The sequence below is a fragment of the Podarcis gaigeae genome (genome assembly GCF_964106915.1).
Source record: "Podarcis gaigeae genome assembly, chromosome: 4".
Lineage (NCBI taxonomy): Eukaryota > Metazoa > Chordata > Lepidosauria > Squamata > Lacertidae > Podarcis > Podarcis gaigeae.
The window spans coordinates 107,282,526-107,352,154 of record NC_139677.1 but is presented as its reverse complement, the minus strand read 5'-3'; the positions used below and the strand labels follow the sequence as shown (position 1 = coordinate 107,352,154).

Sequence of the window (69,629 nt, the reverse complement as noted above, 5' to 3'; positions counted from 1 at the left end):
TTCGTGGGGTGGTGAATGCTTCCCTCTGTGAGGGAGCCTTCCCAGACCCACTGAAAGAGGCGGTCAAAAAAATAAAATTATTTGGACCTGGCCAATATGGCCAACTATCGCCCAGTCTCAAATCTTCCATTCTTGGGTAGGGTGATTTAACAGGTGGTTGCTGAACAACTACAAGCACGTCTGGAGGATCCGGACCATTTGGATCCCTTCCAATCAGGATGCAGGTCTCTCCCCCCCCCTCCCGCAAAATCGGATTTAAACGGTTCCATAAATATGTCAATCAATCTATTGGTGGGTGTGGGGGGGGGGAGAGGGGGTGTGGCCCCCCAGGAGAAGCTGCTCTGGTCCAGCACAAGCCCAGCCAGGAGGGAAAGTGGAGGGGGGGAGGGAGTTGCACAGGCTCCCCACTCCGCCCCAGTTGCTCCCCTCTTTGGCCAAGCCCTCCACTCCCCCCCCCCCTTCTGCGCTGCAGCGATGGATTAGAGAGACCCTTGGCGAGCCGGGATCTGTTCAGGGGCGCAGCGTGTGGGTCAGGATGTGCAAAGGGAGGAAGGGAAGAGCTGGGGGGGACTGGCCTTCCAAGGGTTAAAGGGAACCGAGCTGCCTTCCTAGACACGACAGGAAGCGGGGGGGGGGCAAGTCCTCCAGAGCCAACCGCCCCCCCTCCCCAGTCCTTCCCTGCTTGGGTATCTCTCCTGCAAGGGCTGCCTCGCTCTCCCCTCCCGGGATCTGGTGAGTCTCCCCTCTCTCTGGGATCTGGTGGGGGTCCCCGGGCTGCAGCAGGGGAGGATGGATCATGGGGGGGGGGGGAATCCCAGGAGCAGGGTGTCCTGCCAGGGATAGGTTTGCAACTAGTGTACTGTATGTTCTGCATTTGTAGAAATGTGCTGCTTGCTCCTTTGAGGAGGTGTCTGTGGGTCAGGGGAAAAGGGGCCGGCAAATAAACCCCCTTCAGATTTAGGAATCAGCCACGTCTGTTGGCACAGGCTGCAGCCAGACAGAAAGGTTTGGACAATAGATAAATGCTAGAAATGGAAAACAACAACTTATGCAATAAATCAAGAAATCCTTTTGGAAGATGGAGGTGCCGAATTGAACTGTGGAACTCCCTCCCACAGGAGCCAGGAAGGGCCACCAACTTGAAAGAGGATGGGGCCAGTTCATGGAGGAGGAGGAGAGGGCGGTGGGGGCTCCTGAATCCCCCAGGAGGAGAGCTTGGCTCTTGTGCTCCGGTCCTGCAGGGGAGGAAGGCAGGAGAGGCACCAGGCTGCCCTGTGCTCAGAGGAGGCTGGACGCAAGAGGGACCCTCTGGCCTGACCCTGGCTGGCACACTTGCGCCCATTCGGACATGCAAGCCCCCAGAGGATCTTTGGAGACTGAACACAAAGCCCTGCTGAGAATCAAGGAAGGTCTTGTCAGGAGTTTCATTCTCTCCTGCGCTGCAGAGTGAGTGTGATTACTAGATCACATGCTCTGTTTGTTGACATTCCATTCTTTGGAAGCCTGGGAAGGGAAGGAACTGTGCACCACTTCTGTCTTCTTTGTTCTGGTTTTTTTTTGTTCTCTCTCGGAGGAGAAGAGACACGCCATAATGGCTCTGTTCTTTATTTCGGACCTGTAAATAAATCACTAAACCCAGATGCTACGTATCCTCAGTCTCAGCTTCTGCTGAGCTCTGCTGCTTGCTTGAACGTCCGGAGGAGTGAATGTGTGCTCTGCATTCCAGACCGGTGTCTCCCACCCAGAAGCACCAACCAAGGTCTCACCATCCAGGGCAGGAGAGGACCTGCAGCCCCCCCCCCCCCGCCCAGTGCTGAGAGTGGTTGGGAGACCCTCTCTCTCCATCCCGTCCCCCCAACTGAGCTCCCATTCCTAGGGATCCCTGGGGGGGGGGGTGTCTCCTATCAACTCTCAGCATCCTTAGCCAAGTACAGTTCCAGCCTTTTTGGAGGAAGCCAGGACTCTTGGAAGTGGCCTGATCCTGCTGTGAAGATGCAGCGCCGGTTGGGGCCTGGGTGTGTTTGTTGTCTTTTTATTCTCTTTCTGGAATAACTTTCTACTGGGGTTTTGTATATCACAAAAAACAATACAACGTATTTGCAGCAAGATCTGCAACATATGTTTCACTACTAGTGGTCTGTGTATAGCTTCTTAGTTTGTGAGTTAGTTTAAGCCAAAACAGAAAAAGGGGAAATTAAAAAAAAAAAATTGTCCAGTAGCATCTTAGAGACCAACTAAATTTGTTCTTGTTATACAGTAAGCTTTCATGTGCATGCATACTTCTTCAGCTACAGATCTGTGTGTATCTGAAGAAGTGTGCATGCACACAAAAGCTTGTACCAAGAACAAACTTAGTTGGTCTCTAAGGTGCTACTGGACAATTTTTTTATTTTTTTATATATGTCGACTGCGTCAGACCAACACGGCTACCTGCCTGAATCTGGAAAAAGGGTAAACAGGACATTCAGCATCCCAGAGTCAAACACATAGTCAAGAGCCTTGTGGATGTGCTTGGGGTATATAGGAGTAATAGTCATTTCTCCTCTTAAGTGGCGAATGAAACAGGATAACATGCTCGTCTGTTGAGGAACCTGGGAGAATGCAAACAGAATGCAATGATTTTTGTTTGAATTCAAATTTAGATCAACCAGATTGTGCCAAATGATAATGGGGAGTGTGTGTGTGTGTGTGTGTCTCTTCTTGGGCCTTTATTCTCCCCCCACATGAGCCTTAAGAGAACATGTTGGATCCAGGAGTACCCCAAGAACACTAAGGAAAAGGGACCCCACCCCAGTAACCCCCCTCTCCCGTCTCCAGTTGCCTGCAGATTTGTCATGGTAATTTCCTGGGCAGAGTCAGGGCTGTGGTACAGTCCGACTTACGCTGGTTACTAGCAAATCCCATACAAACTTGCACAGGGAACCATTTTTCTTCTCCTTATGGTGTATCAACATTATAACAGAACAACATATTTGCTTTGTAGGATTTGCTAGTACCTCTCATTAGCACAGGCAGAACTTGGCAGAAGACTAAAGGGTTCCTTCCGATCTCTTAGAGGCTTCCTGAGAGCACAGATGGATGAGCAAGACTCAGCTGGCCCTGGAGCAGGAAGAGGCCATGCCATCCAAACTGGAAGCAGTGGGGGGTTCTGGGAAAACTCTGTGCAGAAGATCCTGGGTGAGGAGGACACCCTCCGCTCAGAGGTGCAGAGCCAGCAGTTGAGGCAGTTCTGCTGCCAGGAGGCCAAAGGACCCCGAGAGGTTTGCAGCCGACTCTACCACCTTTGCCACCAGTGGCTGAAGCCAGAAAGGCACACGAAAGCTGAGATGCTGGACCTGGTGATCTTGGAGCAGTTCCTGGCTGTCCTGCCTCCGGAGATGGAGAGCTGGGTGAGGGAATGCGGAGCGGAGACCAGTTCCCAGGCGGTGGCCCTGGCCGAAGGCTTCCTCCTGAGTCAGGCAGAGGAGAGAAAGCAGGTGAGAGAGACTTTCCTCTGGATACTCCCAAGGGGCTCCAAACAGGACAGAGAACATCCCATAATGGTCTGCTGATGGCCCATCCATGGAATGATACCTAACACCCTTTAAGTCTTTGTCATTCTCTTTCTAACATTTCTCACCATTCATTCTCTGTTTTGAATCCTTGTTTCTTTTTCAGGGAAAGGATCATTTTGCAGAAATGGACCTGGATTCCTGTGAGGCAGAGAGGCCTCCGTTGGACACCAGAGAGAGGCCACTGGGTAAGGAGGAAGGCAGTTTTTCTCCATTTGGTCTCATTCTGTTGGTTTCCCAACTAATCTGTGGGTTCTTTTCATCTTGCTTTCTTTTTTGGGGGGGGGCACAGTTGGGAGGAAGGGTCCAGAGGAAGGAAGAAGTACTTTTGCACAACTAACATATGAAATGGGCACAAACATCCAACTGCACTCAGCAGGAAAGGCTTTCTGAAAGGCCCATCTGTAGTTAGAGATGCCCTGGTTCACCTGTGAGAGAAGCAGGCACTCCTGGCATCCTGATTACCTTTTTTCTCTTTCAGGAGACAGAAAGATACTGGCTAGATCTCTTCATTTATCCTTTCATGATGGCAGAATGGAAGCAGTGGCTGTGGATACAGATCAGGTCTGGGGAAACTGCCTTGCGGGGACAGAGGCCAAGAGGTGAAACAATGTCATATCTCAATGAGTGGTGGTGAACAACACTGTTGTCTCAGAGGAGGACATTTCCCTTTTTCTTTCAGGGTCCAGTGTGCTTTGAAGATGTTGTTGTTCGTTTCACGGATGAGGAGTGGGCGTTGCTGGATCCTGTCCAGAGAGCTCTGCATAAGGACGTCATGGAGGAGAATCGTGGGATCGTGGCCTCTCTTGGTAAGGCTCCTCGTGGGATCATAATATCTGTTTTTAAATTCAAAACAGCTCTCTGTGACGAACCTCATACATTTTCTTAGAATTCAACAGCGCCCCTTAAATCACCTACGATTACAATATTCCCACAATAAACCTTGAACTGTGAATTATTCTTTTCACCGTGAATGTTCTTCCTCTAGTTGCAGCTACTTAAGCAATTCTCAGACTGGTCTGAATTGCCCAGACAATTTTAAATGTAAACCTCTGAGTTAGGGAAGTTGTAGTAGCTCCTGTCAGGTTTTCTGTTTTTGTTTTTGCTCCTGTCAGTCTTTGATTGACCAAAGAGAAGATGCCATGATGTAGCCAAAGAAAATCCATTCAAGAAAAGAGCCAGGCTTATTGAATCACAGGTTCATCTAAGGATATCAGTTGAGACTTCCAGTGTGCCCAGTTCTTAGGAACTGATTTGGATCACCCCAAAGGGTTGGGGGAAAGTGAGAAGGTGACCCCCCAAAAGCTCAAGAGGGTTTCTTGAGTCCCGAAAGTGTCCAGCAATGGTGGGAAGTAATGTTTATCAATTGACAGCATTTGCAGATGCCCTTGTAATTATTGTGGAAGACCCTAGGGATGGTATTGGCAACCTAAGACCCATAGGCCACAAGCGGCCCACAGGGGTTGTTTAACCGTTCCACGAGCCACCCTGGAACTGAGCCACCCACTTGGCAAGTCCCCACATGCTGTGGTAAAGTGGTGCAGGGACGTGCTTCCGTGGAACCGGAAATCGCATTTGCACCTGCGGAGGGATCTCCGTTGGATTGAACCGCCCAGGCAAGGTAAACCTTGCTGACCCCTGCCCTAGGGTTAGTACACCGAGGGTCTTAAATAAGATTTATGAGTTTGCGCAAATCGCAGGTTTCAAATTGAACAAGGGTAAAATGAATATGTTGGTGAAAAATATGTTGGAACAACATAAAAATGAATTAAACCAATTATGGAACTGACAATAAATAAAAAGGTCAAATATTTAGGGGTTTCATTAACAAAATCTATAAATCTCTTTAAGGATAGCTATACAACTACCTAGAGAGAAATAAAGACAAACTTAGAGTCTTGGGGAATGATATCTGTGATAAAAATGAATGTAGTGCCTAGAATTTTATTTTTATTCCAAACAATTTCAGTGGTTAGCGGAACAGGAGATTTCAAAGAATGGCAGAAAGATATTTCAAGATTTATCTGGCAAGAGGAGAAGCCAAGAATGAAATGTAAGATGTTAATAGATTCCAAAGACAGAGGTGGCTTCTCCCTACCAGGTTTAAAGTTGTATTATGAGGCGTCCAGTCTTTGCTGGCTACAGGAATGTAATATTTTTTAAAAACCAACCCCAGATCTTTTAGCTATGGAAGGACATGATGATAGATTTGGTTGGCATGCATATCTATTGTATGAGAAAGTGAAGGTACACAGAGGATTCCTGAAACATGTGGTAAGAAAGTCACTAAATGAGGTATGGGAGATATATAAAACTTTTTTAGAAGAGAAAACGCCGTGGTGGATCTCCCTGCTAGAAGTGATATCATGAAGAAACTAAATATGAGAAAGAATTGGGTAACATATAGGGAGTTATTAATGGAAGTGGAACAGCAACTACAATTTAAAAAGTTTGAAGATATAAGACACCTTCTAACAGATTGGTTACAGTATCACCAGTTAAATGAGGTTTTTAAAATAGATAAGAGAAAGGGTTTTGCAATTGAAATATTGAGGTTTGAGAAGGAATTGTTGGAAAACAACGTAAAACTACTTTCACAAATTTTCCAAAAATAATAATAATTTAATGCCATTTTGCTGAATAAAAAAATCCTCTTAATACTACCTTACTGGTGTCCCAAACTATTTTGATGTCCATTCCTTTATTTAGGTTGAGTTCAAAAAATTATTTTAGCGTCAGTTTGGCCTTTTGCAGTATCTTATCGATTAATAGATTCTCATTTAGTCTCCATCTCATTGGTCGTTTTCCCTCTTTCTTTAACCAAACTGAGACTGCATTATGATCCAAAATAGTTTTAGGTTTTATTTCAGCTTTGCTAACTCTCAATGTTAATTCCTTAGTTATCCAAATGGCATTTATCCTTCCAACTGAGTTATTGGGTCTGAAATATGGGTATATTCTCTTTTAGTTGGGTGTTTTGTTCTCCATGCATTGTAAATGTTTATAGTTTCTGTCATTCAAAAGAAGAGAAGTAGTTTTGATTGTTTGTTTTTGGTTTTTCTCTTTGTTCTATCCAATTCTGGGAAGGCACTCCATTTAAATCACCTAGGAGAATTATCTTTTCTCCCACATATTCTGCTGTTGTTTCCTCAAGTAATTGGTGAAATTCACTTTTTTAAAATTTGGGGCATAGATACCAATAATTATGAATTTTTCTCCTTGGGCCAAAATCTTGATAATGACTATCCTTCCTTCTGGATCTTTATATAACAGCATGAGCTGTGGTTTAGCATAAATCACTATGCCCCCTTTCTTGTTTTTTATCTGAGGAAACAAATTCTAGACCTAGTTTCTTATTAGAGAGAACTCTCCTGTGCTTCTGTATGACATGAGGTTCTTGCAAACATATCAAATCTAGTTTTTGCTTATTTAAAGCATGCTCCATGTTAATTCTTTTTGCCTTGTCATTTAGTCCATTCACGTTCCATATTAGAATTTTTAAATCCATTGGGAGCTTGAAGGCTGTTCATCCAGAGGCAAGCAGCAGCCATCCGGAAGTCCCATAACTCCATGTAAATTAGAAAAAAAGTATGGAACAGGTTTTAACATTTGCTAGAAATGTAAAGAGAAAGAAGGCAACTTTTATCATATGTAGTGGAATTGTAAAATAATGAAAGAGTTCTGGGAAATTATATATAATGAACTAAAAAACAGTTTAAAATGACATTTGTTTAAAAACCCAGAATCTTTATTATTAGGAATTATAGGTGCAGAAAAACCGAAGGTGCAGAAAAAACATTTTATGCATGCAATGAAAGCCATGTGAATGATTGTGGCCCAGAGATGGTAATATGATAAGGTCCCTACAAGAGAGGAATGACAAACTAAATGGGTGGACTATGCTGAGATACAAGAATGACTGGGAAAATCTGAAACCACAAAGACCAAGATTTCATTTAAGAATGGGGGAAATTCACATTGTATTTGGAACAACACTATAAACAATTGAAATCTTTACAAGGACTTAAATAACACTGGTAATGTAACAAGGACTTGAGATACTATGAAAAATGAAATAATACAAAAAGATAAAATATGCAGAAGAAAAGGATAAATATGTAACCCAGGGAGGGGTGGTGGGAAGTCCAAGAGTTCAAGAGAATCCTGTATTTCTTATTATTTCTATTTGATTGTCTATGTAAACATTTAATTGAAAATCCAATTTAAAAAATTATTATATAAAGGATGTTAGTTGATCCCTGCTAATATATGCATCCAACCCTGTAGTAAAAACCATTCATCTAACCCATGAGTTATTCTTCTATTACCAATGTTAACAAGTATTCTTCATGAATTGTGGGCTCTTTTTCTCCAATACGCACTAATCAATTTCTCTCTTCATTGCAGATGAACTGGAAATCAAGACCAAGGGTGACCAGGACATAATCCCCACAATGGAGAAGCCTTATAAATATCTTGAAAGTGGAAAAAGTTTCCATCTCACTTCCCATCAAATAATTCATGCAGGGGAGAAACCCTATCAGTGCATGGAATGTGGAAAGAGCTTCAGTATGAGCTCCCATCTCACTTCCCATCAAATAATTCATACAGGAGAGAAACCCTTTCAGTGTGTGGAATGTGGAAGGAGCTTCAGTGCGAGCTCCTCTCTGAGTTCCCATCGGAGAATTCACACAGGAGAGAAACCCTATAAATGTGCGGAATGTGGAAAGAGCTTTCGTAAGAGCCACCATCTCACTTCCCATCAAAGAATCCATACAGGGGAAAAACCCTATCAGTGTGTGGAATGTGGAAAGAGCTTCAGTATGAGCTCGAATCTCACTTCGCATCAAATAATTCATACAGGGGAGAAACCATATCAGTGTGTAGACTGTGGGAAGAGCTTCAGTCACAACTCGTCTTTCACTTCCCATCAAAGAATTCATACAGGGGAGAAACCCTATCAGTGTTTGGAATGTGGAAAGAACTTCAGAAGGAGCTCCCACCTCACTGACCATCAAAGAATTCATACAGGGGAGAAACCCTTTCAGTGCATGGAATGTGGAAAGAGATTCTGTCGGAGCACCGATCTCAGTTCCCATCAAAGAATCCATACAGGGGATAAACCATACAATTGCTTGGAATGTGGAAAGAGCTTCAGCCATAATTCCTCTCTTACTTCCCATCAAAGAATTCATACGGGGAAGAAACCCTATCAGTGTGTGGAATGTGGAAAGAGATTCTGTCGGAGCACCGATCTCACTTCCCATCAAAGAATTCATACAGGGGAGAAACCCTATCAGTGTGTGGAATGTGGAAAGAGATTCTGTCGGAGCACCGATCTCACTTTCCATCAAAGAATTCATACAGGGGAGAAACCCTATCAGTGTGTGGAATGTGGAAAAAACTTCAGTACAAGCTCCAATCTCACTTCCCATCAAAGAATTCATACAGGGGAGAAACCCTATCAGTGCGTGGAATGTGTAAAGAGCTTTAGTACGAGCTCCGATCTCACTAAGCATCAGAGAATTCATACAGGGGATAAACCATACACTTGCTTGGAATGTGGAAAGAGCTTCAGTCACAACTCCTCTCTCACTTCCCATCAAAGAATTCATACGGGGGAGAAACCATATAAATGCTTGGAATGTGGAAAAATCTTCAGTAAGAGCTCCAATTTCATGACCCATCAGAGAATTCACAGAGGGGATAAACCCTATCAGTGCGTGGAATGTGGAAAGAGCTTCATTACAATATTCTGTCTCACTTCCCATCAAAGAATTCATACAGGCGAGAAACCCTATCAGTGCGTGGAATGCGGAAAGAGCTTCAGCTGTAGCTCTGCTCTCAGTTGCCATCAAAGAATGCATACAGGGGAGAAACCCTATCAGTGTGTGGAATGTGGAAAGAGCTTCAGGAAGAGCTCTGACCTCACTTCCCATCAAAGAATTCATACAGGGGAGAAACCCTATAATTGTGTGGAATGTGGAAGGAACTTCAGTACGAGCTCCTATCTCGCTAAACATCAAAGAATTCATACAGGGGAGAAACCCTATCAGTGCATGGAATGTGGAAAGAGCTTCACTCAAAGCTCCAGTCTCACTATCCATCAAAGAATTCATACAGGGGAGAAACCCTATAATTGTGTGGAGTGTGGAAGGAACTTCAGTACGAGCTCCGATCTCGCTAAGCATCAGAGAATTCACAGAGGGGCAAAATCCTAGCAGTGCATGGAATGTGGAAAGTGCTTCAGCCACAATGTCACTTCCCATCAAAGAATTCATATGGGAGAAACCATACAATTGCTTCAGCTCCTCTCTCAGTTCTCATGAAAGAATTCATGCAAAGAGCAGATAAAAACATTCATGATACAGCTTTAGGCTTCATGGAAAAACACACCTCTTTACCCAACCCTTTGGCTGATTGACATTTTAAAATGTGGTGTGTTGGGGGGGGGGTTACGGTTTTTTAATTTTTTGTTTTGTTTTTTATATTGTGATTTAATTTTGAAACTGCCCTGCGGGTATAGGGCATAGGAGGCAACACTTAAAGGCTGAGAGGTCTTTGTTTCTGCCTAAAATATTTGAGGGGCCACCCCCCCCAGTTGATAGGCATTGCCATTCAAATGGTGTGCATACACAACACCATGTGATTGATTATGCAAGGCGGGACTTACCTCTCCCCCAGTATTTTATTCAAGTTGGCACCCCTGGTATAGGGTGGTATAGAAATTAAATAAATGCAATAATAAAATAATATCATCTTGGTCGTCTTCCTTTGCACATGTTTCAGCTTGTCAGTATCCTTCTCATTTATTACCATTTTTAAAATTGATGTGTCCTTCATCTGAAGATTTCACAATATAAAGATACAGGATGAAAGCATGGCTTTCTCAAAAACAAGGAAAGCCAGAGAAATCTCTCCTCCCCTTTTTTGGATAGAGTTACAAAACTTTGTTGATCAGGGGAAAGCTGTGGAAATAGTGCATCTTGATTTCAGTAAAGCTTTGAATAAGGTTGAATAAGCCAATGTTTATTCAATACATAAATTGTCTACAATCCACCCAGCACTTATGGGAAAAGGTGGTGTAATATTTTAGAATAATCAAATGAAATTATAACACACGGCAAGAATAAAGTGTGCAATTTCATCAGGACAAGTGATTTGTTGTTTAATGTTGTAACTATCTTCTGTACCATGAAAATAAATAAAAACAACTTTTTCAAAAAAGGAGGTGGAGAGCCATTAATCTGCTTGCATGTGTTGAGTGTTATTTGGACACTGTAAAAAGGTAAAGGTACCCCTGCCCGTACGGGCCAGTCGTGTCCGACTCTGGGGTTGCGCGCCCATCTCGCTTAAGAGGCCAGGGGGCAGCGCTGTCCGAAGACACTTCCAGGTCACGTGGCCAGCGTGACGAAGCTGCTCTGGCGAACCAGCACCAGCGCAGCACACAGAAACGCCGTTTACCTTCCCGCTGTAAAGCGGTACGTATTTAGCTACTTGCACTTTAAGAGTGCTTTCGAACTGCTAGGTGGGCAGGAGCTGGGACCGAACGACGGGAGCTGACCCCGCCGCAGGGATTCGAACCGGCGGCCATACGATCGGCAAGCCCTAGGCACTGAGGTTTTACCCACAGCGCCACCCGAGTCCCTATTTGGACACTGTAACACCCAGTAATTTCACATTATCTATGTGTTTCTGTGTGTTGAACACACATAATTGCAGGTGAGACTGAATAAAACACCTCCTAGGAAATTCCCTTTGACTGCTTCTGTATTGTTTCAAATGTGACTTCATTTACAGATAAGAGCAAATCATATTTATTGATGAAAAATCATTCCATCGTCAGCTCAATAATCTCAACCCCAACAAACCTGTAGGTAGAAATGATGATAATGAACAGGAAGATGGGAGATGAGAGCTGGAGGCCGCCAAGGCAAGGACAGGCTGCCAACAGGTCAGATGGCCTTGGAAGCGTTGTCTACAGGTGGTGAGGAAGTCCAAACTCTCAGTCCTTGATCTCGGTGTTGGGAACGCCTGAAAGAAGAGCGGAAGGGCGGGGGGGTAAATATAAGAGATTCTGGCGTTGCCTTCTCAAAATTTATCTTCTGTACCATGACAATAAATAAAAACAGTGTTGTCCACAGACGGTGAAGAAGAGCCCTCAGTCCTGCTCCTGAAAGCTTGGCAGATGTGGAGTATTTCCTCACACATTGCCATGACTGAAAAAACAATCTTAAAAAATTAAAATGGTATTACAGTGCTAAGAACGCAATTCCTGTAGTATTTGGCATCTTAGCAAGCCCAGTGCCACTCTGCCAACTGTCTCACTCCCAGCTACCTAATCTGGAAAGCTGCCCTGTCATCTCTGCAAGGACTTCAGTGTCCCTTGAATTAGCAGTTTAGCATTTTTGGAAGTGGAAATGATATACCTTTGTATATTAGCATAAAAAAACATGCATGAGAAAGTATTACTCGTTTATGATGAGAATATGATTTCTCGGCTGTGCTGAGGACTGCAGGGCCTGCTCCCTTTCAAGGCTTTTTCCAACTGGCCTGGGGGGGGGGGGCAGGCCCTCACCCTCCCAGCTACAAAAGGACTCCTGCTGCAGTGCCTAGAGGGAGGGGCTGGATTCATTGGAACAAACTCTTGGGGAATTGCAGGCGCGGGGGGGTGGGGGTTCTACTATTGCTTCCCTGTTTCAAGTGTCTAATGTGTTTTAAAATGTTCTTAAGCAGTCTATGGCATTTTTAGTTTTTTCTTCTCCCCCCCCCCCTTTTGCTTTGTTGAGGATGGGATGGACATCTGCTTGTAGGTTAATTTAAGTATAATTGTTGTTGCTGTTTTGTTTTTGCTTTTTATTGTTTTATTAGCTGTTGTATAGTTTGTGTTTTGTTTTAAGGTCTGCCTGGGAGTGGGCCCCAGCCAACAGAATGGCTGGGGCAGTTTCCACAGGGCGGGGATGCACTGGGTCATCCGATCTCAGTGACCACGGGTAGGAGGAGGAGTTACACTGAGGCCAGACCGCGTCATTACCAAGGAAGCAGATTTAGTTGCTGTTTGAGGACTATCCCTGCCTCTGGATCTGGTCTTGACTGGATGGATCCTGGAATCAGCAAGGGAGACCCACGTGACCTTAAGGGTCTGCTACGCAATGCCAGGTCAATGACTCACAAGACAGCTGTCATCCATGACTTGATCATGGATGGAGGACTTGACCTGGCATGTGTAACAGAGACTTGGTTGGATGAAGCAGATGGGCCTGTCCTTGCCGCTGCTTGTCCATCAGGTTTCTCTTACGCACAGCATGTGGTCATGTGAGCACGGAGGGGTGGGGTTCCAGTGATTTTTAGGAAGCCATTAGCTTGCACCAGGCATCCTATTGGGAAGACCAAGTTCTCTGAGTGCGTGTTCCAAGGATTCCCTGCCCAAGCTGCTTCAGGTTGTGGTGGATGTTCTCCTGAAGACACCTACTTTTTTTTACATACACGCTGACATGACCTTACAAGGGGCCGCTCGGTTCTTGGTGGAAAGCATGGCCTCCATGGGGCTGTCCCTGAATAAGTTTGGACATGCCTTAGACCTGGTGTTCACCTCTGTGGATGTTGGTGATCTGACGCTAAGTAAAAGCAAAACAAAAGAAGTGCCACGGTCAGATCACTTCCTGGTGCAACTGGACTTCTCCGTGACCCTTCCCCTCTGCAGGGAGTGGAACGAATACGGATAGCCCTCCCCCACCACTTAATACATCCAAATGGTTTCCAGAGAATGGTAGGGGATGCTTTATCCCATGATGACCTTTTAGCTGATTCCCTGGCAGCTCGCTGGAATCTGGTCTTAACCAAGGCTATCGACTGTCTGGCTCTGAAGCGCCTTCTCCGATTGCATGGAGCCCAGACAGCCCCGTGGTTTTCCCTGGAGCTGAGCACAATGAAACAATTGCTGAGATGGTTAGAGCACCGGTGGTGGAAAACTCATTTTGAATTGTACCAGACACGGGTTAGAGCTCAACGTCAAGCCTACCAAGTGGCGATAGTGACGTCAAAGCGAACTTTCTTCACCGCCTCTATTGCATCTGCAGAAAACAGCAGCAGGAGACTCTTTCAGGTGGTTTGCAATTTAACAGAACCACCTTTGCCATCGGAGCCTGGTAAAGACCCCAAGATCTCTTGCAATGATCTTGCAAAGTTTTTTGCAGATAAAGTCACTCAGACTCGGAAAGAGGTAGATTGCACCGTGGGAGCAGGGCCAGGGCAGGAGGGTGCTAGAGTGCTGTCTGGTCAAGTTGTATGGAATGAATTCCAATATGTTACCTCCAGGGATGTGGCCAGGCTGCTTGGATGAGTGAAACCAACCACCTGTCTCCTTGATCCTTGCCCATCCTGGCTCATAAAATTGAGCTGGGAAGGGCTGGGCGATGGGCTCCGCGGGGCAGTATATGCTTCCCTCTGTGAGAGAGTCTTCCCAGACCCGCTGAAAGAGGTGGTCATTAAACCGCTTCTTTAAAAAACCATCTTCAACCCAGCCAATATGGACAGTTTCAGATCTTCTATTCTTGGGCATGCTGATTGAGCGGGTGGTTGCTGAACAACTACAAGCATGTCTGGACAATGCAGATCATTTGGATCCCTTCCAATCAGGATTCAGTTCTCATCATGGGACTGAAACTGCCTTGGTCATGCTGGCTGATGATCTCCAACAGGCTAGGGACAAAGGTGAAAGCTCTTTCCTAGTTCTGCTGGATGTCTCAGCGGCCTTTGATACTATCGACGGTAACATCCCTCTGAGAGGGGGCTGGGAGCTGGGGGCACTGTTATACAGTGTTTCCGCTCCTTCCTCTTGAGCCGTGTCCCAAATGTGGTGTTGGGGGCTGAGTGTTCAGACCCCTGGGCACTCACTTTTTGGGGTGCCTCAGGGTTCCGTCCTCAAGACCACATAACACCGGTCCTGAAAGACCTACATTGGCTCCCAGTACATTTCAGAACACTGTGTTGGTGCTGACCTTTAATGCCCTAAACTGCCTTGGCCCAGAATACCTGAAGGAGTAGTCACACTGCGAGAAGCCAAGTTACAGGGAACCAGGCAGAGGGCCTTCTCGGTAGTGGCACCCGTGCCGTGGAACACCTTCCCATCAGATGTTAAAGAGATACTTGACTTTTAGAAGACATCTGAAGGCTGCCCTGTTTAGGGAAGTTTTTAATGACTGATGTTTTAATGTATTTTTAATATTCCGTTGTAAACCGACCAGAGTGCCTGGGGAAACTTAGACAGGTGGGCGGGGTATAAATAATAAATTATTATTCTTATCGTCATCATCATCATCATTTATTTTGAACTTTTCTTGGTACCTGCTTGGCAGCCAGTGTGATGATTTCAGCAGGGCTAGAACTCAGGACCGGCTGCCTTGAGGGACATCTAAGAGCAGTTGGGCAGGGGAAAGGTCTCCCTTGGGAGGTGGGGGACTCTCCTTCCTGGGAGGTCTCTAAGCAGAGATCAGACAGCCATCTGCCCTGGATGCTTGAGCTGAGATTCCTGCATTGCTGGGGGTGGGACTGGATGACCTTGGGATCAGGGCCGTATCTAGCGGGGGGCGCGCGAGGAAGTCCCCCACCAGGTGCATAGGCCCCCCCCCGCAAAAACGGCTTTAAAACGGTGCCATGAATATGTCAATCAATCTATGGGTGTGGGGGGGAGAGGGGGCGTGGCCCCCGAAGAGAAGCACAAGCCCACCCAGGAGGGAGCGGATTGGGGGGGGGGGGGAGTTGCACAGGCTCCACCTTCCCCCCATTTGCTCCCCTCTTTGGCCAAGCCCTCCACTCCCCCCCCCCCTTTCTGCGCTGCAGCGATGGATTAGAGAGACCCTTGGGAGCCGGGATCTGTTCAGGGGCGCAGCGAGGGGGTCAGGATGTGCAAAGGGAGGAAGGGAAGAGCTGGGGGGGGGGGCTGGCCTTGCAAGGGTTAAAGGGAACCGAGCTGCCTTCCTAGAGAGGACAGGAAGCAAGGGGGGGCCAGGTCCTCCAGAGCCAAGCCCCCCCCTCCCCAGTCCTTTCCTGCTTGGGTGTCTCTGCTGCAAGGGCTGCCTCGCTCTCCCCTCCCGGGATCTGGTGAGTCTCCCCTCTCTCTCTCTGGGATCTGGTGGGGGTCCCAGGGCTGCAGCAGGGGAGGGGGCCTGGGGGGCCTGATCTGCTCCTGCAGGGGGGGGGACCCCAAGTCAGGGAGGAGAAGAGGGTCCTGCCAGGGAGGGGCCAGGTCTGCCACGCTCTCCTTTCTGGAGATCAGAGGATCCCAAACTCATTTGACCCCCCGCCCCCCCTTCAGAAAAACAATGACTCCCCCGAAATCTCCTTCTTTAAACAAAGGAGTCCCTAGGACTTTAACTCTCTGTGACGTCGCTCAGCCTCATTGCACGACAGAGGAAACATCTGCAAATGGTTTTCCAAAGCTGGGCGAGGAGGTGGACTAGCCCCCCCCCAAAAAAAAGGTGGGAGAGAAAGGCCAGGAATAAAGAGAGGGATCCCAGCCCAGAGTCTGGCTGCTGCATTGGGGACCAGTTTCCCAGTGTCTCCCAGGGCAGCTCCCCACGGAGGCCACTGCAGCAATCCCCTCGCACCCAGAGCAGGGCATCCCAGGACCACATCCTCTCTCTCCCAAAGGGATTGTTGCTGGCAAAGCAGCCGGAAATGGGCGCTGCTACTCACTGAGCCTCCAGGGACCTGGGCATCAATGGCTGTGCGTGTGTTAAGCTATCGAAGAGAATAATCATAATAAATTACCTGCCTACACTTTTTAATAAATTACCTGCCTAATAATGTTGTTATTTCTATGTATATTATGCTATGGCCGCATGGCTAATGCAATAAAATCATTATTAATTACCTGCCTAAATTTCAAGGGAAATGTATTTGGCCCCGCCCACTTGGCCCTCAGGGGGTTGGCCAGATACATACCTGGCCCTTGGAGCAAAGAAAAAGGGACCCCACCCCAGGAGTCTGTCTTAAGAGCGGCAGAGAGTCCAAGTGCAAGAAAAGGAGAAGGAAGCAGGGGAGGGGGGTGGGGGTGGAGGGAGAGCAACTCCTGAGGACCCCCAGGTGAGGACCCCCACTAGAGCCAAGCATCCATTTTTCAAAAGATACAAATGACTCCCTTGTCAGTCAGTTCTGACTTCATGCATTGACTGGAAGGCAGGAGCAACCAGGCTGATTAAAGGTAAAGGTAAAGGTACCCCTGCCCGTACGGGCCAGTCGTGTCCGACTCTGGGGTTGTGCGCCCATCTCGCTTAAGAGGCCAGGGGGCAGCGCTGTCCGCAGACACTTCCGGGTCACGTGGCCAGCGTGACAAGCTGCATCTGGCAAGCCAGCGCAACACACCGAACACCATTTACCTTCCCACTGGTAAGCGGTCCCTATTTATCTACTTGCACCCGGAGGTGCTTTCGAACTGCTAGGTTGGCAGGCGCTGGGACCGAGCAACGGGAGCTCACCCCGCCGCGGAGATTCGAACTGCCAAACTGACGATCGGCAAGTCCTAGGCACTGAGCTTTTAACCACAGCACCACCAGGCTGATTAATCACCCACAAATCCCTTCCGTTGCCTCCACATTTTGCATTGCAATCTTCCTTCTAGGAGGACTAGATGCTGCTTTCTCCTCTTTTTAAAGAAGATATCTCACGGTTTGGGCTGTGGTGCCATCCAGCCCTGGTTCCTAGCAAGACTCATCCATGCTTCCTTACGGATTCTGTTGTTTCTTCTGACCTACAAATTCTGTAACAGAACAATGTATTTGCTTTGTAGGATTTGCTAGAGCTTCTCATTCAGACAGACAGAACTTGGCAGAAGACCAAAGGGTTCCTTCTGATCTCTCAGAGGCTTCCTGAGAGCACAGATGGATGAGCAAGACCCACCTGGCCCTGAAGAAGGAAGAGGCCATGCCATCCAAACTGGGAGCAGTGGGGGATTCTGGGAAAACCCTGTGCAGAAGATCCATGGTGAGGAGGACACCCTCTGCTCAGAGGTGCAGAGCCAGCAGTTGAGGCAGTTCTGCTGCCAGGAGGCCAAAGGACCCCGAGAGGTTTGCAGCCGACTCTACCACCTTGACCGTCAGTGGCTGAAGCCAGAAAGGCACACGAAAGCTGAGATGCTGGACCTGGTGATCTTGGAGCAGTTCCTGGCTGTCCTTCCACTGGAGATGGAGAGCTGGGTGAGGGAATGCGGAGCGGAGACCAGTTCCCAGGCGGTGGCCCTGGCCGAAGGTTTTCTCCTGAGTCAGGCAGAGGAGAGAGAGCAGGTGAGAGAGACTTTCCTCCGGATACTGCCAAGGGGCTCCAAACAGGACAGAGAACATCCCATAATGCTCTACTGTTGGTCCATTCTTTTCCTGGGAAGGCATCCATGGGATGAGATCTAACACCCTTAAAGCTTCTGTCTTTGTCATTCTCTTTCTAACATTTCTCGCCATTCTATGTTTTGAATCCTTGTTGCTCTTTCAGGAAAACGATCATTTTGCAGAAATGGACCTGGATTCCTGTGAGGCAGAGAGGCCTCCGTTGGACACCAGAGATAGGCCACTGGGTAAGGAGGAAGGTGGCTTTTCTCCGTTTGGTCTCATTCTGTTGGTTTTCGATACGATACGATACGATATCTTTATTGTCATTGTCCCTTGCGCTACAATGAAATTGAAAAACTACAGAAAACTACATAAAACATTAAAAAAACCCTAAAAACTCTAAAATCCCATTTTAAAATACACTATACTACAGAGACCCCTTATGCTGCGTTTAGAACCAGAATTGCATTAGCGTAGAAACTGTTTTTCAGGCGGCTAGTCCTTGTTTTTATAACCCTGGACCTTCTTCCAGAAGGCAGAAGCTGAAAGAGATCATTTCCGGGGTGCGTACTATCATGCGCTATCTCTGCCGCTTTCTTATGGCACCTGGAAGCATAGATTTGATCTAAGGTGGGAAGAGTGCACCCAGTTATTCTCTCCGCAGTCTTTACAACCCTGGATAGCATTGGTTTTTTCCCAGGCCGTGCAGCTCCCAAACCACACGCACAGACCATAAGTTAGTACGCTCTCCACAGTGCAATGGTAGAATGCCGTCAACAGGTCCTTTGAGAGATTGTTTTTCCGGAGGATTCTCAGAAAATATAACCTCTGCTGTGCTCTCTTCAGCAGGTCTGTGCTGTTTTCTCCCCAGGTTAGGTTGTCTCTCAACTCCATTCCCAGAAATCGAAACACTGAGACCTGTTCCACGCACTTCCCCTCAATAATAAGTGGCTGAATATTCAATTTACATTTCCTAAAATCCACAATGATCTCTTTTGTTTTCTTTAAGTTAAGCAGTAAGTTGTTTTTCCTGTGCCACTCCCCAACTGCTCAACTTCCTTCCTATAGGCCGTCTCCCCCTCTCCAGCCGTGATTAAACCAACCACCGTTGTATCATCTGCGAACTTAATGATCTTATTACTGGGGTATTTGGGGGCACAGTCAGCTGTATAGAGCGTGTATAAAAGCGGGCTCAACACACACCCCTGCGGCGTCCCCATATTCGTGATGAGATCCGCAGAGACGTGGGAACCCAACCTGACCCTTTGGGAACGGTTTGATAGAAAGTCTAATATCCACCTGCACAAACATGGTGGAAGTCCCAGGTCTAATAATTTGGGCACCAATCTATGCGGAAGAATAGTATTAAATGCAGAACTAAAGTCTACAAATAACAGTCTCGCATAGTTCCCTTGCTTCTCCAAATGAGTCAGGACAGCATGTAAAGCCATTGCCACAGCATCCTCTGTGGATCTCGTTGCCTTGTACGCAAACTGAGGGTTCTTTTCATCTTGTTTTGGGGAGAAAGTTGGGAACAAGGGTGCAGAGGAAGGGAGAAGTATTTCTGCACAACTAACATATGAAATGGGCACAAACGTCCAAATGTTCTTAGCCGGTGTGGCTACCTTTGAAGGTGACCCGGAAACTGCAATTAATCCAGAACGTGGCAGCTAGACTGGTGACTGGGAGTGGCCGCCGGGACCACATAACACCGGTTCTGAGAGATCTGCATTGGCTCCCAGTACGTTTCTGAGCACAATTCAAAGTGTTGGTGCTGACCTTTAAAGCCCTAAATGGCCTCAGTCCTGTATACCTGAAGGAGAGTCTCCATCCCCATCATTCTGCCAAGACACTGAGGTCCAGCTCCGAGGGCCTTCTGGCAGTTCCCTCATTGCGAGAAGCCAAGTTACAGGGAACCAGGCAGAGGGCCTTCTCAGTAGTGACGGCCACCCTGTGGAACACCCTCCCTTCAGATGTGAAGGAAATAAGCAGCTATCTTCTCTTTAAAAGACATCTTAAGGCAGCCCTGTTCAGGGCAGTTTTTAATATTTAACGCTGTACTGTTTTTAACACTTGATTGGGAGCCGCCCAGAGTAGCTGGGGAGACTCAGCCAGATTGGCGGGGTATAAATAATAAATAATTCTTCTTCTTCTTCTTCTTCTTCTTCTTCTTCTTCTTCTTCTTCGCCCATCTGCAGTTAGAGATGCCCTGTTTCACCTGTGAGAGAAGCAGGCACTCCTGGCATCCTGCTTACCTTTTTTCTCTTGCAGGTGACAGAATGATGCCGGCAAAACATCCTGATCCGCCTTTTCATGGGGGCAGAAGGGAAGCAGCAGCTGTGGAACCAGATCAGGTCAGAGGAAGCTGCCTTGTGGGGACAGAGGCCGAGGGATGGAGCAATGGAGGAGCAAAGGCAGGCTGCCCAATGGTGCACAATTTGATCCCTTGCCAGAAACCCCAGAGAGGAGGGCAGTTAGAAAGCTGTCGGGAGTCGGGGGCCTTTACTCTCGGCAGCGGCTTTTGTGGAAGAAGAGGCTCAGGGAATAAGCTGCTGTTCTCATGAGGCCTGAAACTCAGCCAAGTCTGTGAATATCATGTTCTTGCTGATAAAGAGTTAACTCCAGCTGTGAACTGTGAGATTTCCTGCCCAGATAACTCATACCAGTCTTCTGAATGTTGCCAGTAGGATTCATTTGTAGTTACTGCTTTATTTCTACATTGACCATGGACTGCTAAAATAGGCTTCTAAGCTTTGGAGAAACCATAACCAGCAGTGGCCAGGATTCCCCTAGCCAGCCCCATCAGCAGCACAAAGAGAACTGCCCTCCACTTCTCACCTTGACGTTCCCTCCCCAGAACAGTGCATGGGGAGAGTAGAGGGGGCAATAAAATAAATGCCTAATAAAAGAATTCCTTTGTTAAAAGAAGCTTCCATTATTAAAGTGGGAAGCAAAAGAATCACTTAAAAAAACCTCAGCCATTAACAGGAAGGAAACAACAGAGCATTGTGTAGCAGATCATATTGATCCTGTCTCAGAGGAGGACATTTACCTTTTTCTTTTAGGGTCCAGTGTGCTTTGAAGATGTCGCTGTTTGTTTCATGGACGAGGAGTGGGCGTTGCTGGATCCTGACCAGAGAGCTCTGCATAAGGATGTCATGGAGGAGATTTGTGGGATCGTGGCCTCTCTTGGTAAGGCTCCCTGTGGGATCGTCCTATCTGCCTGGAAATTTTAAAAATACCTCCGTGTGACAAACCTCATACATTTCCACAGAACTCAACAGCGCCCCCTACAACACCTGAGAACCTAACACCCCCACAGTAAACCGTAAATAACATTTCCCCCCCGTGGAAAGTCTTTGTCCAGTTCTGCCTCCTTCTACCACAGTTGGCCTGGTCTGAACTGCCTAGGCTTCTTAAATGTCAGCTTCAGAATTGTTAGGAGAGATAAGTAGCTTCTGTCAGGTTTTCTGTTTTTGTTTTCTTGGGTTGACCCAAGAGACGACTGACATTGGCGATGGAGGGGAAGCCATGACTGGGCCAAACAAAATCCATCCCAGAAAAGAGCCAGACTGACTGAATCTCAGGTAGTAGTAGCAGTGATGATAATAATAGTAATAGTAATAATTTATATTTATCCCCTGCCCATCTGACTGGGCTGCCGCAGCCACTCTGGGCAGCTTCCAACACATATAAAAAGGATCTAGGAGGACCCCAAAGCTACGAACCTACTCCTTCAGGGGCAGTGTAACCTCATCCAGAGCAGGCAACCTCAAAGCCATCCTGTCTAGGGAACCCCCCACTGACAGTGCCTCAGTCTTATCTGGATTGAGCTTCAGTTTGTTGGCTCTCATCCAGTCCATTACCGAGGCAAGACACTGGTCCAGCACTTCCACTGCATCACCTGCAGATATAGAGAAACAGCTGAGTATCATCCACATACTGCTGACAATGTACTCCAAACCTCCAGATACCACCACCCAGCAGTCAAAGAGGACTGAGCCCTGCGGAACCCCACATTGAAGGTTCCATGGGGCTGAAAAGCATTCCACAGGCAACACCCTCTGGGAGTGACCATCCAAGGAGGACGGGAACCACTGCAAAGTGGTGCCACCCACTCCTAATTTGGAGAGTCACTCCAGAAGGATACCATGGTTGATGGTATTGAAAGCCGCTGAGAGGTCGAGAAGAATTAACAGGGATATGTTCTCGTGTCTCTCTCGACAGAGGTCATCATACAGGGTGACCAAAGCAGTGCAAACAAGTCAAAGTGAGCTACCATTGGTTTATCACCTCCTTAGGGCCAGCCTGTAAAAGTCCCTGTACAACCCGGAAAAGCTCTGCCAGACAACCTGAGAATGCAATGGAGGCAGCAAAGTATGCCTTTGCTGCCTTCACTGCCACTAGGTAGACTTGATAATGAGCCCTTACCAGTGTTTGGTTGCACTCATTCGGATCTTTCCTCCACTTGCATTCAAGAGGTCTCCCAGCTTGTTTCCTCGCCCTGAGCTCTGGAGTATACCAGGGAGCCAATGAGGCTCCACCAAGTGGGAGAGGGTACTCAGGGGTGATCGTGTCAATAGCCCAAGCCATTCGGGTGCTGCAGAGGTTGACCAGGGCTTTGACAGGAACACCAGTCATATCAGCTGGAAAAAACCCCAGAGCTGTTTGGAATTCTACTGGATCCATCAGCCTCTGAGGGCGGACCTTCCTAATAGGTCCCTGCCTCTATGGAGGGGGGCAGGTGTTGATATTCTAAATCACAACAGGAAGTGATCTGACCATGACAAGGGACTGATGTCCATGTCCCCCACTTTCAGATCACCCTCTTCCTGCCCAGTCAAGAAAACAAGGTCCAGTGTGTGGCCTGCTTTGTGCGTTGGGCCAGAGACATGTTGGGACAGCCCCATTGTTGTCATGGCAGCCATGAAGTCCTGATCCACCCCAGAGGCAGCTGTCTTGGCATGGGTGTTGAAGTCTCCCAGAACCAGCAGCCTGCGAGTCCTCAGCACCGCCTCTGAGACCAGTTCTGTCAGCTCAGGCAGGCAGACTGTTGGGCAGCGAGTCGGGCGGTAAACCAGCAGAATCCCTAATCTGTCCCGATTACACAGTGCCAGGAACACACACTCTAGATCCCCCCCCCAAATGGACAGGAGCCTGGAGATAGAGAATCTCTATAGATCACAGAAACTCCCCCCTCCCTGACCCCTGAGTCTGACCTGATGCTGTACTGAGTACTCAGGTGGGCACAACTAGGTGAGACCAACTCCACCATGTTCACCCACCCAGGTCTCAGTGATACAGGCCAGATCAGCCTCCTCAACCATAATCAAATTGTGGATGAGGGTGATTATAATCTGGGCCGACCTGGTGTTCAACAGCAGCAGTGCAACCCAAGGTCTGGCTGATACAACAACCCCAATTCCCTAGGTTGGACGAGGGGCTGGCACACAGCAGAGTCACTAACTGCCTGGGCCATGTGCCCCTTAACCGGCCTGTTCCTCCTCCCACACCTTACCTCCCCCTAGCCAGAACCACTAAAATAGGGGCTCCCCTTCTCCTCTCCTCGCAGGCACATCCCACCCTTGAGGCCCAATTTAAAAACCCATTTAATTAGCATTCTTCCATAATTGAGGGCTCCATTAGTTCCTGAGGCTCTAATCCCTTTTTGTCTCCATTGCAGATTCTGAAGAATTGGAAATCAAGAAAAAGGGTGACCACAGCAAAATCCCCAGAGGGGAGAAGCCACGTAAACATTTGGTGTGTGGAGAGAGCTGCAGTCAGAGCTCCCATTCCACTTCCCATCAAAGAATTCTCAATGGAAAGAAACCCTATCAGTGCGTGGAATGCGGAGAGAGCTTCAGGAAGAGCTCTGATCTCACTTGCCATCAGAGAATTCATACAGGGGAGAAACCCTATCACTGCAGGGAATGTGGAAAGAGCTTCAGTCAGAGGGGCCATCTCACTTCCCATCAACTAATTCATACAGGGGAGAAACCCTATCAGTGTTTGGAATGTGGAAAGAGCTTCAGTACAAGCTCCAATCTCACTTCCCATCAACTAATTCATACAGGAGAGAAACCCTATCAGTGTGTGGAATGTGGAAGGAGCTTCAGTCAGAGTGGCCATCTCACTTCTCATCAAAGAATACATACAGGGGAGAAACCCTATCAGTGTGGGGAATGTGGAAAGAGCTTCAGTACGAGCTCCCTTCTCAATTCCCATCAACTAATTCATACAGGAGAGAAACCCTATCAGTGCTTGGAATGTGGAAAATCCTTCAGGAAGAGAGGCCACCTCACGTCCCATCAACTAATTCATACAGGAGAGAAACCCTATCAGTGCTTGGAATGTGGAAAGAGCTTCAGTAGGAGCTCCCTTCTCAATTCCCATCAACTAATTCATACAGTGGAAAAACCCCATCAGTGCTTGGAATGTGGAAAGAGTTTTAATCAGAGTGGCCATCTCACTTCCCATAAAATAATTCATACAGGGGAGAAACCCTATCAGTGTGTGGAATGTGGGAAAAGCTTCAGTACGAGCTCCCTTCTCAATTCCCATCAACTAATTCATATAGAGGAGAAACCCTATCAGTGCATGGAATGTGGAAAGACCTTCAGGAAGAGAGGCCATCTCACTTCCCATCAAGTAATTCATACAGGGGAAAAACCCTATCACTGCCTGGAATGTGGAAAGAGCTTCAGTAGGAGCTCCAATCTCACTTCCCATCAAAGACTTCATACAGGGGAGAGACCCTATCGGTGCATGGAATGTGGAAAGAGCTTCAGTAGGAGCTCCGATCTCACTTCCCATCAAAGAATTCATACAGGGGAGAAACCCTATCAGTGTGTGGAATGTGGAAAGAGCTTCCGTGACAAGAAGATTCTTTCTTCTCATCAACTAATTCATACAGGGGAGAAACCCTATCAGTGTGTGGAATGTGGAAAGAGCTTCAGGAGCAGCTCCTCTCTCACTTCCCATCAAAGAATTCACACAGGTGAGAAATCCTATCAGTGCAGGGAATGTGGAAAGAGCTTCCGTAAGAGTCACCATCTCACTTCCCATCAAAGAATTCATACGGGAGAAGCCATTTAATTTATTGGATGTGGATAAAGCTTCTGGAAGAGCTCCTCTCTTGGTTCCCATCAAAGAATTCATACGCAAGGTGGAAAACCCCTTCATTATACAGCTTTAGGCTCCAGTGTAATGCAACCCTTTCCGCTGTGTGAAACCTCTGGCTACTAGTCTAGCCTTGTACTGTGGTTCTCCTGTCACTGTGGGTTTAATTCTGTAAACCTAACGACAGCTCACTGCCTGCTTGCCTTCGGGCAGCTTCGTGGTGGAGAACACACCTAGAGACCTCATTGAGTTCATCTCTTTCTCCATTGCCTCTTGCCATTTCCTGGCTTCTGCTTCAGGCAACTGTTGAACTTCCTCAAAACTCTAGTTCTTATTGCACCAACCCAACCCATACATTGGTGACTTTGAACCTCAGGCAGATTACCTTTTGTGGTGTGTGCAGAACACCTTGGAACCACACCAGAAGCCCCCTCTGACCCACTGGGGCCAGCTAGTGTGTCCTTGGCATCAGAAGACTCCCCCTCTGACTTACTGCATCTTCTGAACTTAACTGGACTGGTGGGAGATGTGTGCACTCTGAGGCTCTTACTTTACAGTCTTTGGAGATGCCCTTTCCTGCTCCTGGTCAGGGACCTGATCCTCAGCAGGTTCAGTTACTAACTCTCCCTCAGCAGAGTCAGGCAGACTCTCTGAGAGAATATCTGGATTCCCATGGATGCATGTCCACCTGCTTTGCTCATAAAACTCAGCACTCCTGCTGACTAGAACCTTTGACTGATTGCCTTCTGGATAGGCAAATCTCCACCCCTTTGTCCCTGCCTTATACCCACAAAAAATCATTTTCCGGGACCTGGGGCCACCCTTTCTGTGTTTGGCCTTTGGCACAAGGACCCAAGCCTCGCACCCAAACACACAGAAGAAATGTACCTTTGGTTTCTTACCATGCAACAGAAAATAGGGTGTGTCCCTTACAACAGAGTTGTAAGAACGATTCAGAGTGAAAATCGCCGTCTTCCAAGCTTCTGCCCAGAAGCGTTGTGGTAAGCCTGAGTCAAAAAGCAGAGCTTCCACTGCTTCCTGAAGCGTTCGGTTCCGCCTTTCTGCCATCCTGTTCTCCTGTGGTGAATGCAGAACTGTCAACCTGTGATGTATCCCTTTCTGGCGAAAGTAATTCTGCAATGCAGACCCAGTGAACTCCCCACCCAATCTGATTGGATTCTGCAGACCCTCAATGAGAATTGGAATTCAGCTGCAGTGACCCACTCCCTCAGCATGGTGGCAGCCTTACCCTTTTCTTTCAGGGGTATCACCCAACCATTTCTAGAGTAATCATCTGTCAGGGTCAAAATGTGTTTAGCCCCACTCAGACTTGCAACAGGCATAAGGCAAAAATATCTGCATGAACCAACTCAAAAGGTTTTGTGGTTATCCTGTCAGACCTAGGATAACTGCATGTTTTTACCTTTGCCTTCTCACATGCTCTGCAATCCAGGAACTTAGCACATGACTTCATTTTGCATCCCTCAGTGCACCCTGGAATTTTCTTGACATATCCCCAACTGCAGTGGGACATCCTCCTGTGCCACAAATGATTACACATATTGTGAGTGGGAATGTTAGCACGCTGCGCCTGTGCTGACTCAGTGTTTCCCTTACCTGCTTGAGGCGTTTCCAGAACAAATAGCCTGTTCTGACATTCAACAGTTGTCAGCTGTCTCTTGGAACCATTCGGCAAGTGAGACTGTTTTTCCAATGGAAACAGCTCTGCAGTTCTGCATTTGGACACCAGATGGCAGCAGATGATAACTTGCTCCACTGTTAATCACCCAATACTGTACATTGCTCTGGTTGCCATCCTTCACCGTTGCCATGGAAGCTGCCAAATGATGCAAACTTGTGTCTCCTTCGTTTCCCCTGGGACCTCTCCGTGTGTTCCCACGCCGTCCCATTCCTCTAATCTGGTTACCTGGGGCAACGACCTTGGAGGCATCCTGTTCCTTGGGGCAGTTTATGCAGGTGGTCTTTTGAGCCACAATGATAAAGACTCGTAGCAAAAGCCTTTACAGTGTCTTCAGTCTTTACTGCCCCCCCCTTGGAAGCAGGACAGCCTGAGCCAGCTCGACCCTCTCTCTGCAGATGTTCCTCTTCACTGCACAGGTGCCCTGAGACAAACTGCAGCGTTAAATCTGCTGGGGGCATGGCTTCGAGGTTCAGACACAAATGGTCATAATTCTTGTCTAGTGAACTCAGAAGAATGTAAACTTTCAAATCTTCTGGAAAAGTCATGTTTAACTGCCTCAGCCAGTTATACACAGCCACCATTTTTGTCACGTGTTCCCTGATGCTGTTCCCCGGACGTAGCCTCAGCTCAAACAAACTTCTGGTGACATGGATCTTGGCCCCTGCTGTGGTTCTGTGATGGACCCTCTCAAGTGCCTGCCAAATAGCCTGGGCATTCTCCAACCCTTCATTGTGGGGCAACTGGGAGGCATCCATGCTCAGCACTAGCAAACCCATTGCTCTCTGGTCTTTCCTCAGAGCAGCAGCAGCTGCCGCCACCGCAGGTGCCATGGCACTGTCTCCTGCCTGGACCGGAGGGGCCTGAGTGCAGTCCCAACACCCCCTCCCCCGCGCAACAGGACCTCACATCCTGAGCTATTAACCCTATAAGCTCTGGGTCTCCTCACAAACACACCTCTTTAACCAGGCGTTTGGCTGATTGACATCTAATGCCCTTTTAAAATGTGGTGAGGAGGGGTGGTTTACTGTTTTTTAATTAAAACAAAAAGAATTCCTTCCAGTAGCACCTTAAAGACCAACTAAGTTAGTTGTTGGTATGAGCTTTCGTGTGCATGCACACTTCTTCAGATAAGCAAATAATTGTTTATTTAATTTCTATTTTGTGACTTTATGTTGAATGTGCCCTGAGGGTATTAGACAGGGGTCAGTAAACTTTTTCAGCAGGGGCTGGTCCACTGTCCCTCAGACCTTGTGGGGGGCCCATCTATATACCGTATTTTTCGCTCGATGACACGCACCTGACCATAACACGCACATAGTTTTTAAAGGAGGAAAATAAGAAAAAAAAATCTGAATGAAACAGTGGATGTATCATTTTTGTGCTTCATGCTGTGGCCACAGACATGTGATTTGACGGTGAGTTTGGGGTAGCCCAATGCAAAAATCCTGAGAATTTTTTTTGGTGCAGGCTGTGGCATTGACATGCTATGTGATCTGATGGTTAATCTGGGGTGACCCAATGCAAAGATCCTGAGGATCCATGTGGATCCATGCTTTGTAACCATGTTTTTGCACCATTGCAGCCCTGTTTTTGCATCAGATCATTGCTACGTGATCTGATGGTGAATTTGGGGTGACCCAATGCAAAGATCCTGAGGATCCATGTGGATCCGTGCTTTGTAACCACGTTTTAAGTGGGGAGGGAAGGAAAAACATAGAAGGGACAAGGAGCACGAGAGGGGTGTGCGGAGAAGCAGCTGGCTAAGAATGCAGGAGAGGGGTTTAAAGGGGGGGGGAGGAAGGCAAAAGTCCCCCCCCCAAGCTAGCCCCCCCCTCTCCCCTGCATGTTTTCCACTGCCTGCGAGTCCCTAGACGCAGCAGCAGCAGCACCGGAGCACTGAGAGGAATTAGAAGGAAGGACTCGATCCTTTCCTTTCCCCTCTGCTTGCCTGGGGGGGAGGGGCTTTCCCTGCTCTTTGTTCCCTTTGAGCAAACACAGTAACGAAACAGAAGAGGGTGGGCAGTAAGACCCTGAGGCAGAATGCAGGAAAGCAGCAGCCTCCTCTCCTCTGTGACGGCGCAATATGATTTTTGCCTGATTTTTGCCCTGTACTTGGGACAGTCAGCTCCAAGGACCACACATTCGCTCAATAACACGCACAGACATTTCCCCTTACTTCTTAGGAGAAAAAATCTGCGTGTTATAGAGGGGAAAATATGGTACTTTTTTGGGGGGGGTGTGAATGAATTCCTATGCCCCAGAAATAACCCAGAGATGCATTTTAAATAAAATGACTCATTCTATTCCTGTAAAAGCATGCTGATTCCTGGACTGTCTGCGGGCCAGATTTAGAAGGCGATTGGGCCGGATCTGACCCCCGGACCCCTATGCCTGGTATAAGGCATAGGAGGCAACTCTTAGAGGCTGAGAGACCTTTGGCCCCCATTTGGAGTCTGTAACTCCCAGTGATTTCACATTATCCATGTGTTTCTGTGTGTTCAGCACATATGATCGCAGGCGAGACTGAATAAAAGACTTCCTAGGAAATTCCCTTTGACCGCTTCTGTATTGTTTCAAATGTGACTTCACTTCCAGATAAGGACAGATCATATTTATTGCTGACTAATCATACCATCGTCAGCTCATGAATTTTAACATGAGCAGCTGCTTTCTTCCCATTTCTTAGGTGGAAATAACTGATAATGAAAAGGCAGAAGGGAGATAGACCCTTTCCCTCACCCTTTGGGGATCTGGGGGGCTTCATTTCACCCCTTAGTCCTGCTCCTGAAAGCTTGGCAAATGTGGAGTATTTGCTCACACTCTGCCATGACTTAAAAATGAATCTTCCAAAAAAATAAAAATAAAAATGGTATTGCAGTGCTAAAAAGGCTCAAGAAAGCAATTCCTGTAGTAGCTGGCATCTTAGAGAGCCCAATGCCACTCTGCCAACTGCCTCACTCCCAGCTAACTAATCTGGAAAGCTGTCCTGTCATCTCTGCAAGGACCTCAGTGTCTCTTGAATCACAATTAAGCATTTATGGAAATGGTATACTGGGCCACTGAATGTGCAGCCTGCCAGCCCTGCCCTGGATGTTTTGGTGTGGCAGCAAGTGTACTTTGGAACTCCCTGCCACTTGACATCAGGCAGGAGGCTTCATGGCCCACTTTGCAGCATTCAACCTTGTTACCGCTGCTGAGTTTGTGATAGCTACACATTGAGGAGAGAGAAGCCAATTTCCTACGTATATCCAAATGGATTGAGAAAGTATGGTTTTCAGTAAATATAATTTAGCTGACACTGCAAAAGAATGCATCTAAACCAGCCTAGCAGACTCATGGGGAAATGGACATTTTGGGGGATGTTTTGAAGCAGTAAGTTTAGTGATCATTTATTTATTTATTTATTTCATAAAATGTATATACCGCTTGATTGTAAACAAAACAAAACAAAACCCTCAAGGCAGTTTACAAAAAGATACACTGAAATCATGAAAAATCGTGCTGCAGCATTCTGGATCAAGCGCAAGGGATGCCCCACATGGGCACTGTGGTCATCCAGCCTTGAAGAAACGAAGGTGTGAGCTGCTGTGGCCGGGCTCTCCCAGTCCAGGAATGTTGAACCATCCACAGCTGCTCAAAGGAGTTTCCAGGCACTGAGTCTGCCTGAGTCTCGGCTGGATACAGAAGCAGCCCCAAGCCCCATGAGGTTCATATGGAGAGAACCTTTGGCTTACCTTATTTACTAATAAAAATAACTGGAAAGAGACATGAGATAAATAAAACGAAAGCAAACATTTGTGGCCCCCTCTCGTGGTTTCTGCCCAAATGCCAGCGTTGTGGGAGAGGCACCATGACTGGCAGAGCCCGGCTTGGCACCCAGGAGGGCAAGGAGGTGTCTATTGGTTTGCAGACCCCTTCCGCCCTTGGCCAAAAATGCCAAGCACCCTCTGGCGGATCTGCTGGGTCTTCACCCCATAGACGAGGGGGTTCACCATGGGTGGCAGGAGGAGGTAGAGGCAGGCCAGCAGGATGTGGATGTACGGAGGCACGTGGTGGCCAATCCGGTGGGTCAGGAAGGTGAAGAGGGCGGGCACATAGGAGACCAAGATGGTGCAGGTGTGGGCCGCACAGGTGCCCAGGGCCTTGGCGCGAGCGTCCCATGATGAGAGCCGGAAGACGGCCCGGAGGATCATGGTGTAGGAGGCAGCAATCAGCCCCAGGTCCAGCACCACCACTGAGAGGGCCACGCAGATGCCATACACCCGGTTGACAGTCGTGTCGCTGCAGGCCTGCTTGACCACCGCCATGTGCTCACAGTAGGTGTGCTGGATGACTGTTCGGAAGCCACCAGGCAGCCTCTTGAGGAGGAGGAGGGGGCAGGGCAGGACCAGGATTACGCCCCGGGCAGCCGCCGCCAGCCCCATCCTGGCCACTGCTGTGTTGCTAAGGATGGCCGCATAGTGGAGAGGGTGGCAGATGGCGACATAGCGGTCAAAGGCCATGGCCAGCAAGATGGCGGACTCCACGATGGAGAAGGTGTGGATGAAGTACATCTGCGTCAGGCAAGCATGGAAGCCAATCTCCCTAGTGCCCGACCACATGATGGCCAGCATCTTGGGCAAGGTGGAGGTGCTGATGACCAGGTCGTTGGCGGCCAGCATGGAGAGGAAGAGGTACATGGGCTGGTGGAGACTGGGCTCTGTCTTGATGATGAAGAGGATGGTGACGTTCCCCAGCACAGTCAGGACGTACATGAGGAAGAGGGGGGTCCCAATCCAGGTGTGGAAGGCTTCCAGACCAGGGATGCCCACCAGGATGAAGGAGAACTGGCCCAGTAAGCTGGCTGTGCTGTTGAGGGCCTCCAGCGTTGCGAAAAGGAGTTGCGAGAGAGACCCACCCTGGCGAAGCTTCTGAGACCTGGAGAAAGTCACACAGCTGGGAGAGGGAGAGAGAAGGGTGGCCCCTGGAGGAAGCGCTGTGCTCACCTGGCTCCCTCCTGCGCCCTTTCAGGAGCCCAGAAAGGACTATTGCCCGGCTGCTGCTAAAACCAAGGGCCCATCTAGCCTGGCCTCCTGTTCTCACAGTGGCCGATCAGGTGCCCCAACAGGAAACCCTGAAGCAGGATCCAAGCACAAGAGCCCTCTTCTCCCCTCCTGTGGCTTCCAGCAACTGCTTTTCAGAAGCATGGCTGCCTCTCCTTGTGGAGCCAGAGCAGAGCCCTCTCCTCCTCCAGGAATTTGTCCTTGAAAGGCTCATTGGTTGGTGGACATTGCTGCCTCATGAGGCAGGGAGTTCCACCATTTAACTAAGAAGGACTTCCTTTTATGCCCCCTGAATCTTCCAGCATTAATCTTCATTATGGGCTCTAATGTTGGGAGAGGAGAAAAATTCTCTCGATCCACTCTCTACATGCCATGCAGAAATTCATAAATATCCATCATAGGATTCTCCGGCCGGACATTACCAGGATATCAAAGGTGGAATTGTCCAACAACTTTCGGGGTGTCCTGGTTTTTACTTTTTGAAATATGGTGGTCCTAGGGTCTCGAGCTGACATAAGCCTAAAATTACTTTCTGGCCCATGAAGAAGAGCCACACCAATTTTCTGCAGCTCTTAATGATCTACGATATATGTTTGTGTGTGTACAAATATACACCCACCCTCTCTGGTCTTCTTTGGTCTCGTCTTGGCTCCCTCACCACTGCCCAACCCCTGTGGCCAAAATCATTCTTGTTCTTCCTGGATTGAATTCTGCCTCAGGGCAGGGACCTGTCCTTTAACACTTTGCAAAAGGCCACCCATGCCAATGGCACAATGTAAAATAGCAGTAGTGGTGACTTTTACAATTCTCTTTTGTGTGTGTCCATAGCTGTGTGTGTGTGTGTGTGTGTGTGTGCAGGGGGCAGCTGCCCCCCTAAATCAAGTAAATAGATAGAAAACATTTAACTAACTGACCAATCGTATCACAGTTCTGCTCCCCACCCAACATAAAGCTTGCACCCCCCAAAAAATAAATCCTGGCTGTGTCCATGGTCCTGTGCCTGTTCTATTCCAAAACACTGACATTTTGGGACTGTGCTGAGATTATTGTTCACCTTTTCCAGCCACACGTCACATCACTGCCTTGGCTCCATCACGTTCCCTTCAGACCCTTGCGATGCCGTGGCTTCCCTTGATCAGGTCACTGAAGGTTACCCTCTGCAGAAGGAGGAGGAGGAAGAGGAGGAGGAGGAGAAATAGAAGAAGAAGAACCCCAGAGGTTCATTTGGCCCCTGCAGTGCAGGAAACACAGCTACAGAATCCCTGACAGATGGTCCCCCAACCTCTGCCCAAAGACCTCCAGGGATGGAGAGCTGTTGTTGATGATACAGTCATAGGATTATAGACTTTGGAGGGGACACAAAAAAGCATCTAGTCCAAGCCTCTACAATGCAGGGATCACTGACAATGCAGGGATCACTGACAAGTGTGCATGCACACGAAAGCTCATACCTAGAACTAACTTAGTTGGTCTTTAAGGTGCTACTGGAAGGAATTTTTTGTTTTGACTATGGCAGACCAACACGGCTACCTATCTGTACCTGGAAGGACAGATCCTGAAGCTGAGGCTCCAAGACTTTGGCCACCTTATGAGAAGAGAAGACTCCCTGGAAAAGACCCTGGTGCTGGGAAAGATGGAGGGCGCAAGGAGAAGGGGACGACAGAGGACGAGATGGTGGGACAGTGTTCTTGAAGCTAAGAACATGAGTTTGACCAACTGCAGGAGGCAGTGGAAGACAGGACTGCCTGGCGTGCTCTGGTCCAGGGGGTCACGAAGAGTCGGACACGATTAAACGACTAAACAACAATAAAAGGAATACTGGGACATTCCAGGATCAAATCAGAATCTGGGACAGCTTCTGCAAATCCAGGAGTGTCCTTGGAAAAGAGGGTCTGCAAGAGCTGATCCAGCACACAAGCAGGTGAAAGAGAAGCCTGCAGTTTCCAGGCAGGAAGCGCAGATGTAGGAAGGCAGGAAGAAAAAGAGAGAGAAGGGGGGGGTCCTCCAGGGTCACTTACTGCCATTGTGGCTGGAGTGTCTGCCATGCTGGTCCTTGGCATCAGCTGCTTGGAGCTCTTGGGGTCCCCCTGGCACCCCTTATATGCTGGCCCAGATCCTCCCTAGGGTGTCTGTGCCACTGGCGACGCCTCCTTCTCCCTTTTGTGCGTAATTGCAGTTCACGTGTGCAGCTTCCTCAGGGAGGGGAGCAGCCTCTGGACCCGTGAGTAGGTGCTGGATCCATCCTGCAACAAAGCTGGACATTGGCAGACTCCATAGGGACAAATGAAAGGCCTTCTCCACACAGCACAGAGCTAAACTGCCGAGCTATCTCCCCCCAGAGGCAGTGGATGGTTTCTGAAGAGGATCAGACAGGTTCATGGAGGAGGAGAATGCTGCCAGGGGCTCCCAGGCTTTGCTGGATGCAGCCAGAATACCAGATGCAGGAAACCACAAGAAGGAAGGGGGCCCACTCACTTGCATTCCCAAACCTAGCTAGAATCATAGGGGCTTATCTGTTGTTCTGCCCAACATAGCTCATTTCCCCTTAGAGCCTATTCCTACTCGCAGAATACAGCCACCTTCCCAAATGAAGCACTTGGGAGAAGGCAAATATATGATCACCGAGATCTAGGGTGCGTAGAAAGGAATGCAGTTCTTTCAGAACTCTAATGCAAATCTATCTCCAAATGGGGGACTGTTACAGAATGGAGGGGGGCACATGAACGGAGTCTTACTCCCGAGTAAGACACGTAGAACCCAAGGAGGCGACCTCAAGGGAACCCTACCATACTAGTGTTTGGATATTTCCGTTCCACCTTAAAAGGGAGCAGGCTTTTGTGTATCACAGCCTGCGTATTTCCTGTTCAGAGGATATTTATGCTTTTGATAGAGCTGTTGTCTCTCTCTCTCTCTCTCTCTCTGCGCCAGAACACGCAAACAGGCAGTCATGTTTTTTCTTTGTCCTGACCGACGCTGAATAAACTTTCTAAATGATACTCTCCTGAGTGCAACTTTCGCTGTGCATTATCTGCTGATAGAGCGTGCATCAGTTCTGGAATGTGGAAAGATATTTTCTAGAGCTCATGTCGCTAATTGCTGATACTGTATCTATGGGAGGTCGTTGGACATCCGGAGTCGGCATGGAGGCAGTGATGGCCAATGTCTCCCTGGCAGTATCCCAACAACTAGGACTCCCCTCACCCCATCACAATGTTGCACCAAGCACCGCATAAAACCCCAAGAATAAAGCCCCATTTCTGACCCTGTATCTCTAAACTACACACAGGCAGGCGGTATGAACGATTGATGTATTTTATGAATGAACAAGGTATTTGCATTAGGATGCGCTCTAGCCAATCAGATTGCATCGAATACAGCCCTTCAGCCAATCACAGCAATGACTTGGCTCTGCAGAGGCAGCTTAGCTCGAGTTGCTTTTTTTTTAAATTAATTTTTTTGAGAAAATTTTTCTTTTACAAATTATTTGAACACAGTCATATTCATGATAGATAGATAGATAGATAGATTCTTTATTGTCATTACACAAGTGCAACATTGCACAAGTGCAACGAAATTGGATGCCATCCCTTAAAAACAACAAAAGCAACACAACAACAACAACCAAACAAACCACATTCCAGCCACACCCACACCCACACCCATCAAACTCCCAGGTCACACTATCGAGTTACTGCATTTAAGAAGGCCACAGCTCTTGGATAGAAACTATTTTTCAGTCTATTTGTCCTTGACTTGATGTTTCTGTATCTCCTGCCAGAAGGCAGTAGTATATATATTCCATATATTACAGTTTTTGACTTCCCCCCCGCTCCCCCTGCAATCCTCATACTTTTATATTTGTTCCGCATTTCCTTTATAATTATATTGCCAGTTTATAAATCTTTACAGCTCCTTTCCCTTTTACAATACCCTTTCTCATTCACAAAGCCTCTTTAAATCCAACTAGCGTTGTCTGTTCATCACAAATATTTTCCAGATAAATCGTAAACTTTCTCCAGTCCTGAGTGAACTTGTGGTCTTTCTGGTATCTAATTTTCCCTGTCAGTTTATCTAGTTCTGCAAAGTCCATCAGTTTCCGCCACCACTCTTCCAGTGTCGGTAATTCCTCTTGTTTCCATTTTTGGGCCATTAAAATTCTTGCCGCAGTCACTGCATATTGAAAAAGTTTATAGTCACTTCTGTTAATTTCTCTTCCTGTAATTCCTAACAAGAAAGCTTCTGGTTTCTTCACAAACGTATATTTAAACATCTTTTTCAACTCATTATATATCATTTCCCAGAAGGCCTTTACCTTCTTGCACTCCCACCACATATGGTAGAACGACCCCTGCCTTTCTTTACATTTCCAACACTTATTACATGTTTTGTACATTTTTGCAAGTTTAACGGGAGTGATATACCATCTATATACCATTTTCATAATGTTTTCCTTTATCGTCATACATGCAGTGAATTTCATATTTTCCTTCCATACTTTTTCCCAATCTGCTAGTTGTATATTATAACCAAAGTCCCTGGCCCAGCAGCTCGAGTTGCTTTGCACGCTCCACTGAGTGCTGAGGACAGCTCCCGCTGTGAGAACAATGGACTGATTCAGTTGAAACCTGTTACCTTGTTAATCCAATCAAAACTAGATACAATGTAGCAATGTCAGACCAGGTTACTTCTGAAAAAAAACACGTCTGTACTAAAAAAAAAAAAAGCCTAAAACGCTTGGAAATTCATAGAAAATCACTGTCCACTGATTCTCTTCATTCCACTGCCAATCTACTTTGTTGGCCAAGGACCCGATAAGCCCTCGGCCTCACGCCCCCCCCCCCATATTCCTCTTATGTTAATCATGTATACCCTCCCCGGTAGTTTTTAAGTTGAGTCTTTTCTGTCTTAGTCTTCGGTATAAGTGTGATGTAAGCCTCTTTCCACGTATCTGGTGCCCTTTTTCCCTCCATAATTTCGTTAAAAACCTCTTTCAAAGATTGTATCAACCACTCCTTCAAAACCTTATAGTATTTGGAAGTCAGTCCATCCGGTCCTGGAGATTTGCCCAATACCATGTTTTGAATGGCACCTTCTATTTCTTGCTCTGTTATTTCCTGATTCAGAATTCTTTTACTTTCCTGTGAGATCTTTCTCAGTCCATTTTTCTCCAAAAACTGTTCTATATCAATATCTTTCTGCGGCCCTTGTGTATACAGTTGTCTAAAATATCTCTGGAAGCAATCCCTAATTTCTATTGGTTTGTAAATGTTCTTTCCATCCACTTCTAAATTTGTAACCGTATTCAATTTTTGTCTCTTTTTTATTTGCCAAGCCAGCAATTTACCACATTTGTCTGCCGATTCAAAAGTCTTTTGTCTCATTTGCTTGATTTTCCATTCTATTTCTTGGTTCATCAGCTCCATTTATTGTGTCTGATATAATTTAATTTCTTTCAAAATATCCTGTGATTTTGGCTTTGATCTTAGTTTCCTTTCCCCCTCTTTTATCTTTTCCAAGATTTTTTCTTTCTTTTTGTTCTGGCTTTTCTTTTTAATTACATTCTGTTGTATCAAGAATCCTCTCATCACTGCTTTACTTGCGTCCCAGATTATTCTTTTTTCTACATTAGTCTGCATATTGATTTCAAAATAGTCTTTTAGAGTTTTCTGGGCCTTTTTACAACCTTCTTCATCTCTAAATAAGGTGTCATTCATCCTCCATCTGAAGGTGCCAGTTGTTGTTAGCTTCATCACCATCTTTACCGCATTGTGGTCGGAGCAAGTTTTTGGGCAGATTTCCACTTTTTTTATCTTGGGTGCCATTCCTCTAGTAAGCTAGATTTGGTCAATTCTAGTCCATGTCATTTTGGCTTCAGAAAAGAAGGTTCCCTCTCTTTCAAGTGGGTGTTTTATTCTCCAAATGTCAACCAAGTCCATATTGTCAGTCATTTCAAAGAAGATTTTTGGTAGTCTTCCATCTTTTGTAACTACCTGTCTTTGAGCTTTGTCCATATTAGTTGATACTACTCCATTCATGTCTCCCATCAATATTAAATTTATGTCCATATAGTCCATCAATATCTCATGCAGCTTCTTGAAAAATTCAACTTTCCCCTCATTTGGTGCATAGATTCCCACGATCAAAAATTTCTCTCCTTGAACTTGAATTTCAATTGCCAGATATCTTCCTTGTTCATCTTTAAAAATTAATTTCGGTTGCAATTTTTCCTTTGCATATATCACCACTCCTCTTTTTTTAACTTTATCTGATGAAATAAATTCTTGTCCCAATCTTTTATTGATAAGTAGTTTCCTATGTGACCTCGTCACATGAGTCTCTTGTAAATAAATCAAGTCCAATTGCTCTTTTTTGAATATATGGAAAACACTTTTTCTCTTCCGGGGAATGTTTAAACCGTTACAATTCCAACTTAGAAGTTGCAGAGCCATGATGAGTCTATTTGTCTTCTCCTCCTACTGCTCCGAGTAGTTCTTCTTCTTCTGTCGGTGGTTTCAATCTATGTGATAAATTGTCTTTGTCCAAAGTTCCTCCTCCTGGATGATCTTGTCCCGATTCCGCCCCCTTGCAGAGATCCTCTTCGTGTTCTTGTAAGAACTTGTCTTTGTCGCCCACCGTCTTTATTTTCCTTTTCTTTCCCTTGTACTTGAAAGATAGGCCTTGAGGGTATTCCCACCTGAATGGTATACTGTTCCTTTTCAGTAACACCACCAGATCTTTGTACTGACTTCTTGCATCCAAAATCTGCTTCGGAATGTCTTTAAAAATTTCCAGAAAGGAATCCTCAATTTGCAAGGTTCTTTGATAGTGCAGATCCAAGATTTTGTCCCTCTCTTCTTTTGATCTTAACTTTACCAGACAATCTCTTGCCTTGTTCCTTCTTTGCCTTGTACCGAGTCTAAATGCACTCTCTATCTTAAATTCTTCCTTCTCCAAATCCTTTTGCCAAAAATCCGAAAACTCTTTTGTTAGATAGTCCACCAGGTTGTCTCCTTCACTCTCAGGTATTGCCCTGATCCTTAAATTCCTCTCCTTCCTCTGCATCTCAATCATAGAGAGTGCCAAATCATGGTCCTCCAGCTTCTTGATAACCGGTGGAAGCCTTTCGTCAGTTGCAGTTGCAATTTCTTTAGCCTCCTCGGCTATCTTTCGAATAGTGGATGAATAGTAACTTTCCGATATATTCTGTATTAGAATTCACTTTATTTCCAAGTTCAATTATACTTTTGGTGTTTATGTCAATTTTTCCTGAGATCTCTGCTACTGTCTTGTTTGTTTCAGCAACTTGTTTACTAGTTTCAGCAACTTGTTTACTAGTTTCAGCACCTTGCTTTTTTAGCTCTGCACCTTGCTTTTTTAGCTGATCCAAAGACTCATTAATTTTCCCAAGTAATTTCGAAAGTGCCTCCTCAGACATGACTTTTGTCTTTTCTTGTGGGATAGCAGCTGATCCAGAGGCTCCAGATGTAGAAGCCCTTCTTTTCATGAGAGAGTCAGTTCTATATTGTCTGCCAGATCTCAAGGTTTTTTCCCGTGACTCTCCTTTGTCTTGGTCATTTGCCATAACCCTATCTTACAGTCAAGGTCATTCCCACACTCATATCTCTCTTTTCACAGCAGCAGGCTAAGTTCCTCCAGAGGGCGGAATAACTGTTATTCTCTTTACAGTTTTAACATGGAGACATTCTTACACAAAAAAAATTCCCAAAGCACTCAAAGTTTTGCAAAAGGCCACAATGTTAATCTCCACCAGATTGAAACAAAGTCCAAACAATTCCAGGGAAAGTGTATCTTTCCAGGCTTATAAAAAGAGTTTAAAGTTACTTTGTACCTTTAACGCATTAACAGTCAGCAGCCGGCTTCCCTTCTCCGGCAGTCCGTTCCAGGGTTGGGATACAGCGGTACAGATTTAATTCCTTCTGTAAAAGCAGGCAATTTAAAGCACAATTTCTTTTCCCCACTCCTGCCTGTGGGGTGGTGGTCCCAGTCTTTTGAGCGATGGGTTGCTTATTCAGAAAAAACTTCAAAGTTAGAGCTTAGCAGTTCTTTGCTTTGATCTTACTGCAGAGCGGAAAGGCAGACTTCCTTTTAGACCTTTTCCGTCTCGGTGTCCAAATTCTTTAATTTTAATTTCCAATTACTCCTTAAATCTTTGTCCTACTCACGGATGGTAGTTTCTTTTGTTCCAAATCACAGGAAGAAGTCAGCGCTCTCCGTCAATGGCGACGCGGCTTCACTCCGCAGGCTGGGTGCAAGCGACTCTCAGCTCCACGCCACTCACCCGCTGCTGTTCCGAAGCCTTTAAAAAGGCTCTTTCACAGCTTTGGGGGGGGGGCACAAAAGGTGCCCACCGAGTCTCCGGTTCACAGGCTTCGCGCCTGTGATTTTTTGGGGTCCCCGCTTCACCGTAGCTGCGGGACCCGAACCCTTGGAGCAGATCTCCCTCAAGAGCTCCGAGGGAAATCTGCCATTGAACGATGGCACTAACCAGAAGTTATATGAACTTATATGGGCCTGTGAGAAAAATTGGGAGGCCACTTTCATGCAAGTTCTTGTGAAAGGGGAGAGGGAGTCAGACTGAACCCCGACCAAAGGCCTGGCAGAACAGCTCCATCTTGCAGGCCCTGCGGAAAGATGTCAGGTCCCGCAGGGCCCTAGTCTCTTTTGACAGAGCGTCCCACCAGATCGGAGCCACAGCCAAAAAAGCCCTGTCTCTAGTTGAGGCCAGCCTAACCTCCCTGTGGCCTGGGACCTTCAAGATGTTTTTATTTGCAGACCGTAAGTTCCTCTGTGGGACATACCAGGAGAGGCGGTCCCATATCAGGAGAGGCGGTAACAGTATGTAAATTTAATAAATAATTAAAATAAACATATAGAATCTGCTTTGGAAAACAAGATTTATGTAGTGCATAATAGATGTTGATTGGCACTTGAGCATTTGATGAAGTTTGATGGATTTATTTGCTTCAGCACACAGTGAATTTAGTGGAGGGAAAGAGTGGCCTGGACAAGGCAGGGGAAAAGGAACAGCATCATTTGCCTGCTTTTTATATGTTCTGTGTTTTAAACGTCCCTGAGATCTCTTGATAAAGGGCGGTATGTCAGGTTAATAAATATTAACAACCACCACCATCCGTTGTTAGTCCCTTGAATGAGCAGTTAAGCATTTCTTGGAGGGGAAATGGCTTACTATTGAATGTTTGCATAGAAACATGCATAAGAAAGTATTACTCATTTATGATGAGAATGGGATTTATTTATTTTGAACTTCGCATGGTTCCTCCTTGGCAGCCAGTGCAATGGTTTCAGCAGGGCTAGAACTCAGGACCCGCTGCCTTGAGGGACATCTAAGAGCAGCTGGGCAGGGGAAAGGTCTCCCTTGGGAGGTGGGGGACTCTCCTTCCTTGGAGGTTTCTCAGCAGAGATCGGAGGGCCATCTGCCATGGATGCTTGAGCTGAGATTCCTGCATTGCTTCGGGTTGGACTAGATGACCCTGGGATCCCCTCCTCTCTCTCCACTCCTGAATTCCAGGAGGAGCTTCCTTGCCTCCTGCAAAGCCCTTTTCCCTGCAGGCTCTTCCTCTGGTTTCTGGCCAAGGGAGGGAGATGCTCAGAGTCCAGCCAAGAGCCTCCCCCCAAAAGGATATCTGGGAATTGGCGTAGCGGGGGGGGGGGCAGCTGCCCTCCCCGAAATCCATAAAAAATAATAAGAATCTGAGGTTCTGCCAAGCGAGAGAGGGCTGAGCAGGATGGGCTCTGCATTGCAAGGGTTAATGGGAACCGAGCTGCCTTCCTAGAGAGGCCAGGAAGCAAGGGGGGGCAGGTCCTCCAGAGCCAAGGCCCCTCCCTCCCCAGTCCTTTCCTGCAAGGAAGGGGGGGTGTTACTTTGTGTCTCTGCTGCAAGGGCTGCCTCGCTCTCCCCTCCTGGGATCTGGTGAGTCTCCCCTCTCTCTCTCTGGGATCTGGTGGGGGTCCCAGGGCTGCAGCAGGGGAGGAGGTCTGGGGGGGGGCAGATCTGCTCCTGCAGGGGGGGGGACCCCAAGTCAGGGAGGAGAAGAGGGTCCTGCCAGGGAGGGGCCAGGTATGCCACGCTCTCCTTCCTGCAGAGCAGAGGATCCCAAACTCAGTTGGCCTTCCACCCCCCTTTCAGAAAAAATGACTCCCACGAAATCTCCCTTCTTTAAACAAAGGAGTCCCATTGCACAACAGAGGGAACATGTGCAAATGGTTTTCCAAAGCTGGACGAGGAGGTGGACTAGCCCCCCCCCCCTCAAAAAAACTCACGGGGAGGGAGGGAGGGAAAGGTGGGAGAGAAAGACCAGGAATAAGGAGAGGGACCCCAGCCCATAGTCTGGCTGCTGCATTGGGGACCAGTTTCCCAGTGTCTCCCAGGGCAGCTCCCCACGGAGGCCACTGCAGCAATCCCCTCGCACCCAGAGCAGGGCATCCCAGGACCACATCCTCTCTCTCCCAAAGGGATTGGTGCTGGCAAAGCAGCCGGAAATGGGCGCTGCTCCTCACTGAGCCTCCAGGGACCTGGGCATCAATGGCTGTGCGTGTGTTAAGCCATCTAAGAGAATAATAATAATAAATTACCCTCCTAAATTTCAAGGGAGAGGTCTTTGGCTCCACCCACTTGGCCCTTGTCCAGATACATTCCTGGCCCTCAGAGCAAAGAAAAAGGGACCCCACCCCAGGGGTCAGTCTTGAGAGTGGCAGAGAATCCGAGTGCAAGAAAAGGAGACAGAAGCAGGGGAGAAATGTGCCCAGAAGCGGGGGTGGGGGAGAACAACTCCTGAGGACCCCCGGGTGAGGACCCCCTCTAGAGCCAAGCATCCATTATTCACAAGATACAAATGATTGCCTTGTCAGTCAATTCTGACTTCATGCATTGACTGGAAGGCAGGAGCAACCAGGCTGATTCATCTCCCAGAAACCCCTTCAGTTGCCTCCACATTTTGCATTGCAATCTTCCTTCTAGGAGAGCTAGAATCTTCTTCTGCTTCTGCTTCTGCTCCTCCTCCTCTTCCTCTTCCTCCTCCTCCTCCTGTCTTTTCAAAAAGATATTTCATGGTTTGGGCCGTGGTCCAGTCCAGTCCTGATTCCTGGCAAGACTCATCCATGCTTGTTGAGGGATCTTGTTTCTTCTCCTAACCTACAAATTCTGTAACAGAACAATGTTTTTGCTTTGTAGGATTTCCAGGACTTCTCATTAAGACGGACAGAACTTTAAACAGATCAAAGGGTTCCTTCTGATCTCTTAGAAGTTTCCTGAGACCGCAGATGGATGATCGAGATTCAGCTGGCCCTGAAGCAGGAAAAGCCCATCCCAACCAAACTGGGAGCAGTGGGGGATTCTGGGAAAACGCTGTGCTGAAGATCCTGGGTGAGGAGGACACCCTCCGCTCAGAGGTGCAGAGCCAGCAGTTCAGTTGGTTCTGCTACCTGCAAGCCAAAGGACCCCGAGAGGTTTGCAGCCGACTCTACCACTTTTGCCACCAATGGCTGAAGCCAGAAAGGCACACGAAAGCTGAGATGCTGGACCTGGTGATCTTGGAGCAGTTCCTGGCTGTCCTTCCACCGGAGATGAAGAGCTGGGTGAGGGACTGTGGAGCGGAGACCAGTTCCCAGGCGGTGGCCCTGGCCGAAGGTTTCCTCCTGAGTCAGGCAGAGGAGAGAGAGCAGGTGAGAGAGACTTTCCTCCGGATACTGCCAAGGGGTTCTAAACAGGATGGAGAACATCCCATAATGCTCTACTGATGACCCACCCTTTTTCTGGGAAAGCATCCATGGAATGAGATCTATTACCCATAAAGCTTCTGCCTTTGTCATTCTCTTTCTTATCGTTCTCCCTTTTCTCTGTTTTGAATCCTTGTTTCTTTTTCAGGAAAAGGATCATTTTGAGGAAATGGACCTAGATTCCTGTGAGGCAGAGAGGCCTCCGTTGGACACCAGAGAGAGGCCACTGGGTAAGGAGGAAGGTGGTTTTTCATTCTGTTGCTTTCCCAGCTAATCTGTGGGTTCTTTTCATCATGTTTTTTTTTGGGGGGGGGCATAGTTGGGAACAAGGGTCCAGAGGAAGGGAGAAGTACTTTTGCACAACTAACATATGAAATGGGCACAAACGTCCAACTGCACTCAGCAGAAAAGGCTTTCTGAAAGGCCCATCTGTAGTTAGAGATGCCCTGGTTCACCTGTGAGAGAAGCAGGCACTCCTGGCATCCTGATTACCTTTTTTCTCTTGCAGGTGATAGAATGATGCCGGCAAAACCTCCTGATCCGCCTCTTCATGGGGGCAGAAGGGAAGCAGCGGCTGTGGAACCAGATCAGGTCAGGGGAAGCTGCCTTGTGGGGACAGAGGCCGAGGGATGGAGCAATGTCATGGACTGGTTGGGCACAGAGGAATGGTGGGAGGAAGCAGCCAGGGAACCAGGAAGGGAAGATGTCTCAGAGCCCAAGAAGTGGAGGTGGAAGAAGGATGGGCGGGAGTGGGAGAAGCTTGGGAAGAGGAGGTGTCAGAAGCTGAAGGGGAAACAGGGCTTAGTGAGCTGGGAGACTCTGTGGCAGAATGCAGTGCAGAATCAGAGACAGAAGAGGAAGGAGGCGAGTGGGAGGAGGGAGGTCGAGAGGCAGAGGTGAGTCAGGAGAAGGAGGAGCCACCGGGGGCTCCCTCTCCTTCTGCCAGAAGCCCCCCTCCTTGCTTGTTTCTCAGAGCCAGGAGATGTCTGACAATGGAGGAGCAAAGGCAGGCTGCACACTGGCGCACTGTTGGATCGCTTGCCAGAAACCCCAGAGAGGAGGGGACTTGGAAAGCTGTGGGGAGCTGGGGGCCTTCTCTTTTGGCAGCTGATTTCATGGAGGAAGACCCTGTCAGGGAATTCTACTCAGTATTGATCCAGGCAGAACTCCAATGTATAGTTAGCAGAGTGAAAACGTAAAGACGTTGCAGGATTCCGCAAAATAGACCAGAAGCAATTGTATTTCTTCCAGCAGAGCTTTACTGCTACTGAAGGCAAATAAGGGTACTGGTCACAAATCCAAAATGTACAGGATTGGCCCTGCCCATAAGAAATCCAATTGCAGCAGACTTAACCTAAACTTATAATAAATTTAAACCTCAACAATCAGCATACTATGTACAGAACACCAGAAGGAAGAGAGAGAGAGAGAGTGAAACCCAGTCTCCTTCTGGCCTCTTCTTAGAGTCAGCATGACCTTGAAAGAAGAGATGACAGAGCCACTTTAACCCAGCTGTACTCAGCTTCTCTGAAGGAATAACCCAAACATCAGGAAACTTCTGTTTCTTTTATTCAGAGAAGCTTCCAGAACCCTCTTGAACTAACTAGAATAGAAAAGATCAGTATCAGATCCATACTTTCTGCACCAAGAAATGCAAACTGACAGACCCTCAGGGAATGAGCTTCTCTTCTCATTCGGCCTGAAACTCAGCCAAGATTGTGAATATCGTGTTCTTGCTGATAAAAACTCCAGCTGTGAATTGTGGGATTTCCTGCCCATATAACTCTGTGATACCAGCCTTCTGAATGTCGCCTGTAGGATTCATCTGTAGTTGCTGTTTTCATGGAATCCAGGAGTTGAAAGGGACCCCAAGGGTCATTAAGTCCCACCCCCCGCATTGCAGGAATCTCAGCTAGATCATCTGTCCCCCATTCCACCCCCTCTCCATGCCCCCTTGAACCCCTGGAATTTGGCTGTGGGGCACTGGGAGGGATCCTCTTCAGAACAGGACATGAGGAGAGGAGAGAGGGGATCCTTCCATCTGGGAAACTGGAATCCCTGCGTAGGCAGGATGACTTGAAATCCACAAGGAAGAGAACCACCTATTTGCACAAAGACGAATACCCGTAATTAAAAGCAGAATAAAATAATTCACTTAAAACGTCAAAATAGGCATCCATAATAAAAATGTGCAGCAAAACAATCCTATTGAAATAACGCAGCAATTAAGAGGAAGGAAACAACAGAGCATTGTGTAGCAGATCATATTGATCCTGTCTCAGAAGAGGACATTTCCCTTTTTCTTTTAGGGTCCAGTGTGCTTTGAAGACGTCTCTATTCGTTTCACGGACGAGGAGTGGGCGTTGCTGGATCCTGACCAGAGAGCTCTGCATAAGGACGTCATGGAGGAGAATCGTGGGATCGTGGCCTCTCTTGGTAAGGCTCCCTGTGGGATCATCCTATCTGCTTGGAAATTCAAAAAATACCTCTATGAGACGAACCTCATATATTTTCACAGAGCTCAACAGCGCCCCCTACAACACCTGGGAACCTAACACCCCCACAATAAACCTTGAACAGCAAATTCCAGTTTTTTCTGTGAAAAATCTTCCTCCAGTTCTGCCTTTTTATACCACGATTTGGCTGGTCTGAACTGCCCAGGCATCTTAAATGTCAGCTTCAGAGTTGTTTGGAAAGATAAGAAGCTTCTGTCAGGTTTTCTGTTTTTGTTTTCTTGGGTTGACCCAAGAAAATGACATTGGCGATGGAGGGGAAGCCATGACTGGGCCAAACAAAATCCGTCCCAGAGAAGAGCCAGGCTTATTGAATCTCAGGTAGTAGTATCAGTGATAATAATAGTAGTAATTTTTATTTATACCCCTTCCATCTCGCTGGGTGGCCCCAACCACTCTAGGCAGCTTCCAACACCTATATACACATGAAACATTAGTAATAACAATCTGATCCCATATAAAAAGTAGATTACCTTTAAAATGAGCAACTTACACTAGTGGCCACAATTATGGAAACCTTTTGGGAAAAGTGTATTTCCAATGTGAGGCTCAAAACACCACTTTTAGGGGGATTAATACCAAAAAATTATATAGCATTGGAAAGATAATTTAATGAAGAATGTAATGCAATAACTTTTATGAAGGAGTATTTATTAGAACAGCAGTCATAAAAAAGAAATGTGAAACACATAGAAAAAAGGAGATATACAGAAATTCAATATTTACTTTGGTAACCGTTAGCTTTATTTACTGCCTTACAACGCCTTCCCACGGAGTGAATCAAGTTTTCTTTTTTTGTTCTGCAGCTGTAATAGTGTGAAGCCAAGATTCAATTATTGCCCCTATTAATTGATCTTTACAGTGGTACCTCGGGTTCCAAACAGCCTAGTTCACGATCTTTTGGGGTTACGTACACTTGGGTTCCATGATCACTGCAGATGGTGACAGCAGTCATAAAATTAAAAGACGCCTGCTTCTTGGGAGAAAAGCAATGACAAACTTAGACAGCATCTTAAAAAGCAGAGACATCACCTTGCCAACAAAGGTCCATGTAGTTAAAGCCATGGTTTTCCCAGTAGTGATGTATGGAAGTGAGAGCTGGACCATCAAAAAGGCTGATCACTGAAGAATTGATGCTTTTGAATTCTGGTGCTGGAGGAGACTCTTGAGAGTCCCATGGACTGCAAGAAGATCCAACCTCTCCATTCTGAAGGAAATCAGCCCTGAGTGCTCACTGGAAGGACAGATCCTGAAGCTGAGGCTCCAATACTTTGGCCGCCTCATGGGAAGAGAAGACTCCCTGGAAAAGACCCTGATGTTGGGAAAGATGGAGGGCACAAGGAGAAGGGGACGACAGAGGACGAGATGGTTGGACACTGTTCCCGAAGCTACCAGAATGAGTCTGACCAAACTGCGGGAGGCAGTGGAAGACAGAAGTGCCTGGCGTGTTCTGGTCCATGGAGTCACGAAGAGTCGGACACGACTAAACGACTAAACAACAACAACAACACTTCAAAACCAGAATGAAAATTAAAAGCAGCACCGTTTGTGCTTGCAAATCTAAGGACTCTTGAGTTATTGAATCACAGAATTGCAGAGTTGGAAAAGGGTCTGTGAAATGAAGAAGGTGGAGTCTCCTTCTTTGGAGGTCTTTAAGCAGAGGCTTGACAACCATATGTCAGGAGTGCTCTGATGGTGTTTCCTGCTTGGCAGGGGGTTGGACTCGATGGCCCTTGTGGTCTCTTCCAACTCTATGATTCTATGAAAGCAGAATAACAGAACAAAGAAACAGATCCCAGATGTATACGTAGGATCTCTCCGCCCCCTCGGAAGGCAGGGCGAAAGAACTGAGCTGTTTAGCCCTGCAAGCTCAGGTTCTCCTCACAGGGTCATCTAGTCCAACCCCCTGGAATGCAATCTCAACTAATTGATACCGGATGCGGATGCTGTTTGTGTCTCCGTTACGGAAAGTAGTGTTGTTTTCAGTTCAGTTGTTCCTGCTGACAAGATTCTGAGATTATTATTCAATTTTATTTTCCAAATTTGTCAGTCACTTCCCCAGGGTAACCCAAAGCAATGTGCAGCCAAACCTTTTTGCCATGGCTGGCCCACGTACAGTCTGGGTTCTCCACCCTTTTCTGGTACCTCCTGGTACTCCTCAAACGAGAAGATAGAAGGTTGCTTGACGGAGCAGCTTTCCTGCATCAGCGTTCCCAGCAAGCAATGTTGGAATGCCCAAATGTGGAAACTCTCTTTTTGGGCAGAGATCTGTGTCTTGCCCAACAAGCTCCATCTGAGCAGTGTGGAACTTCTTCTCCACTTCCAGAGGGAAGTAACTACTACTCGCTGTCAAGCTGGTTAGCTCGTGTTCTCGTTATGTGTTTTTGTGTTGTGAACCGCTGTGTGAGATTGGGATGAAGGGAGGGATATACAATTTTTTATACAGTGGTATACATTGATTATTCCTTTCATTTTATGGACCAGTGGTCTTGTTAGATAGTAAAAATTCATGTTTTAGGGGTTGTTTTTAAAAGTGGAATGGATTAATCCATTTTGCATTACTTTCTATGGGAAAGAACGCTTTGGTTTAAGAATGCTTTGGTTTAAGAATGGACTACTGGAACGGAATAAGTTCATAAAACAAGGTACCACTGTATTGCTGGGTTGCTTAAAAGATTCTTTTGTCGGCTCCATAGATTTTCAATTTGGTTAAGGTCTGGGCTATTACCAGGCCATTCCAGCAGTGGAATATGATTATATTGAAACCACCTTTTGCACAAAGGAGCAACATGACATGAAGCTGAATCCTGCTGAAATAGAAAATAAATAAATAAAAATGCTTCAGTATCTGGGAAAATATCACATGTGGAAGGCTTCAGTTTGGGCTCAAGTATTTCATTTATGTATTTGGGGATTTTACATTCCCATTAATGAAGCACTAATAGGGTGCTTCACAGTAGGTGTAATGCAAGTGGGATGTAAATCTTCTCCGATTCTTCTTCTCACATATTTTTCTTTTATTCTATTATGGTATGTTCTTCAAACTCATGAAACGAAAGAAGACCAACCAACTTGATAGCAATCACATAACAATATGACAAAAGTCAACCTAAGCAAATGTGCTTCCTTTTTCTAGTTATTTGGCTATAACATTTGATAGAATACAGGTAATTACATTCTTGATTAAATTATCTTTCCATTGATACATAACTTTATGATATTACTCAAAAAAAAAAAAAAGCAGGGCTATGAGCCATCAAACCTCTGAAATATACTTTTTTCCACACAAGGCTTCCGCAATTTTACCACTACTGTATATCAAACAGAGCAACATTCAACAACCCATCAAAATCTAATAACAAATACGTTGGTTAATGACGAACCACAAAGGTAATGAACACACACCCAACTCGCTTCAGTTCTTCTTGATTTGTTCCTGAGGCTCTAATCCCTTTTTGTCTCCATTGCAGATTGTGATGAATTGGAAATCGAGAACAAGGATGAACACGACAAAAATCCCAGAGAGGAGAAGCCACGTAAGAATTTGGAGTGTGGAGAGAGCTGCAGTCAGAGCTCCCATTCCAGTTCCCAACAAAGAAATCTCAATGGAAAGAAACCCTATCAGTGCATGGAATGCGGAAAGAGCTTCAGTCAGAGCTCTAATCTCACTTCTCATCAAAGAACACATACAGGGGAGAAACCCTATCAGTGCATTGAATGTGGAAAGAGCTTCAGTATGAAGGCCTCTCTCACTTCCCATCAAAGAATTCATACAGGGGAGAAACCCTATCAGTGTGGGGAATGTGGAAAGAGCTTTAGTATGAGCTACAGTCTCACTAAGCACCAGAGAATTCATACAGGAGAGAAACCCTATCAGTGCATGGAATGTGGAAAGAGCTTCAGTCAGAGCTCCTCTCTCACTTCCCATCACAGAATTCATACAAAGGAGAAGCCCTATCAGTGCATGGAATGTGGAAAGAGCTTCAGGAAGAACGCCCATCTCACTTTACATCAGAGAATTCATACAGGGGAGAAACCCTATCAGTGCATGGAATGTGGAAAGAGATTCAGTTGGAGCTCCGGTCTCACTTCCCATGAGAGAATTCATACAGGGGGGAAACCCTATCAGTGCGTGGAATGTGGAAAGAGCTTCAGTCAGAGTTCTGATGTCACTAAGCATCAGAGAAGTCATACAGGGGAGAAACCCTATCAGTGTTTGGAATGTGGAAAGAGCTGCAGTATGAGCTCCGATCTGACTTCCCATCAAAGAATTCATACAGGAGAGAAACCTTATTGGTGTGTGGAATGTGGAAAGAGCTTCAGGCAGAGTTCCTCTCTAACTTCCCATCAAAGAACCCACACAGGAGAGAAACCCTATCAGTGCATGGAATGCGGAAAGGGCTTCAGTCAGAGCTCCCATCTCACTAAGCATCAGAGAAGTCATACAGGAGAGAAACCCTATCAGTGCATGGAATGCGGAAAGAACTTCAGTCAGAGCTCCCATCTCACTAAGCATCAGAGAAGTCATACAGGAGAGAAACCCTATCAGTGCATGGAATGCGGAAAGAGCTTCAGTCAGAGCTCCCATCTCACTAAGCATCACAGAATTCATACAGGGGAGTCAACTCTCCAAAGCTGTCGCCATGAGCAGAGGACACCTGTTTTTTAAGATTGAAATTTGGACTTAATTAACAGGCATGCTTTGAAGTAAGGGAGATAAAATTATCTACTAATTGAATCAGCCACGTTTTTGATCTAGAGAAGGACTTTCATTGTAATTGGATCGGTATGTTGGGGGAGGTGAGCCTTGATTATTTTCTTTTGATATATTTTGCATTTGCTGTTTTACTCGGCAAATCTCCTCCGAAAGGTTAAGTTTTTGAAATATGCAAGCGGGATTTAAAGAGTATTTTGTTATTGTTATGGTTTAACTTCGAAATAGACTGTCTGAAATTTTGACGATGATTCTGGCAACGACCCTCAATGGAATGATAAAAAGAATTCTTGACTGCAGTTATTGTGTTTTCGCTGAGGCGTCAACTTGTTAGTAGCTGGAATGAGATCACAGAAGGGAATTTTGGATACCCGCCTGGGGCTGATGGCGGAAGGCTAAACCTCCCTTTGTCTTGGATGTGACGCACTGAGATTTGCCCTTGTGTGCAGAACCGGAAAGTGACATTGCTGAGGACTTTGGAAAACAACAGGGGGGAAAGAAGAAAATATTTCATACAGAATTATAAAGGACTGACCCGCTTGCTGAATTAATGGAGGGATTATTTGAATACGAGCGAAAGCTGACTGGGCCTGTGGCCGTTAAAATAAACAAAACATAAATGAAGGATTAACATCGGAAATGATTTCTTTGGACTAATAAAGAAATGCAGTATGACATCATTCCCCAAACGTCAGAGCATGGGAAGTCACCCAAAGGATATATACGGTAATTTGGCATTGAAGAATTGGCTCTTTTGATTGTATTATAACTTAGAATGTTTTATTGTGGTCTTTATTGGATTTTTAAAATGGAAATTTAACAAGAATATTATATGTGCGTGTGCTGATAGGAGAAAAACCCTATGTGTGTGGAATGTGGAGCGAGCTTCAGTCAGGGCTCCCATCTCACTTCCCATCAAATAATCCATAGAAAGGTTGGGAAAATCATTATACAGCTTTAGGAGCCAGGCAAATCCCCACCTTGTTAACCAGGCCTTTGGCTGATTACATATAATGCGTTTTTAAAATGTGATAGGGAGGGGGGTTACAGGTGCGTATTTTGTGTTTTTATATTGTCTTTTTATCTTGTAAATGTCCTGAGACATGTGGGAACAGGAGTCAACTCTTAGAGGCCGAGGGTTTTTTACCCCCCCCCCCAATAAAATATCTGAGGGGGCCACCCCCAAGTTGGTAGACATTGCCATTCCAATGGCATGCATGCATCATGTGATTGAAACTGTCTTGGTTGCACTGGTTGATGATCTCTGGCGGGCTAGGGACAAAGGTGAGAGCTGTTTCCTAGTTCTGCTGGATCTCTCAGGGGCTTTTGATACCATCGACCATAACACACTTCTGGACCGTCTAGAGCATGGGTAGACAAAGGCCTAGGGCCTGGATCCGACCCAATTACCTTCTAAATCCAGCCCGCTGACAGCCCAGGAATCATTGTGTTTTTACATGAGAAAAATTATACCTTTTATTTAAAATGGACCTCTGGGTTATTTGTGGGGCATAGGAATTCGTTCTCCACCCCCACAAATATTGTCCGCCCCCCCCCCAAGGTCTGAGGGACAGTGGACCGGCCCCCTGCTGAAAAAATTCTCTGGTCTAGAGGGGCTGGGAGCTGGGGGCACTGTTATACAGTGGTTCCGCTCCTACCTCCTGGGCCGTGTCCAGAAAGTGGTGGTGGGGGGATGAGTGTTCAGATGCCTGGGCTCTCACTTGTGGGGTCCTCAGGGTTCCATCCTCTCCCCCATACTTTTTAATATCTATATGAAGCCGCTGGGAGAGATCATCAGGGGGTTTGGGCTGGGTGTTCATCAGTATGCAGATGACACCCAGCTCTACCTCTCCATTAAATCAGAACCAGTGAAGGCGGTGAAGGTCCTGTGTGAGTGTCTGGAGGCGGTTGGAGGATGGATGGCGGCTAACAGATTGAGGTTGATCCTGACAAGACAGAAGTACTGTTTTTGGGGGACAGGGGGCGGGTGTGGGGGATTCCCTGGTCCTGAATGGGGTAACTGTGCCCCTGAAGGACCAGGTGCGCAGCCTGGGAGTCATTTTGTGTGTTTTTTAAAAAATGATATTTATTAGAAGTTTAAAAATTGCAAAGAAAAGAAGAAAAGAAAACAAAAAATTTAACAAAACATACATTACAATATATTAAAAAACACACACATAAAAACCAGTACAACTATAACAATTAAAAAAAAACACAGATCCAATAACTTTAACTTCCATTTATTTGTTTCATCGACCTCCTCACACCTCCCTTTTTGTATTCTAGTTTAGTTATTTGTTTCAGCAAATTCTTTCCATCTTTCTCAATTTTTATTGGGTAATTTATCTTAACAGTCTAACCTATTAATTAACTCAACAAATCCTTTCCATCTTTCACTATATTCTGTCGTTCAGTTTACCTTAATTTATTTTAACCTTATCTTACCATAAAGTACCTTAAAGCTTAAAACTTAATACTTATTTATACATAACTCCTTATATCATTTCTACTAAAGCCAAATAGTTTCATTCCAACATTTTTCCTAATATTCGTTAATTTTACACTAATTCCCAAAATAAATTTTTAAAAATTTTCTTCCAATCTTCATCCAACATCTCTTCTTCCTGGTCTCAGGTTATGTCAGTCCTTACTGTCCATTCCATCTAGTCCATCAACCTGGTAATCTTATGTCCGAGGCTCTTAAGTCTTTTCCATGTCCCTTCTGCAGATCTTCTTGTTTATACCTGCACTTTTCCTTGTCTTTTGTTGATCTCTTTCTTAATTTCTTTCCTTTCTCCTTGAGGGGTAGGTCTCAGGGAAACTCCAACCCAAAAATATCTCCATCTCCCCTCAGCAGATCAGCCCATTCCCCACAGTCCCATTTCCCTCTTTCAACAATGTAGTCCAGAAAGTATTTAAAAGCATGTTTCAAAGTCCCTCCAAAATTAAGAGCCCCCACAACTCCAGACCCCCTCTGGCCCGCTCCAGATTCAGTCTTCAAGAACAGCGGCTTATGCTCCTGCAGGGCCTCAGGTCTCTCCATTTGTGTTACTTAAGGTTCAGCAGCAACCTCCTCCATTGTCTTCTGCATTTGCACTTGCCCTGTCAAAACAGGTTCCTGGGTTGGTTCCTGAATGGTTTCTATATGAGCATTCGCTGCTTGTCCAAAGTTTTTGACTGCAACAGCCATCAAATCTACCTTCTCATGCAACTGCGCCAACAAAGCGCTTGTCTTGCAAAGAGCAAGCACCAAAACTTATTGTAGACACATTTTTATTCAAGGTCAGAGTCTGGTCCCACGATCCTAATCTCCACAGCTGTGAAATTCCCAGATCAGCTCCAGCAACACTTTAACAGGCTCCCTCTAGAGGATACACTTTCTATTTGTATCCATCTTTTGAAAACAAGTCCGACAAAAGAAAAATTACTTTCATTTTCCAAATTTTTTGTTTCTTTTAAATACAAAAGGCAACATTGGAATCAATTTGTTTCTCTTCTTTAACTATCTGTCAAAAGATGTTTGATTCACAGTCAATGAACCTCCCCCAAAATTTCTGTCTCTGACACCCCGTTCCCAGGTTTGAGACGGTGGAAATTTATCTTTCTTTACTCACTCTCCTGCAGGCTTGAACAATCAAAATTGCCCCCTCTTTTCTCCTGCCTCCAAGAGGGGTTTTGGTGGTTAAAACTGAAGGAAATTTAGACCTTTATATACCACTTTCCAGGCTTTAGCTTGCACAATTTTTGCTTCAATCTATTTACAAAAGCGGAAGGCGGACTTCCTGTTTAGAACCTTCCCGCTTCAATGCCAAATTAAAATGTTTCTTAATCCAATTTTCCGTTTTACTCACGGGTACTTGTTTAGAGTTCAATTGTCCACAGGAAAAAGTCAGCGCTCTCCGGCAACGGCTGGGCGGCTTCACTCCGTAAAAATAGCGGTTGATTCAAAACACCGCGCCGCTCACCCCACGTTGCTTCGGATCCCCAAAAAAGGGTTTCCCTGCGAATAGGGGAGGCGCTCCTGGTGTCAGCCGAATCCCACGTTCCCAGGCTTCCTCCGCCTGGGATTTTTAGAGGGTCTCCGCCTTCGCCGTGGTGGCAAGACCCAATTTTCGTGGAGCGGGTTCCTCTCAGTCAGAGGAGCTCCACCATTGCCAATGGTGCTAACCCGGAAGTCCGCAGCCTGGGAGTCATTTCGGACTCACAGCTGTCCATGGAGGCACAGGTTAATTCTGTGTCCAGGGCAGCTGTCTACCAGCTCCACCTGGTATGCAGGTTAAGACCCTACCTGACCGCGGACTGTCTTGCCAGAGTGGTGCATGCTCTAGTTATCTCCCGCTTGGACTACTGCAACGCGCTCTATGTGGGGCTACCTTTGAAGGTGACCCGGAAACTGCAATTAATCCAGAATGCGGCAGCTAGACTGGTGACTGGGAGTGGCCGCCGGGACTACATAACATTGGTTCTGAGAGATCTGCATTGGCTCCCAGTACGTTTCCGAGCACAATTCAAAGTGTTGGTGCAGACCTTTAAAGCCCTAAACGGCCTCGGTCCTGTATACCTGAAGGAGCGTCTCCACCCCCATTGTTCAGCCCGGACACTGAGATCCAGCGCCGAGGGCCTTCTGGCGGTTCCCTCATTGCGAGAAGTAAGGTTACAGGGAACCAGGCAGAGGGCCTTCTCGGTGGTGTCGCCCGCCTTGTGGAACGCCCTCCCAGCAGATGTCAAAGCAATAAACAACTATTTTACTTTTAAAAGACAACTGAAGGCAGCCCTCTTTAGGGAAGTTTTTAAAATTTGATGCTGTACTGTTTTTAATATTCAGTTGGAAGCCGCCCAGAGTGGCTGGGGAAACCCAGCCAGATGGGTGGGGTATAAATAATAATAAATAATAATAATAATAATAATAATAATAATAATAATAATTATTTATACCACGATTCGGCTGGTCTGAACTGCCCAGGCATCTTAAATGTCAGCTTCAGAGTTGTTAGGAAAGATAAGTAGCTTCTGTCAGGTTTTCTGTTTTTGTTTTCTTGGTTTGACCCAAGAGACGCCTCACATTGCCGATGGAGGGGAAGCCATGACTGGGCCAAACAAAATCCGTCCCAGAGAAGAGCCAGGCTGATTGAATCTCAGGTGGTAGTAGCAGTGATGATAATAATAATAATTTTTATTTATACCCTGCCCGTCTGGCTGGGTTGCCCCAGCCACTCTGGGTGGCTTCCAACACATACATACACATGAAACATTAATAATAACCATCTGATCCCATATAAAAAATACATTAGTGGCTAAAATCGTGGAAACTTTTTAAAAAGTGTGTTTCGGAGGTTTGATGGCTCATAACACCAGTTTTTTGGGGAGTAATACCATAGGAAAGATGATTTAATGAAGAATGCAATGCAATAACTTTTATGAAGGAGTATTTATTAGAACAGCAGTCATAAAAAAGAAATGTGAAACACATAGAAAAAAGGAGATGTACAGAAATTCTCACCATGTCAATTAATACTTTGTTCGTTAACCTTTAGCTTTAATTCCGGCCTTACAACGCCTTCCCATGGAGTGAAGCAAGTTTTTTAGTTCTGCAGCTGTGATAATGTGAAACCAAGATGGAAATAATAATAATAATAATCATAATAATCATAATCATAATAATTTTTTATTCATACCCCGGCCTCCCCAGCCAAGACTGGGCTCAGGGTAGCTAACAACCAATAATAAAAACAAGTTGATTAAAATACAATTTAAAAGATTAAGATACAACATTAAAACATTAGGATGCAGCCTCTTCATGGGAGGAGAAAGGAAAAAGAAAGAGGGGGAGGGAATCAAACTGATTCTAAGCCAAAGGCCAGGTGGAACAACTCTGTCTTACAGGCTCTGCGGAAAGAAATCAGATCCTGCAGGGCCCTGGTCTCATGAGGCAGAGCGTTCCACCAGGCCGGAGCCAGTGCTGAAAAGGCCCTGGCTCTGGTTGAGGCTAATCTGACTTCCTTAGGGCCCAGGACCTCTAGGGTGTCGCTATTTATGGACCTTGAGGTATGAGAGTCCTAGGCCGTGAAGGGCTTGAAAGGTCAAAAGCAGCACCTGTGCTGGTCCCGGGGGTAAAGTACCGTGGGCGTAAGCAGAGTCCACATGAAGAGGGGCGAGGTCCGAGGCGGAGAGCCGGGCGGGGAACAGAAATGCTGGAACAGGAGGCCGAGCAGGGAACAGGAACACCGGATGGTCAGGAACAGGAGGCCGAACAGGGATCAGGAACACCGGATGCTCAGGAACAGGAGGCCGAGCAGGGATCAGGAACACAGGAAGGTCCGAAGCCAAAAACGACGTTGCTCCCGCAACCTGGGACCGGGCTGATTGGGCTTTTATCCTCTTCTAAGGCCAGGGGCGGTCCCGGCCCCCAGGAGCCCCGCCTCCTCTGGCCTTAAGGCGAGCACTCCTCCTGGGAGCAACCAGTTCCCTTCGCCTCTCTGCCCTAAGCCTCTGCAGATCAGGAGAGGCCGAATGGTTACTGGGCCCTGGAGGAGGCTCACCTGTAGCCACTGAGTCCTCAAGCCCCTCTGGGGCCAGAAGGGTTTCACCTGGGGCCAGCTCCTGGTGCTCTGCCACAGGTGCAGGCTCTTCAGCATCTAGGCCTTGCCCCAGTTCAGCCGGCCCTGGAGGCGGGGACTCCTGTGCAGGCTGGGATTCCTCTGGTTCATCCTCTGAATCGGAATCCCAGGCCATCACACCATCCCCCCCTCCCAGGCCCCCCCCTCAACCGAGGGTCCGGACCCGGCTTGCCGGGGTACGTCGCATGGAACTCTCGGAGGCAGGCAGGTGCGTGGACGTTGGCCGCTGGTTCCCAGGAACGGTCCTCCGGTCCGTACCCCTTCCAGTCAATGAGATACTGCAGCTTCCCCCTGCGGTATCGGGAGTCCAGGATGCGTTCCACCTCGTACTCAGGCTCTCCCTGAACCAACACTGGCTGCAGTCGGGGACGGTTCGGGTGGAACTCGTCGGGTGGGGCCACCGGACTCAGAAGGGACCTGTGGAAGACCGGGTGAACCTTCAGGGTTGCAGGTAACCGGAGACGGAATGCCACAGGAGAGACTTGGTCCACGATAGGGAACGGGCCGGTGAAGCGGGCGTCCAACTTCCGCGAAGGTCGAGAGGGGTGGAGGTGGCGAGTGGAGAGCCAAACCAGGTCACCGACGCGAAGTTCCGGCCCCACCTGGCTGTGGCGGTCGGCCTGGGCTTTGTACGCTTCCTTGGCCTGGTGCAGTTGCTCCACCAAAAGCTGTTGCTGGGACTGGAGCTCTTGAAGCCACTCCGTCACCGCCGGGACCGCGGAAGCCGGCAGCACATCTGGAACCAGCCATGGATGATAGCCGTAACTGGCCTGGAACGGGGTCTGCTGGGTGGACGCATTCACCGCGTTGTTGTAGGCGAACTCCGCCAATGCCAGGTGGTCGACCCAGTCATCCTGCTGGTAGCTGCAGTAACACCGGAGGTACTGCTCCAGCACCGCGTTCGCCCGTTCCGTCTGACCATCGGTCTGTGGGTGGTAGGCTGACGAGAGGCAGACCTCTGTCCCGAGAGTCTGGTGTAATGCTCACCAGAACCGGGACGTGAACTGAATGCCCCGGTCGGACACCACGCGCTCAGGTAGGCCATGCAGGCGGAAGACATGCTGAAGGTACAGCTGAGCGGTTTCCTTGGCTGTGGGTACAGATGGGCAGGGGGCGCAGTGCACCATCTTGGTGAAATGGTCGGAGAAAACTAGAAGGCAGGTACAGCCACGAGACGGGGGTAAGTCCACTACAAAGTCCAACGAAACCGTGTGCCAAGGGCGTGGTGGAACTGGCAATGGCTGAAGTAGGCCGGGGGGTCGCCCGGCAGGGCCCTTGGCGCGCCGGCAGACATCACAACCAGCAACGTAGCGAGCCACATCAGTCTTCAGGCGGGGCCACCAAAACTCACGACTTACCAGATGGGTGGTCCGATACCGTCCAAAATGCCCCGCTGCTGGGGCATCATGAGCCATCCGGAGAACCTCCAGCCGCAGTGGCCCTGGCAGGATATACAGACGACCGTGGTGCAGCAGAAGGCCCTGATGCAGGACCAGCCCCGGATACTGAGGGCTGGACCCTTCAGCCAGCTCCCGGAGTCGTTCCTGGGCCCAAGCGTCGACCCGCTGCTGTTCCCGCACCCGAGCCTGCAGTGGCTCCGCCTCCTGGGTAGCCAGGAATGCAGCTGGAGGTAGGATCGTGGTGGGTACTGCTTGCTGTACCGTGTCTGCGTTGTCTTCAGGTTTCCGGGACAGGGCATCCGCTTTCTGGTTCTGAGAGCTAGGGATATAGCGGATCCGGAACTCGAACCGGGAAAAGAACAACGCCCACCGGATCTGTCTTTGGTTCAGCTTGCGGGTGGTCTGGAGGTACTCCAGGTTCCGGTAGTCGGTTCTCACCTCCACCGGATGTCGTGCCCCCTCAAGATGGTGGCGCCAGACCTCAAAGGCCACCTTGATGGCCAGTAGTTCCCGCTCCCACACAGTATAGTTACGCTCCGCTGGTAGGAGCTGGCGGGAATAGAAGGCACAGGGTAAGAGTGGCGCTTCAGGTCCATTCTGTTGAGACAGGACGGCACCAAGAGCCGTACTGGAGGCGTCGGTCTCCACCACAAAGGGTCGAGAGGGGTCAGGGTGTTGTAAGATTGGCGCCCTCTGGAAACAGGCCTTCAACCCCAGAAACGCCTCCTCTGCCTCCTTGTCCCAGGAAAACGGCGTCTTTGGGCGCAGTAGCCGGGTCAACGGGGTGGTGCGATGAGCATAATCTGCAATGAAGGTCCGGTAGTAGTTGGCGAACCCCAGGAAACGCTGTAGGTCCTTGCGGTTCCGAGGTGCCGCCCATTCTCGAACCGCTGCCACCTTCCCAGGGTCCATCTGCACCCCATCTGGAGAGAGCCGGTGACCAAGGAAGTCCACAGTCCGCTGATGGAACTCGCACTTGCTGAGCTTTGCGTACAAACGGTGCTCACGCAAGCGCTGCAGCACGGTCCGGACATGTCCCTCATGGCGAGCCGGGTCACGGGAGTAAACCAGTATGTCATCCAAGTACACCGCCACGTACTTGTCTAACAAGTCCTGGAACACGTGGTTGATGTAGCGTTGGAACACAGCAGGCGCGTTGCACAAACCGAAAGGCATAACCAAGTATTCGAACTGCCCGTACCGGGTCCCAAACGCTGTCTTCCACTCATCCCCGGCTCGGATCCGAATCAAGTTGTAGGCCCCCCGGAGGTCCAGCTTGGTGAACACCTTTGCCCCTTGCACCCGCTCCAGCAACTCCGAGATAAGGGGCAAGGGGTACCGGTCTGGGATGGTAATTTTGTTCAGGGCTCGGTAATCATGGCAAGGGCGGAGTTCCCCACATTTCTTCTTGACAAAGAGCACTGGTGCCGCGGTAGGCGAGGTGGAAGGCCTAATGAACCCACGCTCCAGGTTCTTGCGCAAGAAGTCCTGCAAAGCCTCGCGCTCTGGCTCTGTTAGAGAATATAAGCAACTCACTGGTAAGGGCGCTCCAGGCTGGAGGTCTATACCGCAGTCAAAAGGCCGATGCGGCGGCAGCTGGTCTGCCCCCCGTTCCTCGAACACGTCCTGGTAGTCCTGGTACACGGCTGGGAGCGTGGGTGCTGCCTCCTCCGTGGGCGCGGCCGCCAGCGTCTCGGATTGAGCATGGGAACATGGGTCTGGGAAGTGCACAGTCCGTTTGACCCAGTCAATCTGAATGTTGTGAGCTTCCAGCCAGTCCATCCCGAGCACGAGGGGGAACCGGGGCATAGAGGCAATGTCCAAAGTTCGCAACTCCCGGTGCTGCTGGAGACACAGGACCAGGGGCTGGGTCTCCTGAGTAACGGCTCCTGAACGTAGAAGCCGTCCGTCAATTGCTTCCACCAGGACCGGTTCTGGCTTGTTCCGAAGTGGCACCTGATGATGGGCAGCAAAAGCAGCGTCCATATAAGAACGGGTTGCTCCTGAATCCACCAAATCCACCTGGGTAAGAATCCAGGGCCCACCTGGAGGGTATAAATGTACCGGAACCATAAGATGTTGCAAGTCCATTGGTGCGGGCCCATTCTGCGCTGTTTGGGACCCCCGGTAGCTAGGGCCATCAGCTACTGGGGGTTGGCGGTTTCCCTGCGGCTGGCGTTTCTCAGGGCAGGACCGAGCGTAGTGTCCACTTCCGCCACAGTAGAGACATAGATTCCCCTCCCGACGCCGCACCTTCTCTGCGGGGGAAAGGCGAGGCCGCACTGCCCCGAGCTGCATAGGCTCCTCTGATAACTCAGTTGTGACCGTGGGGCTGCCGGAAGAAACTGGTGCTGAGAACTGGAAGTGTCGGCGGCCCCGGGCCTGGCGACGATCCTCCAGCCGGTCGTCTATCTGTAGACTCCGTTGAATGAGAGTGTCTAGCGTGGTGGGGCATTCCATTGTGGCCAGCTGGTCCAGTATCTCGTCCGAAAGCCCTTCGAGATACTGGTCCCGCAGTGCCGAGTCGTTCCAGGTCAAGTCCTGTGCCAACAGCCGAAACTCCGTGGTATATGCGGCCACCGTGGACTTGCCCTGTTTCAACCGCCGAATCGCCCGGTTGGCTTGACTCCCTTTCTGGGGGTTGCCGAACGCGGCCTCCAAAAGATTGCAAAACCCCGTATAGTCTGCCAGCAAGGGGGAGTCTTGCCTGAGTAGCGGCAACGCCCACTTGGCCGCCTGGTCCTTTAACAAACTAATCAAAAAGTGCACCTTGGTGCGGTCGTCAGGGAAGTTCCGGGCTCGCCCCTGAATATACAGCTTGGCTTGGGCGAGGAACATGGGAAAGCTGGCCGGGGCCCCATCAAATTTCTCGGGCAAAGCCACTGGGTACTTGCCAGGAGCCGGGGCGTCGGCCCCAGGAGCCGGTAGGGCTTCCAAGCGCTGCTGAAGTGCCGTAACCGCGTCGCTGAGCTGCTGCACGGTGTGAGTCAAGGCCTGGTTCTTCTGGGCCAAAGCCACCAGCGCAGCCACCTGGTCAGCCATGGCCTCTGGCTCTTCCCGATCGCACCCCAACGAAGGGGGAGTGCGGGTGTGGCGGGAGCAAACTGTGCTGGTCCCAGGGGTAAAGTACCGTGGGCGTAAGCAGAGTCCACACGAAGAGGGGCGAGGTCCGAGGCGGAGAGCCGGGCGGGGAACAGAAACGCTGGAACAGGAGGCCGAGCAGGGATCAGGAACACCGGATGGTCAGGAACAGGAGGCCGAGCAGGGATCAGGAACACAGGAAGGTCCGAAGCCAACAACGACGTTGCTCCCGCAACCTGGGACCGGGCTGACTGGGCTTTCATCCTCTTCTAAGGCCAGGGGCGGTCCCGGCCCCCAGGAGCCCCGCCTCCTCTGGCCTTAAGGCGAGCACTCCTCCTGGGAGCAACCAGTTCCCTTCGCCTCTCTGCCCTAAGCCTCTGCAGATCAGGAGAGGCCGAAGGGTTACTGGGCCCTGGAGGAGGCTCACCTGTAGCCACTGAGTCCTCAAGCCCCTCTGGGGCCAGAAGGGTTTCACCTGGGGCCAGCTCCTGGTGCTTTGCCACAGGTGCAGGCTCCTCAGCATCTAGGCCTTGCCCCAGTTCAGCCGGCCCTGGAGGCGGGGACTCCTGTGCAGGCTGGGATTCCTCTGGTTCATCCTCTGAATTGGAATCCCAGGCCATCACAGCACCTTAAGTCTGACCCTGTACTCCACCGGGAGCCAGTGCAGCTGGAAAAGCACTGGGTGAATATGCTCCCATGGCAGAGACCACGTGAGGAGCCTCGCTGCAACATTCTGCACCCGCTGGAGTTTCTGGGACATCTTCAAGGGCAGCCCCGCGCAGAGCGAATTACAGTAGTCAAGCCTGGCGATGACCGTCGCATGGATCACTGTGGCCAGGTCAGGGCGGGAAAGGTAAGGGACCAACTGCTTGATGCGGCAAAGGTGGGAAAATGTCGCCTAGGCCTGTTGTTGTAACCTGCGCCTCCATGGAAAGGGAGGCGTCAAGGATTACACCCAAACTCTTAACGGAAGGCAGTGGCAAGAGAAGGGAGTTGGTCCCTCATCCCCTCATTTCGCTTGGGCTATTCCCAGGCCATTCCAGCAGTGGAATATGATTTCACATTCAGGCTCAAGTATTTGATTTATGTATTTGGGGGCATTGATGTTCCCATTAATGACACAAATTCTGCCCTCACCTTTTGCTGTCATACAACCCCAGATCATCACACTGTCTGGGTGTTTCACGGTCGGTATAATGCAAGTAGGATGTAAATCTCCCATTCTCCTCCTCGCGTATTTCATGCCATCACTACCAAGCAAGGAGATTGGGGTCTCATCACTCCAAATAACACTGTCCCATTGTTCCGCTGTCCAGTTAACATGGGTTGTAGCCCAGTTTAATCTTTTCAACCTTGGCTTGAGAGATAATGGCTTTTCCCTTGGAATTCTAGCATTTAGACCAGTCCTTGCACTCAGCTTCACCTTCCATTGCCCCATGTCATCTTGTAAACACCCAGATGATTTTCTTCTGTCCTGTAGGCACAGTCTCTTCATTCTTCGAATGTCACTTGCTGTTGTGCACCTTTTCCTGCCTTTACCAGTCTGATTTTGTAGTGACGGAGTCTCCTTATGTTGTTGTTTAGTCATTTAGTCATGTCCGACTCTTCGTGACCCCCTGGACCAGACCACGCCAGGCACTCTGGTCTTCCACTGCCCCCCGGTTTAGTCAAACTCATGCTGGTAGCTTCGAGAACACTGTCCCACCATCTCGTCCTCCGTCGTCCCCTTCTCCTTGTGCCCTCCATCTTTTCCAACATCAGGGTCTTTTCCAGGGAGTCTTCTCTTCTCATGAGGTGGCCAAAGTCTTTTTCAGCTTCAGGATCTGTCCTTCCAGTGAGCACTCAGGGCTGATTTCCTTCAGAATGGAGAGGTTTGATCTTGCAGTCCATGGGAGTCTCCTTATATCTCTTCACAAATATAGAAAGGCCAGCTTTGGTTAAGTTTTCCTCAATCTTCTTCTTTTTAAAAAATGAATATTTATTGAATTTTATAACAAATAAAAATATCTCAATCATCATGTTATATACAAATGTTCTCCCTCCCATCCTCCGGATTTCCCTCAACTGAGTTATTTAGTTTTATTTATTGTGTCCTGCTTTATATAAAAGTAAATTCCCTTATCATTTTGCTAAAATTTCTGTTACTATAATAAAGTTGTGAACGTTTATTCAGACCCTCCCAGTTGTTGTTTCTGCAAATAACCTGTAAATGGTTCCCAAACTCTTTTAAAATCCTTTTTGTCCTTCTCTCGTAGTTTCTCTGTCAGCTTAGCCAATTCTGCATAATTCAGTTTTTCTTACCATTGTTCTTTTGATGGTATTTCTTCCATCTTCCAATTTTGTGCAGTCAAGATATTTGCTGCTTTTGTAGCATACATAAATAATGTCCATTTTTCTTTCGGCAGCTCTTGATTTGAGATACCTAATAGAAAGGCTTCAGGATGTTTACTAAAGCTCATTTTAAACATTTTTTTCAGTTCATTATATATCATTTCCCAATATTTTTTAATGCATTTGCATTCCCACCGCACATGATAAAATGTTCCTTCCGTTTCTTGCCATCTCCAGCATCTCTTATTTTCTTTCTTAAACATCTTTGCCATTTTCACTGGTGTGATATACCATCTATACATCATTTTCATGTAATTCTCTCTTAATAATATACAATCTGTAAATTTTATATCAACTTTCCACAATATAACAATATAACTGTCAAAGGTCAAGCTAAGCAAGTTGTGCTTCCTTTTTCTGGTTATTCCGCTATGACTTTTGGTAGAATACAGATAATTACATTCTTCATTAAATTATCCTTCCATTGAAACATAATTTTGTGGTATTACTCCAAACGAAGTGGTGTTACGAACCATCAAACATCTGAAATACGCTTTTCCCCCAAAAGTCTTCCACAATTTTGGCCACTACTGTATATCAAACAAAGCAACATTCAACAACCCGTCAGAATATATTAATAAAAATGTTGGTTAATGACAACCAACAAAGGCAATGAACAAAGACCCAACTTCCTTCAGTTCTTCTTGATTTGTTCCTGAGGCTCTAATCCCTTTTTTGTCTCCATTGCAGATTTTGATAAATTGGAAAACAAGAAGAAGGGTGAACATGACAAAACCCCCAGAGAGGAGAAGCCACTCAAAAATTTGGAGTATGGAGAGAGCTGCAGTCAGAGCTCCCATTCCACTTCCCAACAAAGAAATCTCAATGGAAAGAAACCCTATCAGTGTGTGGAATGTGGAAAGAGCTTCAGGCAGAGTGCCAATCTCACTTCCCATCAGAGAATTCATGCAACGGTTAGAAAAACCATTATCCAGCTTTAGGAGCCAGGCAAATCCGCAACTTGTTAACCAGGCCTTTGCCTGATTGACATCTGATGCCCTTTTAAAATGTGGTAGTGAGGGGGGTTACAGATGTATATTTTGTGTTTTTATGTTGTCTTTTTATGTTGTAACAGTCCTGAGACATGTGGGAACAGGAGTCGACTTTTAGAGGCTGAGGGGATTTTGCCCCCCAATGATATATTTGAGGGGGCCACCCCCCCAGTTGATAGGCATTGCCATTCCAATGGCCTTTATGCATCATGCGATTGATTGTGCAAGGAGGGCCTTACCTGGCCCCCCACCAATATTTTATTCAAGTTGGCACCACTGGGTCAGGTGGTATATGTTATGTAGTGAAGTTTCACCCTGGGCCAGCAGGGGAATACTGTAGATAGTTTTCACTCAGGTCCACATCAGTTATTTTAGGCGGGAAACCCTGGGTTGTTGTTGCTACAATGTTGACAGCCGGCTGCCTATAAAAGCAGGCCGGCTGAGCTGTTTGCTGTTCAGTTCTGTCCAGCTTACAAATAAAGAGCTGCTCTGGAGAAATCGCTGTGTCATCTGCTATGTTCGCCCACAACTTAACAGTATACAAATTAAATAAAGACATAAATCACCTTCCTTTGCACATGTTTCAGCTTGTCAATATCCTTATTTATTATCATTTTTAATATTTATGTGCCCTCCAATTGAAGATTTCACAACACGAACATACAGGATGAAAGCATGGCTTTCCCAAAAGCAAGTCAAGCCAGAGAAATCTCTCCTCCCCTTTTTTTGGATGGAGTTACAAACTTTGTTGGTCAGGGGTCAGCTGTGGAAATAGTGCATCTTGATTTCAGTAAGGCTTTTGACAAAGTCTCCCGTGATCTTTTTGTGAGAAACTGGTAAAAAGTGGGCTGAACAAGGAAACTGTTAGGCGGATTTGACTGACCAAACCCAAAGAGGACTCTTTCATGGTTCTTCATCATCCTGGGGAAAAGTGACAAGAGGGGTGCTGCAGGGTTCTGTCCTGGGCCCGTTGTTGTTCAACTTTGTTATAAATGACTTCGATGAAGGAACTGAAGGGGATGCTCATCACATTTGCAGATGACACCAAATGGGGAGCGGAGGCCAATGTGGCAGAAGGCAGAATCAGATCAAGGGCAGGAATAGTACCACTTTATTCTGCCTTGGTCAGACCCCACCTAGAATCCTGTGTTCAATTCTGGGCATCACAATTTAAGTATCCAAAAGGTGGGGGAACACAGTCCGTATTCCTTTTATAACACGTGGCCAATGTTTATTGAATACATAAATTGTGAAGACTGTTGCCGGAATCTAACCAGCACTCGTGGGAAAATGTGGCGTGATCTTTTAGAATAATCAATTGAAACTTTAACACATGGCAGGATGAAAGTCTGCAATTCCATGAGGACAAGCTATTTGTTGTTTACTGTTGTAACCATTGCTTTCTTTAAAATTATCTTTTATACGATGAAAATAAATAAAAGCACAGGTTTAATTTCATCTGGAGACGGTATCTCCCATTATTTTCACATAATCTACCGTATTTTTCATCCCATAGGATGCTCCGTCCCATAGGACGCACCTAGTTTTTTTGGGGGGAAATAAAGGAAAATTCCCCCCCTTTATTTCCTCCCCCAAACCAGGTCGGGAAAACCAAACCAGGTCGAGGAACAGCAGGATGGCGGCACTGCGCCTCCCTGCTGTCCCCCAAGCTTGTGGGACTGGCCGATGTCTGCCCGAAGCGCAGGGCGCTCTGCTTCAGGGCGTACTGTGTGCCGGGTGGCAGGCTGCTATCCGCAGGGCCACCCACTCCCGCAGGGCCCCCCACGCTGCGGATGTCTGCCCACTGCGAGGGGCCCTCTGCTTCAGGGCGCACCGCGTGCCGGGTGGCAGGCTGCTATCCGCAGCCTAGGGAGCCCTGCGGGAACTCCCGCGGGCTCCCCAGGCTTGCTAATAGCTTCCTGAAGCCTGGTGCGCACCGACCCCTCTCACTCTCCAAGCTTCAGCGAAAGCCTGCATTCACTCCATAGGACGCACACAGATTTCCCCTTCATTTTTGGAGGGGCAAAAGTGCATCCTATAGGGCGAAAAATACGGTAAGTGTTTATTCAGGTGAGGCTGAATGAAACACTAGAGAAAAATCCTTCTTGATTGTGTCTGCATTGTTTCAAATATGAGTTCACTTACCCATGTTACGGAAATGACGGGGGGGGGGGGGTTACATCTTTATAGTTATTGCAATGTTACAAATATTAGGCCTGAATGTATGCTTTTGACTTGACAGCGCAGGGAAGATACCTAGCTTTATAAATTCGTAGAAAATCCATACTTTAACTGACTCTCCTCATTCCAATGCCATTTTAACCCTGCAAGAAAGGTGAATTTGGGCTCCACCTCCCTCCATGAACCAAGAAGCAGGAAGTCACGTGGGCAGCCGGAAGAGGGCATCTTTCCCCAAGCCTGAGAGCACATACACGGCCCCCCACCCAGGGAGTGACGGGGGGGGGGGGCAACAATAGACGTCCCCAAAGGCAATTTAGCAAGTCAGGTGTTCTGAAAGCCCATCTTCGGACAAGTCCTGAGGGCAAGGAGATGCCAAGGGTTTCATTGTTCTTTGGGTGATGGGCACTTAAGAGGTGTTGGGAGCGGTGTCTGGCCCATGCTGAACTTGTGTATATCTTATACCCCTCCTCCTTTGTGATGTAGTATGGGCCTATTCATGATGCCCTGTGAAATGTACTCTGGGTAAAAGTCAAGGTAACCCTTGGTTCTGGGTTCTTGCTCCTGTGGGGACCTGTTGGGCAACAAGAAAGATCAAGGTCTACTGACCGCTGTTTTGCTCCAAATTACTTGGCCAGAACTTCTTTCTTTTACCGACCGCATGGACCCATGAGGGACTTGCACCCGACTGGCTGGGCTGATGAGTCGTCTCTCCACCTAGAATTTTCCGTAACACCCATAAAAGTGTATCCTATTTATTGCTGAGAAATCGTACCATACTCAGCTTATGGATCTCAACCCCAAGAAACCCGACACAGAGTAGCTGCCTTTCCCCCAATTTCTTAGCTAGCAATAACGGATAATGAGAAGGAAGAAGAGAGAGAGATAGGCATCATTTGGGCAATGCTTCCCCGCTCCATTTTGCCTCTGTCGGCCCCCCGATGCCCCTGAATGGCTCTCCTCATCCGCCTGTCTCGGGAGACAATGGGGGATGGCTCAAGAGGTGGGGGGATTGCAAGGCCTGCTGGGGCAGCTGGCTGCTGTGACGGACAGCAGAGCCAGAGCAGAGTCTGGGGGTGCAGTGCCTCACCATTCCACCAGGGGACCAGAGCCTCTTTCTGATTGGCTACCCAGAGGGGGGTGGCGCCAGCACTTTTGGAGGGAAAATAAAGAGAGCCGTTTCTGAGGGGATTTGAGATGGGAGAGAGGGAAGGTTGAGAGAAGATGGGGATGAGAGGAGGGTGGCGGGAGGGAGGGAGAAGTGGCTCTGATCTGAGTGGATCCTCCGCTCTGAGGAGAATATCTATGGAGCCAGAGGAAGGAGCCTCACAGCTGAGATGGGGAGACCATGTTGAGGGTCTGGAGGGAGTGAAGCTGGAGGGAGAAGCTGTGGGAAGACTCTCCTCTTCTTCTTCTGGGGTCTCCTTCCAGTCAGGAGGAGAGAGATCTTCTAGGAAAAGGAGATTCCCGAGTCCGTGGCAAGGGCTGAGAGGATCCCCTGGGTCTGGCATACAAAGGAAAATACCTCAGGGGAACCGAGGAAAAGTGGCCCCTCGCTGTGAAGGAAGCTGGGCTGTGTCAAAAGTACCTCACGGAAAGACCCCTCATAACTAAGTGAGGGAATGAGAGAGAAGCCGCAGAAACAGACTTAAACCTTATACTGTAGTATTCACAGTGGTACCTCACGTTAAGTACTTAATTCGTTCTGGAGGTCTGTTCTTAACCTGAAACTGTTCTTGACCTGAAGCACCACTTTAGCTAATGGGGCCTCCCGTTGCTGCCGTGCTATTTCTGTTCTCATCCGGAAGCAAAGTTCTTAACCTGAGGTACTATTTCTGCTCAGCGGAGTCTGTAACCTGAAGCGTATGTAACCTGAGGTACCACTGTATTCTGGATACCTAAAGTGTAATAAGTGATTTTGAGAAGAAATGGTTCGAGAAGGGAAGCAGCAGTTTAGCGTCAGAGCTCATTATTTTGAGTTATTTGCGTCCAAAAAGCTCGACAACTCCTGGCCATCCCCCCCTCTCAAAAGGGAGGTGTCCCCAGCCCTGGACCCCCCCAGAACAGCTCTCCCAGGCCGGCTTCTTCCTCCGGCGGCAGCAGGGCTCTCTCTCCAAGGGAGAGGCTCAGAGCCCAGCCAAGAGCCAAAGCCCCCCAAAAAAGGGACCGAGGGAGATGCTCAGAGCCCAGCCAAGAGCCAAAGCCCCCCAAAAAAGGGACCAAGGGAGATGCTCAGAGCCCAGCCAAGAGC

The 69,629-nt window shown here is 47.7% G+C and overlaps 4 protein-coding genes and 1 long non-coding RNA gene across 6 annotated transcripts; 4 read left to right on the top strand and 1 right to left on the bottom strand.

Annotated features, from left to right (window-relative positions):
- Positions 1-689: 689 nt before the first annotated feature.
- Positions 690-10,327, top strand: LOC310843310 (uncharacterized protein). Its single transcript, XM_083736452.1, has 6 exons — positions 690-759; positions 3,056-3,476; positions 3,658-3,739; positions 4,033-4,115; positions 4,234-4,360; positions 7,959-10,327. Exons 2-6 carry the CDS (start codon positions 3,075-3,077, stop codon positions 9,770-9,772), a joined length of 2,508 nt encoding a protein of 835 aa, XP_083592578.1. The 5' UTR covers positions 690-759; positions 3,056-3,074; the 3' UTR covers positions 9,773-10,327.
- A 5,154-nt stretch (positions 10,328-15,481) lies between these two features.
- LOC310843407 (uncharacterized protein) lies at positions 15,482-51,343 on the top strand. 2 transcript variants are annotated; one of them, XM_083736756.1, is made up of 7 exons: positions 15,482-15,561; positions 41,577-41,687; positions 42,948-43,438; positions 43,641-43,722; positions 44,001-44,083; positions 45,802-45,928; positions 49,476-51,343. In XM_083736756.1, the coding sequence occupies exons 3-7, from the start codon at positions 43,037-43,039 to the stop codon at positions 50,672-50,674; spliced, it is 1,893 nt and encodes a 630-aa protein (XP_083592882.1). In that variant the 5' UTR covers positions 15,482-15,561; positions 41,577-41,687; positions 42,948-43,036; the 3' UTR covers positions 50,675-51,343. The 2 variants fall into 2 exon arrangements, with proteins under 2 accessions (XP_083592882.1, XP_083592881.1); XM_083736755.1 differs by lacking the exon at positions 15,482-15,561 and having other exon boundaries at positions 41,455-41,687.
- Positions 15,577-27,722, top strand: LOC310843374 (uncharacterized protein). Its single transcript, XM_083736671.1, has 6 exons — positions 15,577-15,653; positions 17,341-17,833; positions 18,036-18,117; positions 20,144-20,226; positions 20,938-21,064; positions 23,556-27,722. Exons 2-6 carry the CDS (start codon positions 17,432-17,434, stop codon positions 24,965-24,967), a joined length of 2,106 nt encoding a protein of 701 aa, XP_083592797.1. The 5' UTR covers positions 15,577-15,653; positions 17,341-17,431; the 3' UTR covers positions 24,968-27,722.
- On the bottom strand, positions 30,208-32,422 carry LOC310842803 (olfactory receptor 52P1-like; the record flags this gene model as incomplete). Its single annotated transcript, XM_083734942.1, has 2 exons — positions 30,208-31,610; positions 32,394-32,422. 2 exons carry the CDS (start codon positions 32,420-32,422, stop codon positions 30,590-30,592), a joined length of 1,050 nt encoding a protein of 349 aa, XP_083591068.1. The 3' UTR covers positions 30,208-30,589.
- A 14,398-nt stretch (positions 51,344-65,741) lies between the features above and the next one.
- Positions 65,742-68,004, top strand: LOC310844012. The gene is made up of 2 exons (XR_014563880.1): positions 65,742-66,698; positions 67,260-68,004. It is a non-coding gene; the product is annotated as an uncharacterized lncRNA (long non-coding RNA).
- The last annotated feature ends 1,625 nt before the right edge of the window (positions 68,005-69,629 follow it).

Bases quoted from the DNA above. Each gene is read 5' to 3' on its own strand.
- LOC310843310 (XM_083736452.1), top strand. From the start codon at position 3,075: ATGGATGAGCAAGACTCAGCTGGCCCTGGAGCAGGAAGAGGCCATGCC. The intron at 3,477-3,657 runs GTGAGAGAGACT...TTTCTTTTTCAG, and splicing joins AGGCAGAGGAGAGAAAGCAG to GGAAAGGATCATTTTGCAGA. The intron at 3,740-4,032 runs GTAAGGAGGAAG...TTTCTCTTTCAG, and splicing joins CACCAGAGAGAGGCCACTGG to GAGACAGAAAGATACTGGCT.
- LOC310843374 (XM_083736671.1), top strand. From the start codon at position 17,432: ATGGATGAGCAAGACCCACCTGGCCCTGAAGAAGGAAGAGGCCATGCC. The intron at 17,834-18,035 runs GTGAGAGAGACT...TTGCTCTTTCAG, and splicing joins AGGCAGAGGAGAGAGAGCAG to GAAAACGATCATTTTGCAGA. The intron at 18,118-20,143 runs GTAAGGAGGAAG...TTTCTCTTGCAG, and splicing joins CACCAGAGATAGGCCACTGG to GTGACAGAATGATGCCGGCA.
- LOC310843407 (XM_083736756.1), top strand. From the start codon at position 43,037: ATGGATGATCGAGATTCAGCTGGCCCTGAAGCAGGAAAAGCCCATCCC. The intron at 43,439-43,640 runs GTGAGAGAGACT...TTTCTTTTTCAG, and splicing joins AGGCAGAGGAGAGAGAGCAG to GAAAAGGATCATTTTGAGGA. The intron at 45,929-49,475 runs GTAAGGCTCCCT...TCTCCATTGCAG, and splicing joins TGGGATCGTGGCCTCTCTTG to ATTGTGATGAATTGGAAATC.